The sequence below is a fragment of the Nicotiana tomentosiformis genome, chromosome 6, assembly GCF_000390325.3.
Source record: "Nicotiana tomentosiformis chromosome 6, ASM39032v3, whole genome shotgun sequence".
NCBI lineage: Eukaryota > Viridiplantae > Streptophyta > Magnoliopsida > Solanales > Solanaceae > Nicotiana > Nicotiana tomentosiformis.
The window spans coordinates 109356487-109428575 of NC_090817.1; the positions used below are offsets into that span (position 1 = coordinate 109356487).

General features: G+C 36.3%; 4 protein-coding genes across 5 annotated transcripts; 3 read left to right on the plus strand and 1 right to left on the minus strand.

The window, feature by feature from the left end:
• The first annotated feature begins 770 nt into the window (after positions 1-770).
• LOC104103043 (sesquiterpene synthase 9-like) lies at positions 771-5390 on the plus strand. The gene is given in 9 exon segments (XM_009610909.4): positions 771-1511; positions 1666-1945; positions 2725-3103; positions 3209-3273; positions 3276-3426; positions 3553-3691; positions 3830-4078; positions 4991-5197; positions 5199-5390. Coding segments are annotated over 9 exon segments (1893 nt in total). The 5' UTR covers positions 771-1172; the 3' UTR covers positions 5283-5390.
• A 17082-nt stretch (positions 5391-22472) lies between these two features.
• On the plus strand, positions 22473-24529 carry LOC104103044 (pentatricopeptide repeat-containing protein At5g15340, mitochondrial). Its single transcript, XM_033657939.2, has one exon. It carries the CDS (start codon positions 22546-22548, stop codon positions 24442-24444), a length of 1899 nt encoding a protein of 632 aa, XP_033513830.1. The 5' UTR covers positions 22473-22545; the 3' UTR covers positions 24445-24529.
• A 16003-nt stretch (positions 24530-40532) lies between these two features.
• On the plus strand, positions 40533-49853 carry LOC104117744 (NAD kinase 2, chloroplastic). 2 transcript variants are annotated; one of them, XM_009628828.4, is made up of 8 exons: positions 40538-41102; positions 41474-43423; positions 45522-45643; positions 45753-45894; positions 45983-46207; positions 46380-46454; positions 47286-47387; positions 49414-49853. In XM_009628828.4, the coding sequence occupies exons 1-8, from the start codon at positions 40884-40886 to the stop codon at positions 49615-49617; spliced, it is 3039 nt and encodes a 1012-aa protein (XP_009627123.1). In that variant the 5' UTR covers positions 40538-40883; the 3' UTR covers positions 49618-49853. The 2 variants fall into 2 exon arrangements, with proteins under 2 accessions (XP_009627124.1, XP_009627123.1); XM_009628829.4 differs by lacking the exons at positions 45522-45643; positions 45753-45894; positions 45983-46207; positions 46380-46454 and having other exon boundaries at positions 40533-41102.
• A 401-nt stretch (positions 49854-50254) lies between these two features.
• LOC104117743 (1-aminocyclopropane-1-carboxylate oxidase 5-like) lies at positions 50255-52695 on the minus strand. The gene is made up of 4 exons (XM_009628827.4): positions 52450-52695; positions 51496-51734; positions 51092-51426; positions 50255-50831 (listed from the first exon to the last, which is right to left on the minus strand). The coding sequence occupies exons 1-4, from the start codon at positions 52549-52551 to the stop codon at positions 50554-50556; spliced, it is 954 nt and encodes a 317-aa protein (XP_009627122.1). The 5' UTR covers positions 52552-52695; the 3' UTR covers positions 50255-50553.
• Between the last annotated feature and the right edge of the window lie 19394 nt (positions 52696-72089).

Here is a 72089-nt window from a genome sequence, read left to right on the forward strand (position 1 = left end):
TACTTCCTTATACATCATCAAATGTTAGAAACAAAAACAAATTTGCAGAATTTTAGGTTCGAATTTTAGATTTAAAAATAAGAAGAAGATTGAAAAATATTAAGGGTTAGCCTGCCCTAGCCCGTGGTCCACTTAGGGATGAGTTGGGCTAGTTATTTTAAGGGTGAAATTCAAAAATAGTTAGATTTACAAGTGGTAATTGAAAAAAAAAAACCAAAGTTTCAAAAGTAATCGAAATTTAATCACTTTTCATGTAAAGACAAATCTGAACGAAAACACTGTTCAAAATTCGAAAAATATTCCAGCATAATATACTGGAGTATAAATTTTTCACATGTGAACTTCTAGCATAATATAATGATGTTCCAGTATATTACGCTGGAACTTTCCGTGTGCTGGAGTTCCAGCATAATATGTTGGAAGTGCATATACATGTGCATCAATCTCCAATATATTATGCTGGAACTTTACGTGTTGCAGTAAAATAGTGACTATTTTTCAATGACTTTACAAATACTGACTATTTTTCAATTACCAATCTGAAAACTGATTAGTCCGTACTATTTTCACTTATTTTAAGGCTCTTTCGAAAATGAGGCCGATCCATTCAAGCCATCAAATTCCATGGCCCGTGAGGTCTCGACTTGGCTGGACTAGCACATTTTGACGGCACTACCACAAAGTAGTGGGGGAGCGAGAAAAAATAACAATGGAATTCCAAAAATTGTAAACTTGCGCAGTGAGTGAATACACTTAACTGTAAAGGGATATAACATTTCAGATATATATAAAAAAGTTTACTTTATGCTATACATTCCAAAATTTTATTAGTGGGTCTGGAGAGAGTAGTGTGTACGCAGACTTTACCTCTACCCTGAGGTAGAGAGACTGTTTCCGATAGACCCCCGTCTCTCTCCCTCCAAGAACTCCCACCTTGCTCTTGGGTGACTTGAACTCACAACCTCTTTGTTGGAAATGGAGGGTGCTCACCGCTAGAGCAACCCACTCTTGTCCAAATATTACAACAAAGAAAATTCAATTGACCCCTCTGAACACACTTGGCTCCTAGACTGCCACGAAGCCAGCGTCTTCTTAGAGGACATGCATAGTGCGCACTCGGATGATGTCAACTGTATCAATGAGGAAAACAAAAATGAAACTGCACTATAAATATGTACAAAAATTTAGATGTAAAACCTTTGTGGGGAGAGAAAACAGAAAGAAGGATGAGTCAAGCAATGATTGCTTATCCCACCGGCTGGCATCACTTAGCAAATTCTCAATCGGCCATTGGGGGATACAGTTTCTGTTCAGTTAAAAATACATACTCATTTTCACCTTTAGTCATGTGGAGGGGAAGAGAGAGACATAGAATCAGAGATTATAAGGAGAAAAGGATGACTCATAAAATATTAGCAATGGATGCTTCTTTCTCTGATCATCGTCACGTGGCAAATTTTGAATCAACCGTTTGGGGATATCATTTCCTCTCCTATACTTATCAACTTACAGTACGCCATCTCCACTCATGTATATGCTTTATTTCTTTTTGAATTCCGTTTTAATTCCTATTTTTCAAACAAAAACAACAGTAAGTTTGTACATATTATACTGGTATTTCATTTAAAGATAGTCAAAACTAATATGTTGAATTTTCAAATGCAGGAAATTAGAACCCAAGAAAAACTTGAACTTGATGAGTTAAAAGAAAAAGTCAGGAAGATGTTAGTAGAAACTCGTGACAATAGTACACAAAAACTTGTCCTGATTGACACAATCCAACGATTGGGAGTAGCATATCATTTTCATAATGAGATCGAAACATCTATTCAAAACATCTTTGATGCGTCCCAACTGCAGACTGAGAATAATATTGATGATAACCTTTACGTTGTCGCTCTTCGTTTCCGGCTTGTAAGACAACAAGGCCATTACATGTCTTCAGGTAACTTAACTTCTTTCTGCTCTATCCTGCAAAGCTTCATTGCTGTTTTCGTGGTTATTTCAATAGTATATTCAAAACTTCCACCCATAGCTTTCTTTATCATTCGCTTCGTTTCGAGGTTAAGAAAAAGAAAAAAAAATTATTTTAAATATTCGCACGCTTGGAACCTATTAATTACGCTGGATGGAACATTTTGATCTTGGTAAAAAAGTCTTGAAAAAATAGTCTCTGATAAGAATTTTGGAACACTGATCATAATATTTTTGGAAAACAATTTTAGAAATCGCCACAGCAGGATCCGTCAGGATTTGTGGCAAAATTTCGAGGATCACCAGAATTTTTCAGCATTATCGCTGAAAACTTGATCCAATATGGCTTTATCTTCATTTACGCTTATAACACTTACAACATAGCATCATGGAACTTGTAATTTTGTCCTTGTACTGAAAAATTATCACCAATTTTAATGTGGCAACTTTAGGTTTATTTTTCAGCATTATGGCTGAAAACTTGATCCAATATGGCTTTATCTTCATTTACGCTTATAACACTTGCAACGTAGCATCATGGAAATTGTAATTATGTCCTTGTACTGAAAAATTATCACCAATTTTAATATGGAAACTTTAGGTTTCTTAGCTTTCAAACCCACCAGTTATGTAAGAATGCTTAAGTTCTTTTGGCTGATATATAGGGAGTAATATTTTTAATAATAACATGTAATTTGGAGTTTAAACTAAATTAATTTCTATCAAAATATGAACATGATGTTTAACCAGATGTGTTCAAGCAATTCACTAATCATGATGGAGGATTCAAGGAAGCCCTTAGTAATGATGTCCAAGGATTACTAAGTTTGTATGAAACATCACATATGAGAGTGCACGCGGAGGAGATTCTAGAAGAAGCTCTTACCTTTACCACTATTCATCTCGAGTCCATGGACACAAACTTGAACAATGTTAACTCGCTTAAGGCTCAAGTTACTGAAGCCTTAAGCCAGCCTATTCGTAAAACCGTACCAAGGTTCGGGGCAAGGAAAAACATATCCATTTATGAAGACATTGATGCACACAACGAATTGCTTTTGAAATTCGCAAAATTGGATTTTAACGTGTTGCAAAAGCTGCATCAAAGAGAGCTTAACGAGCTTACGAGGTACATTATTTGATCTATCTTCTTTAATTTAATTAATGAATAATGATACCTTGGGCTTAGTAAAACTGAAATATAATAACGTGTTGCTCTTGTGATGTGATGCAGATGGTGGAAAGATTTGGATTTTGTGAACAAATATCCATATGCAAGAGACAGATTGGTTGAGTGTTATTTTGGATATTAGGATTGTATTATGAGCCTCAGTATAGTCGTGCGAGAAAAATGATAACAAAAATAATCAAGATCGACAGCATCCTTGATGACACTTTTGATGCTTATGCAACCCTTGATGAACTCGTGCCGTTCACTGATGCGATACAGAGGTAAATCTTTTTACAATTCCTCGTTGATGAATATTAAAAAACATTTCTTTATGTTGTTATCGTGTGAAACGACATGTTCATAATGTAAAAATTAGCTTGTGATTCTGATACAATCTTGATTTTTAGATGGGACATTAGTGCGATAGATTCCCTACAGCCATATTTGAGACCTGCTTATCAAGCCCTTCTAGACGTTTACAGTGAAATGGAAGAAGTACTGGCCAAAGAATGTAAATCCGACCGCGTATACTATGCAAAATATGAGGTAATATTGCTTAACTAACCCATGCACATAAATCAGTTAGATTAAGTTAAATGGAAGAAAACAAAGGAAACGGTGATCTCATTCCAAAAGAAGACGACACTTATTATCTAGCTTAAATTACTTCTATTTATTTTTCAGATGAAAAAGTTGGTGAGAGCCTTTCTTAAGGAAGCCCAATGGTTGGATGCTGGCTATACTCCAACTTGTGAGGAGTATACTAAGAATGCACTTGTAAGCTGTGGCTATATGATGTTAGCAACAACTTCCTTGGTCGGAATGGAGGAGTTTATATCCAGAGAGACTTTTGAATGGATAATAAATAAGCCTTCGATAGTTCTGGCTGCGTCAACAATTAGCAGAGCAATGGACGATATTGTTGGCCATGACGTAAGTACAACAATAACACTTCTCACTTTCTTTTTTTTTCTCAAAAGATAGAGTAAGTGGGCGTTTGCACGTAAGAATTGTGAAACTTCGAAAAAAAGTAAATTGTGAAAATAGTATTTGAAAATTAGAGTTGTGTTTGGACATGAATATAATTTGGAACTGTTTTTGAATTTTTGTAAATTTTGAAAAATAACTTTTTTGAGTTTTTCAAATTTTCGGAAAATTCCGACATTCAACTTCAAGTGAAATTTAAAATTTTCATGGCCAAACATTGATTCCGAAAAAAACTAAAACAAAATCGATTAAAAATGAATTTATTTTATGGCCAAACCGGCCCAAAGTGTCACTTCCAATTTTGAAGGTTCATTGGCATAAAATAATAAAATAGACCTTCTAAATTCATTAAACATTAAATCGCTAGTATTCTGTTATCCATGTAGCAATCTCTTCCAGGAAAAAGTTACTAAGTAATTTGTATTCGCTTTATTGTATAACTATGCAAAAAATAAAAGAAGGATATATGATAGTTTGGTGTCTGCGATATCGAATAATTTAACATCAGCAATGAAAAGTTAGTAAATACAATGATATGTAATACAGTAGAGAGTTTGAAAATAAGAACAAGATCACTCACTAGAAAAAAGAAGAAAAGAAACTATCTACATGAAAATAAGAACAAGATCGTCACTCACGAGAAAAAAGAAGAAAAGAAACTATCTACATGAAAATAATGCACACAAAACAACTTGCCAATGATTGTTTATCTGCATGTGTACAAAAGGAACAGATTATATGTATTAAATTTGATTCAAATGGGATTAAAGTTTAGCCATGAAGCTTAAAATATGATAAAACAAGAAAATGCTTAAAATGTATAATTATACTGAAGAGATTGAAATCTATTTCATGTAGGTTGAACAACAAAGAGGACATGTAGCTTCAATTATTGAATGCTACATGAAAGAATATGGAGCATCAAAGGAAGAGGCATACGTTAAGCTACAGAAGGAAATCAAGAATGCATGGAAAGTTATAAACAAGGAATTATTCCTTCCTACTGAAGTACCAATGTTTGTCCTTGAACGAGTTATAAATTGTGCACGTGTGATGGACACTGTATAAAGAGGGAGATGGATACACAAACTCCAAAGGCAATGTTAAAAACATGATTAACTTGTTACTGGTTGAACCTATCAAAATATGAGGATATATAGTGATGCAGGTGAGCATTTAGTCAAGTATTTGGGCCAAATGAGGCATATGTATGAATTGAAGTCCTATTTATTTGCGATCGATAATATATGAACTATTATTTTCATCTTTGGAATGTCTTAGAGCAAGTTGTCTTTAATTTAGTAGTTGGATTTATCTTTCATCCAACCAATCGGGTTTAAATAACATCTAGTTGCATTCAACAAACAAATTCAGAGTATTCTCATAAATGGGGTATGTGGAGGGTGATAAAGGATAATGATAAAGGATTACAAATTAACATGATCCAACAATTTTCTAGATTTTAGTTACATTCAAATTGATCATGATATGTATCCATGTATATCCGTATATTTCTTGTACTTATCTTTTCAAGTTTAATCTCTTGTAAACTCTATATATTTACAGCTCCTATCAATGAAAGATAACAACTTCATCATAAACTCTCCGTTCATTTATATGGTATCAGGCCAGCAAATGCTCTAAAGAGCCTCTCGATTCTGGTAAAAGAGTTAACCAACATTGCAACTTCACTTTCTCCTCAAACCTGTTAAGTTTAGAATTTTAATAATGATCAATATCCATAAAGAAGTTTTAACTAATGTTATACAAGTATATACAGATTCTGTAAAACGGGAGATTCAAAGTGGAAAGGAAACACAACATAATGGGAGACAAGTTGAGTGGGAAACACAATATCAAATGGAGACAATTTGAAGTGCTGCTTCTTTCTTCAAAGCATCTCGACATAGAGTATTCAGATTCTTTATGAGGGAAGATCCAAAGTGGAAGAAAAATAAAATGTAATGGGAGACAACTTGAAGTATTGTTCCTCTACCCAATAAAGCATGGAGCATGGAAAGCACTCCGTGGATTATTAAATCCAGCCCATCCTTCTTGAAGAAATTAAAGGCACGGGTCATAAATCAAATATCAATAAAACATTGCGTGCACCTATCAAAAACAAATCAACAACAACTCTCAAATCTGGTCTATAAGAAGACTGGCAAACTCAAAGATTAGACACACAGTCTTCTATACGTCCATCCAACTACAAGTTTTTTGTTCTACTCTTAACAAGCATTAAGATTTACTTTGTACACAAAAGAGTGAAGAGAGACTGAAAAATATTGGAGAGGCAGCGTGTCCTTAGAGGTTGTGTCATTATTCGTTACTTTGGTGAGCGAGTAAAAATCAAAGAGTCGTTGTTGGTGAGCGTGTTAAAACCAACCCTTATTCGTTATTGGTGAGCGAGTGAAAATCAGCCTTATAAACGTTGGTGGTGAACGTCAAAAATCACACAAGCTGTACATAACTCATATTACAAAGAGATCAAGAGATAACATCCTTGCAACCCAAGGAGACTGGAGTAGGATACCACATTGGTTTCGAACCAGTATAAAATTCCTGGTGTCATTTACCTTACTGCTTTAATATGTTATTATAAGCAATTAATGTTTGTTGAGATTAGTATTTAATTGAATCAAAGTACTAACAGTATTGGGCAGTCTGTCTCCGCATCAGTCGACTAAGAGGATACATAGTTGACTAGAAATTTTTAACAGGCTATAATTCACTCCCCCCTCTTGTACTTTCAATTGGTATCAGACCTGGTCTCACATCTTTTTCTTTTGCTTAACAGCAAGTGAGAAAAGATCTATGGCATGTCATCAAATTACTGGAACCATATTTCAAGAGGGATACTCAACAAGAAGGCCGTCGTACTTCAATAGTCAATACTATAACCATTGGAAAGAAAGAATGAAGGTTTATGTTCAATCAATAGATTATCTAGCCTGGCTAGTTATTCAGAATAGACCTAGACTTATTCCGAACAACAGTGATGGAAGGAAGCTTGAAAAAGGGGCATCCATATTTGACTACACAAGAGAGCAGCTGGATATTATGCAAACAAATGCTAGAGCAATCAACATGCTCTATTGTGCGATTAGTGAAGAAGAATATAAGAATATATACACTTGTGAGACTGCTAAAGATATATGGGACATATTGAAAAATATCCATGGAGACACCAACAAAGTTAAAGAAATTGAATCCAAGTTAGTTCTTGAAGACTCTGAAAATGGTGAAGATCGAGAAGACTTGGCAGTGATACCCAGGACAAGAAAAAAGAAGAGGAGAAAGAAGCAGAATAAAAAATCTCAATCCATCAAGAATCATCACAAGAATGAGGTACAACAAAAAGAGAATGTATGCTGCAATGAATGTGGTAAATCTGGACATATGAAATTAAAGTGTCCTAAATTCAAGAAGAAGAATCATAGAATATCAACTTGGAACGACGAGAATAAATCTGAAGAAGAAGACGACCATGAAAGAATAGAGAACCTATGTTTCATGGCAATAGGAGAAATTGACAAGGTATGTCCTACTCATATTACATATTGCGATAAATGTGACGAATTGCAGGGAAATATTGAATCGGTTCTCAACGACCTTGAGAAAGTGCTTAAGGAATATAATAAGTTGAGGAAAGAGAAAAAGAATTGGGATATTCAACTTGAAGAATATAACAAGGTGATACATGAGAAGAAAGGTTGGGAGATCCAACTTGAAGAATATAACAAGGTGATACATGAGAAGAAATATTGGGAGATCCAACTTGAAGAATATAACAAGGTGATGCATGAGAAGAAATATTGGGAGATCCAACTTGAAGAATATAACAAGTTGAGAAATGAAAAAAAAAAACTGGGATATTCAGCTTAAAGAATATCAGTTGGAGAATAACTTACTTCAAGAAGAAAATTTTGAGCTTCGCAAACAAATAAGCAGCTTGCACAAATCCCCCAGCCACTACCTTGTTAGATCAAAGTCGTCTCCTTGGCTTAACAACTATCAATCGACTAAAAATGGGTCTACTAGTAAACGTCCTACCTTAAACAAGTTGACTGAGGGAAGTTTCAAGTCAACTAATAAGGCATCTGGAGGTAAACATTTCTCTTCTCATACTACATGCCATTACTGTGGTAATTTTGAACATAAAGTATTTGCATGCAATTATGCAAACAAATTATGGTAGATCAAAATATATTTGGAGAGTTAAACAGGTATATGCATCTCCAATTATACCAGCTACTAACCCTCAAGGACCCAAAAGATTTGGGTACCAAAAATAAATTAATTTATTTTGCAGGAATTCTGAGTCCAGCCATAAAAAGGAATAAATGATATTTGCATAACGGCTGGTCCAAGAACATGCTTAAAGGTGCTTCAAAGTTTACACATACTCTATAAAGGATGAATAAACCATTACACGTTCTGGTAAAACTTGAGTGACTAGTATCATTAAAATTTATCCAAGTTTCTTTTAATGAATTATAAAGTGATGTGTATCTAGTTATTTTTAAAAAAAATACAATATGATAAGTATATATTGCTTGAGTCAACTATCGCATTATTCTATAATTCCATTTGGTGTTATTTTTATCCTTGACTTAGAGATGTTAAATACCACGAATGTATGTCTTGCATGAACCATGCCATTTGTATTAACATTAGGATAAACAAGCATACATACATTTTTTATGTCGTCATGTGCTCAAATTTGTTTTAAAAGGAGATTTGCTTTTGATATTCATTCTCTTGATAAGAGTATCAATACTTCTTTCAAATTCAAGGAGGATGTTTAACCTTAAGGCAAATAACTTATGCACATGTGGAGATACTTGAAAATTCCTATGACTCAACAGTTTAAAAGATACATGTGTATGTTTCTATTGATATTTTTGCCTAGGCTATATTCCTTAATAAGAAAATGATGCATTTGATCATAGATGTGAGTTATAGTATTTGTTCGACATTTTTTTGCGGCATACATGATTTCTCACACATTTATTTTGGCGCCTAAATGGAATGCAGAATTGAAAAGAAAGTATCATTTTTGTATAAATTGCTATCACTGGCTTATATATACCTTAATATTTTTTGGATCTTATCTTGAATGAAATTCTATCTAAGCTATGGGAGATATTTAGTTATCTTGTTCCCTTTGGTTGTAACTGTCTTGGTAAGACTCTTGGTATATTCCTTATTCATTACTACTTTCGATTTTATGAAATTCAGAATATTAATTGTAGAGAAATCTCAACATGCGTGATTTCTTTACACTAATACTTTTCTAAGAAATTTATGAATAAGGATGGAAAACTTTCAGTGGATGGCTTGCAATAAACAGGATAACGACACATCCATGCTAGTCGAATTAGATAAACATGAAGAAGCATTAAGCGATGAATGATGGATTCTAACTATGCAAGATCTACTGAACAAAGCTGAAAGAATAAATGTAAAAATCTATTATCAAGCAAAGGAGTTGCAATCATGGATATCTAACAAGAAGCTTGATTAGATTGGTCATAGGAACATCTATGAATCCATCGACTTCTTTGGATGAAGACAAAAATGGTAAGAATGTTGATAAAACAATGTATCGAGGTATGATTTGCTCACTACTCTATCTTATAGCTAGTCGACCAGATATTATGTTTAGTATTTACAAATGTGCTAGATATTATTCATCTCCTAAAGCGTCTCAGTTGACTGTTATTAAACGTATTATCAGATATTTAATAGAGACGGAGACTATGGCTTATGGTATGAAAGTTTGAAAAATTTCAATCTCAAAGGCTTTTCAGATGCAAATGTTGCAGGATATAAACTTGATAGAAAAAGCACAAGTGAAACGTGCCAATTACTTGGAAAATCCCTTATATCCTAGCACAACAAGAAACAAAGTTGTGTGGCCTTATCCACCGCAGAGGCTGAATATTTGGCAGTAGGCAACTGTTGTACACAAGTACCTTGGATCATGCATTAACTGTTAGATTATGATTGATATCTTAATTCTGTTCTTATTATGTATGACAATACTAGTGCAATTTGTTCATCAAAAACTCTGTGCATTATTCTAGGGCTAAGCATATTGAGATCAAGCATCATTTTATGCATGATCATGTTGCTAAAGAATATATTGTGCTAGAACTTGTGAATACTGAAAATCAGTTAGTGGATATTTTTACAAAACTTTTGCTTGAAGAAAGATTTTTATTCCTTCAGAACAAGATTGGCATTTGTACAAATCCCCCATAACAATGTTTAATGTTTTCTATAATTACTTTTATTTATTTCCATATACATTATAGCAAAAGGTTTCACAACAAGAAGGTTTGTTTTTTCATGGAGAGTTTTGTTAGAATGTTGTTTTTCATGTTCACATTACAAGTTTTTAAATTATCTCTGTATGGATGTTGAAATATTTTTTAAATGGTTTGAAAATAGCATAACCTTGCTCTCTCGTCTTTCTCTGGAGTTAAAAGTTTTTGGATTATATTTTTGTGACCGAGACTCGTTGTCATTTAAAAGAATTTCATGATTATCATTTGACAATTATTTTTCTCTCCAACTATGCATTTAAGAGCATATTTATCTAATATTAACTAAAAGCATGGCAAGCTTTAAGCCTCTGAAAGATGATCGGTTTGGAAATGAGCATGATGGAGAATTAATCTTTATCCTCACATTCCAAATAATGTGAAGCAGAGAGAAAATTAGTAAGTCCATCGATCGAATATAGTATCAAGTTATGACCGGCTCTTTATTGCATTTTTATAACAGATATTTTGGTATACCTGATCCTATAGAATATCGATATAGTGCCACAAAAGATTTTTGGTTGACTTCTAAATTATGACTTGTTGTATGCAAGAACTAATTGAGTTAATCTAGTAGAATATTCTCAGATGTAAACCTTGCATGCAACAAAGTGGACTGAAATATAAATATTGGATTGGAGATTTTTAATATTCTCATGTCATGAAAAAGATAAGTGTAAAGTTCAACTGGCTCATCTAGCCAAGAGTGAATATTTCTCTATGTGAAGCTATTGCAGCGTGTAGATATTTTCTCACATTGAGAAAAGATAAGTTGACCTTAAAGTCAGAGATGAATCACTCGTTACTAATGACTTATTTTGTGCTTAAAATGATTCTAAGACTAGATAAGCAAGATTATATGACTTCTTGTTGAGTGATGAATCTTTTAGAATATGGTTCCCTTATTCATGTGTGAAGGGTAGTTGATTAAAGGAAATAGTCAAATAGTCGTTTCATGAAGATCTATTCTACACTAGTAAAAAGAAATTGACTGTCATGTAGTATGAACACATAACCATTTCTTGACTCCTATATGCATTAATACGTTGTAGTCTTTCTAAGGGTATTAAGCTTTTGTTCAAAATTTTGAAAGTTTAACATTTGAGGTTATCAAAAGGTTCTTAATCTTTTTAATCATATAGTGATTTTTAAGTGACTATGTGCGATTACACCTTCTTATATGCTAAATGATGTTTTGGAAAAACCAAGTGTCCCTTGAGTTCCTTTTAATTTTTTTTTACGCTTCATTCAAATGATTATACTAAGCTTTCGACTAAATTATGTAATTGTGAATACCTGCTTACATATTTTCTGCAAGATGTTTCCACCCTTTTGATGATGAAAAAAGGGGGAGAAAGATACATTGGTACAAAACTTTACTTGCAAAGTCTATAGACAATATGCATGAATGCAGAGGGAGCATGACTGTGGAACCCTTAAAATAAGGGGGAGCCTTTACCTGCCATGGAAGAATAAGCTCGATATAAGCGGAATATTTCAGGGAAGTAACTAGTCTATCTAGCTTATTACTTTAGATGCACTTTAATTAAGTCTTTGCTGCAATCTTTTATGTTTTGTACTCAATGGATAGCCAACTTGTATCCCTATTTGCTACTATTGGTGATACTGTCTATGAAGAGCTTGTGCGCATGTTTTATGCAAATATTTTTTTTGTGAATGATAAAGACTATCTAGAAACCATGGTCTTAGGAACTCACATCATCCTTGATTCTTATCAGTTTGAAAAAAATCTTTGCTACAAAGTTTGTTGGATACAATTTCTTTGTGCGATATTCCTGACCAGATAATTTTGAAGTATCTTTTGATGAGAACAAAAGTGTTCTGTCTGAAAACCCCCTTGATATAGGTCCTAAGAACTTGAAGTTTGAATATCGTGTTCTAGCCCATATTATTGCAACTACTTTGCTACCCCGTACTGGTTTTCTGAGTACTCTATCTCTCAAAGATATAATGTACTATTTGGTAAATGGTAAAACTATAAACCGGTTTGCCTGGGTACGTCAATAAATGCTTGAAAGTATCAGGGACATTTCCTCTTCTGCGAGCAGACTGCCTTATGGTTTACTAAGTTTCTCAAATCCTGAAAGTCATGAAAGTGGACCTATCTCTCTATGCTCCAAAGATTATCTCAAGCACTTATGACAAGACTGTCCTCTCCATGATAGGGTATACCTTAATTGAGGGAACTTGGCTTAAAAAGAACAAAGCATCAGAGGTCATCCCTACTCAGAGCAGTGTGGGACTAAAATTTGAGGCCAACAAATCATCTTCTTCAGACCAGCTGATGCTGATGCAGCACAACATTGCAGGTATCAAGGAATTACTAACCTCACCAAGGTCATTGATGCCTCTTATGAAAACTTCTGCACTAAAGTGATTAACACCATTAAATATTTCCTTGGAAGACATTGAATGTTTAGGATGCTTAAGACAATCCCTTTTTGTTTTGTGTGATAGTTTAAGACTATTTCTTTTGGTTGTGTCTAGGGTAAGCATCAGCCGACTATGCTCACTATAACTACTTATTTATATTAACTTTATGCATGCTTAGTTAGTACTATTACTGTAAGTAGTTTCTCTTGCTTTTTTTTATTGATGTCAAAGGGGGAGAAGAAAGAAAAAGAGTTGCAGGTATATTACAGGTTCAAAAGTGCAGATTCAACTCAACCACCAGCTTAAAGATAGGGGGAGCACACTTGAAAAGAAAAAGAAAGTATCCATAAATTAGTCAAACTCTTTTTAGCTTATTATCATCATCAAAAAAGGGGAGATTGTTAAGTTTAGAATTTTAATAATGATCAATATCCATAAAAACGTTTTAACTAATGTTATACAAGTGTATGCAGATTCTGTAAAATGGAGGATTCAAAGTGAAAAGGAAACACAACATAATGGGAGACAATTTGAGTGGAAAACACAACATCAAATGGAGACAATTTGAAGTGCTACTCTTTTCTTCAAAGCATCTCGACATGGAGTATTCAGAATCTCTATGAGGGAAGATCCAAAGTGGAAGGGAAACAAAATATAATGGGATACAACTTGAAGTGTTGTTCCTCTACCCAATAAAGCATGGAGCATGGAAAGCACTCCCTGGATTATTAAATCCAGCCCATCCTTCTTGAAGAAATTAAAGGCACGGGTCATAAATCAAATATCAATAAAATATTATGTGCACCTATCAAAAATAAATCAACAACAACTCTCAAATCTGGTCTATAAGAAGACTGGCAAACTCAAAGATTAGACACGCAACCTTTTATACAATTCTCCATCCAACTACAAGTTCTTTGTTCTACTCTTAACAAGCATTAAGATTTACTTTTAGTAGATTTACTGTGTACACAAAAGAGTGAAGAGAGACTGAAAAATATTGGAGAGGCAGTGTGTCCTTAGAGGTTGTGTCATTATTCGTTACTTTGGTGAGCGAGTGAAAACCAAAGAGTCGTTGTTGGTGAGCGTGTTAAAATAACCCTTGTTCGTTGTTGGTGAGCGTGTTAAAACCAACCCTTGTTCGTTGTTGGTGAGCGAGTGAAAACCAACCTTGTAAACTTTGGTGGTGAACGTCGAAAATCACACAAGTTATACACAACTCATATTACAAAGAGATTAAGAGATAACATCCTTGCAACCCAAGGAGACTGGAGTAGGATACCACATTGGTTCCGAACCAGTATAAAATTCTTGGTATCATTTACCTTACCGCTTTCATATGTTATTATAAGCAAATACTGTTTGTTGAGATTAGTATTTGATTGAATCAAAGTACTAACAGTATTGGGCAGTCTGTCTCCGTATCAGCCGACTAAGAACATACATAGTCGACTAGAAATTTTTAACAGGCTACAATTCACCCCCACTTGTACTTTCAAAACCAATTACCAATATTTACCACACAAACCATGGGTTCCACAGCCAACACAACAGCAATTGTTACTGCTTCATCTGGTACCCCACAACATCCCCAACTGATCTCAGTCAATGCAGCTTCGCAACTACCCTTGAAACTCACTGGGAGCCATAATTGTTATACTTGAAAATCACAAATATCTACCCTTCTCTTTGGGTATGATCTTATGGGCTATCTCGACGGCACTGAACCCTGTCCTCCACAGTTTCTCAACTCAACAAATGGCTCAAATACTCAACAAACACTCAACCTTGCTTACAAAATCTAGACAAGACAGGATAGGCTTTATCCGGAATACAATCATGGCCTCGGTAGATAGCACGATTGCACCAGTTATTGCTAATGCACCAACAGCCGCAACTTCTTGGCAAAGTCTGCATACTGCATATGCAAACAAATCACAAGCCCGTATTTTTGGACTTCATGAATAACTATCCACTCTTAAGCAAAGCTCCAGGTCCGTTGTTGAATTTATGGGAGAGATCAAGATTCTTGCAGATGAACTAGCTACCTCAGGCTCCCCTCTTAGCAGTGAAGAATTAACAATTAAAGTTCTTAGTGGTTTGGGACCTGAGTACAAAGAGATCTCTGCAGCCATTCGTACCCGTGACGCACCAATAAGCTTTGAGGAACTCTACGACAAGCTACTTGGACATGAAGTCTTCCTCAAACATGAAGATGCCAAGAAGGAACAACTAATCATCACTGCTCAACTCAATCAGAGGAATTCCACAAACTTGGGAAGCAGATCGCGTAATAACTACAACACCAATCACAAATCGTTTCCCATGAATGGACAACCCAACATCAATAATCAGTATAGACAACAAAATGGAAATCCATCAAGGCGGTCTAATAATTGCATTCAATGTCAACTCTGTGATAAATTTGGACATATAGCCAAAGTTGGCCGATCAAGATCTCACCCTGTTGTTGAAATGCAAGCGAATTTTGTTGCTCGCACTAACACCCCAAATAGTCGGTGGGTGATTGACTTAGGCGCTTCGCACCACATGACAAATGATCCACAAAATCTTGCGTCAATATCAGACTTCTCTGCATCGGATGAGATTATCATTGGTGACGGTAACTATTCCTATTTCTCACATATGTGATACCTCTCTCTAAAAGCCCTCTTCCCATTCCAGTCCTTTTGTGCTAAATAACGTGTTGTGTGATCCAAATATTCAAAAAATTCTCATTTTACTAGCTAAGTTTTGTAGACAAAATAATACCTCTATTGAATTTTTCCCATATTCTTTTCTTGTGAAGGATCTGAGAACGGGGGCATCACTTCTTCAAGACCGGAATAATGGGGATCTCTATGAATGGCCATCAACTTAATCAACCACCAGGATATCACTAGCGACCACCCAGTTCATAACCTCCACCAGTCGTTCTTCACTACACTTATGACATGCTCGCTTTGGACACCCGCAACCTCGAATAACCAAGTTGACGGTTTCATTATTGAATCTTCCAGTCTCTACATCTATGTCATTTACCTTCTATGATTCTTGTTTATGTAATAAAAGCCATAGACTATCTTTTGGCATCAACACCTTGCAAAGTGTCTGTCCTCTTGATATTCTTTATTCTGATGTGTGGGGACCTTCACCGGTCATCTCTTTAGATAAATCTCGCTATTACATAGTCTTTGTTGATTATTTCACAAAGTATTCTTGGCTCTTTACTTTTAGACAAAAATCTGATGTCACCAATATTTTTGATAACTTCAAAAATCAGATTGAACGATATTTTAATACTTCCATTCAGTTTGTTTATAGCGACGGGGGTGGTGAATACGTTGGTATGCGCTCCTTGCTTAATAGACATGGTATTAAACACCTTACGAGCCCGCCTTATACTCCCCAACACGTAGGCACAACCGAAAGAAATCATCGTCACATAATAGAGACGACTCTCACGCTAATGCACCATGCTTCAATTCCACTCTCTTTCTGGTCTCTCGTATGTCAAGCAGTAGTATACTTAATTAATCGTTTACCTTCCCCCAATCAAAATAATAAATCACCTTACGAAGCACTATTTCATACCTCACCTAATTATTCTAAGTTGCGTGTCTTCGGTTGTCTATGTTACACATGGCTTAAGCCATATACTAATCACAAGCTGGACAGTAAATCAAGACCAAGTGTCTTCATGGGGTATGCCAAAGCTTCCAGCAGCTACATCTGCTATGACCCTCAACATCAAAAATTTTATTCATCCAGACATATTATCTTTGTTGAATCAGTATTTCCTTTCAAAGATTACCAAACAAATCTGCCTTGAGTCATGCCAAAAGATTTAGCACCATGGCTTTCTCCCATTTCTGCAACACCATCAACTACTGAAGACACAACCTCCAAATCCTCATCCAACCTACATGAAGATCCGCCAATTCTAACGGCACATAGTCTTCCCCAAGATTCTGCCTTGAACGAAGAAGAGCTTGTTGCCCCAACTTCACAGGTAAGTTCTTCACATCTCTCTTCTTCCTTAATCCCTCATGCACATATGGAAAACAACCATGATCCCCCATCCAGTAACACTAACAAGTCCGCCTCACCAACACCATACCCCGATTCCACCAACTCTTCTACTATACAATCAAATATACTTCTAAACTACCCCTCACCTTAGCCTACAACCTGCCAAAATAGACCAGTGACACCCTCTATGAACAACATTTTCAAGCCCAAAGAAGTCTTTGATTACCTAGCCACTACAGGGTCGTCGGCACTCCCTTTAGCACCTAACACTTATCGTCAAACATCTAAATATCCTGAATGGCATGCTGCAATACAAGTAGAATTTGATGCTCTTCTACGTAACCAGACATGGACTTTAGTACCCCCATCTCTTCACCAAAATGTTGTAGGTTGCAAATGGATCTTCAAAATCAAGCACAATCCCGGCAGCACGGTAGAACTCTACAAAGCACGTCTTGTAGCTAAAGGGTATAGCCAAAGACCTGGCCTTGACTTCGACTCCACCTTTAGCCCTGTTGCAAAACATACCACAGTCCGATTTATCATCACTGTTGCCGTCACCCTTGGTTGGACCATCCAACAGTTGGATGTCAATAATGCCTTCTTACAAGGCTCTTTGCATGACACTATTTTTATGAAGCAACCCCAAGGCTTCGAGGACACTCGATTTCCCAATCATGTGTGTCTTTTGAAAAAGGCAATTTATGGTCTATGACAGGTTCCGCGTGCTTGGTACATGGAGCTTTGTTCCTTTTTTATCTTGTATGGTTTTACTAATGCTCGGTCAGACACTTCTCTATTTGTTTATCATCATGGTGAATCTCACTTGTTTCTTCTAGTCTATGTAGACAATATTATTTTTACAGGCAACTCGGTATTCGATGTTCGCTCGCTCATCACAACATTGGCCAATCGATTTTCTTTGAAAGATTTGGGGAATCTTCATTACTTTCTTGGTGTCGAAGTCACTCCCTACAATGGCGGATTACTTATCACACAACATAAGTATATATCTGATGTGTTAGAATGTCACCATATGCTAAATGCCAAAGGTGTATCCACTCCAATGTATTCCTCTGAAGTCTTGACCGCCAATGATGGTTTAGCTCCAACAGATGCTACCGAATATCGATGTGCCATAGGTGCCTTGCAATACCTCTCTTTCACTCGTCCGGACATTTTCTTTGCAATTAATAAGTTAGCTCAATTCATGCATTGTCCGACTACTAAACATTGGCAAGTAGTCAAAAGACTTCTCAGATACCTCAAGAATACAATCACATATGGTCTGCATATCAAACAGTTCACCTCTCTTTCACTCATAGCATTTTCAGATGCTAACTGGGCAGGGAACCATGATGACCGTATGTCCACATCAGCTTACATAATATTTCTTGGATCCACTCCAATTAGTTGGTCCTCAAAGAAACAACGTACAGTTGCTCGCTCATCCACTGAAGTAGAATATAAGGTAGTGGCAACAACAATGGCAGAGATAAATTGGCTATCTCATCTGCTTCGTGAGCTTTCCTTACCCCAGCTCAAAGCTCCTGTCATATATTGTGATAATATTGGTGCTACATACCTCTGCAAAAATCTTGTCTTCCATAGTAGAATGAAGCATGTAGCAATCGACTTTCACTTTGTTCGCGATCAAGTTGCCAAGAGAGAAATTTGTGTGAAACATATACCAGCAGGTGAACAACTTGCAGATTCGCTAACCAAACCGCTTCCAAAGCAACAATTCCTTCAACAAGTTACCAAGATTGGCCTCCTCTCAATCCTACCAATCTTGCGGGGGCATGATAAAGGATTACAGATTAACCTGATCCAACCATTTCCTAGGATTTAGTTACATTCAAACTGATCATGATATGTATCCATGTATATCCGTATATTTCTTGTACTTATCTTTTCAAGTTTAATCTCTTGTAAACTCTATATATTTACAGCTCCTATCAATGAAAGATAACAACTTCATCATATAGAGATAGAGAGGTCGTTTCCGCCCTCGGCTCAAGAAACAGTGGAGATAAAGCAACAAGTAGCAAATAATAGTAACAACAATGTATTATGTTAGGGGTGTACATAGGTCGGGTTGGTTCGCATTTTTTAATTATCAAACCAAACCAATGGTGTCGGGTTTTAAATTTATAAACCAAACCAAATCAATAAAGTCGGATTTTTTAATTTCGGGTTTTTCTCCGGTAAAGTCTTCCTAGCATCAAATATGTAACTTGTGCTCCAAATATTTATTAAGTCCTAGTAAAATATAACTATATAATGTGTTTTTCAAGAAACTAACACAATAATATAAGATAAGTCATAGCATTATACTAAAATATTTAATAACAAAGATAAAATAATAAAATTACATAAAACAAATATTGCTAATTAATAAGCCATAATGAAAATTAGCATAATCTAAAAATACTATATAAGTCATGCTAAAATAAGTATAGCTAATAAGTACTAATATTAATTACATAACTAAGCACTAAAGAAAAAGATAAACTAAGTTATGCATTTTTATTATAAATCAATGTAAAACTAAAATAATTATCCAACACTATCGTCATTCCTAGTATTGAATTGAATTTCTTTTGTTAGCATTAGTATTGATTTGAACTTTCTTTGAGTTACTATATTTATGGGTTATAAATTTTTTTTACCATTCAAGAATGTTAAGTCTAAACTTGAAATAATATGTTAAAAGATAAAACTGTGAAAAAGTTTAAGAAATACTTATAAATTATATTACAATAATTATTTATATGTATAAAATATTTTTAAAAATTATATAAATGTACTATCGGGTTTGTTTGGTTTGGGTTTGACTTTTTTTAGTTAAAACCAAACCAAACCAATTATGGTCGGATTTTATTTTTCAATACCAAACCACATCGGGATTTTTTTTCTGATTTGACTCGGATTATCGGTTTGGTGCGGTTCATCGGTTTTCTTTGTACACCCCTAATTATGGTAACAACAGCGAATGACACATCATGTAATAGTAAAGATCCATGAATAAGATAATACAAAAATAGTCCTAGTACTATTGGTAAGCGTAGGAGGGACACTACTATCTGTCAACGTACAACCATAATCCTCGACGTCCACACCTTTCTCGTGAGTCATATCCTCGGTAAGCTGGAGCAATGAGTACATGTCCTGCATAACTACCTCTCCCTGATACTTCTTAGACCTACCCCTTCCCTTCCTCAGACCCACCATGGACAACCACTCACACCTCCTGACCGGATCATCTATGTCTCTACTCTTCACATGCTCGAACCATCTTAGCCTCGATTCCCGCAACTTGTCCTCCACCGATGTCACTCCTACCTTTTCCCTAATAACTTCATTTCTAATCTTGTCATTCCTAGTATGTTCATACATCCATTTCAACATACTCATTTCAGCTACTTTTATTTTTTGGACATGGGACTTTTAGATTCATAATTAATGAAGCACCTAACTTATGAGAAATCATTCATAGCATCATTGTTTCATCAAGCAGGAAAAATGGAAATACTTGAATACTTTTCGTTTCTAATTACGTTAGACTAAAATAGCAATGCTCCCTCCTTGGTCCCAAAAAAAGGCTATAAATATGGGTATTTTAAAAGACATCATTAACACTATGTTTGGATCATTGTTATTCCATCGTTTTATAATGTATTGTATTGTACTATATTATATCATTTTATGGATACAACATTTGAATAGATTGTATCGTTTGCTATTGTTAAATAATATTTTTGTTGTTGGTTTGATTGTATCGTACAGTACTGTAACTGATAAGTTCACTAAAATACCCGCAATTATTTTAAATAAAATTTATCAAGAATTACACATAAAAATAATTTAAGAAAACCTCTTTCTACTAATTTATCATTAATTACGTAGCTTGGAAACAAGAGCAAAAACCTGGAAAAAAAAGTTAACTAATATTAGAAACACCAAAAAAAAATTAAAACTATAAAAAGAGACAAAGAATCGAACAGAGACTTGGATAATAAAAAGAACGGGGCAAACCAACTCTAGAAAAGATGAAAAAAGACAAAGTAGGTCAACAGGTTGGAGATTTGGAGTTAAAATTAAAAAAATTAAATGATAAAATAGAATTATGGAGTAATAAGTAAGGACATAATTAGAAAAGAAAATAGGAAACAATCGCACCACACCAAATCAGTTGTTTCATAAATAGAATTTTTGGTTGTTTCGGAATAATAAATTTAACAATACGATATAATCAATTTTAAATAAACAATCAAAACAAATATTGTTTTAAGATAATAATACAATAAGATACGACGGGTAACATCCAAACAAACTGTAACTTACCAAAAGTTAGTCCCGAAATTCTGTTAAGTTGATAGCTAATCACCCTCTAAACTAGGGCTGCTTATCGGGCGGATTAGGCGATTAATTACTCTTAACGGTTTGGCTTAACGGTTATCGGCTTTTAAATGTATTAATCCGCTAGCCACCCGATAAGATATCGGGCGGATTGATATCGGTTTAGCTCTTATCGGGCGATTTATCGGCCTAATTCAATCTATATTGCGTGCATTAATTGTTTGTTGACCGCCTAGCATACAAATTCAGAATAGAAAATTACACATTGAGTCCAGACATACATGTCTGTTAACGCCTACATAAGAATGATGTAGTGTGTCATGTGGTGTAGAGTGAAAAAAGCAGAACACATTGTAGTCTACATTACATCCCAAAGCAGACTATGATATGATGTAATTAAGAAAAAAGTAGTTCTAATGGATATGTCACTGTAACTCTTGCTAGATATAACATGGATCATACAAGGATATCAAATTTCATTGAGATAACTATATGATTGCCTGGGTTTAGATGCAAAGGAACAATTTCAGTAGTTTAGCTCATTAAATATAATGGTATCTAAGCTTTTATTAATTTATTCATAGCACAAACGAAGCAAAATTACAATAAACGTGCGGTCTTTCCCTTTGTTTCTTGTTCATTAACAATATATTAATAATTAACACAAAGGCTATGCTGGATCCATATTTACAATTTTAAAAAGCAAAAATATGAGCTTGATCTTCATACTAGGGCACTAAGATAGAGTGTTGGAAGCCTGGAAGTCGACGAGATAGAGTACTGCGGGTGGCTGCTGGAGTGCTGGTTGAATTTCTACTGAAGCTGGTTGAATTATGGTCGAATAAAGAGAATCATAATTCTGCTGGTGGCTGCTGGTTGAAGTTTAGGCATTAGGGTTCTGATTATTTAGGAATTAGGCGTTAGAACTTAGAGATAAAGTACTGGAAGAAGTGGAAGGTTTATATATATATATATATTCTTAACGGGTTAACGGATTATCCGTTAAGAAAATTGAATAATCCGCCCCCTAACCGATAAGCCGTTAATAAAAAAATTTCAACTGTTCCCCGTCCGTTAAACCGTTAATTCGATACCAATAAGCCATTAAGTTTCGATTTCGGTTTCGGTTCGGTTTTCGATTTCGGTTCGATTTTGAACGCCCCTACTCTAAACGCCGTCCCACTTTATATTTTCCCTCTTTCTTATATCGTACCCTGGCTATAACATCATTATTCCTATTATTTTATATGCTGAATTTAGATCCATTTGTGAAACAAGTATACTAGCTTTCTCATGATATGGCGAACCGAGTGTACTCTCCCATTTCTGGCTCGCCACTATCGGACCCTTTTCAGAACTTGCGCTCGATATCTAGCTTTGGACGTGGGACAAAAGCTCCACGCTTACGTCGTCACCACAGGCCTCGAATCCTTCCCAAACACATTTATCCGTAATGCTATTCTCCATATGTATGCGGCGTGTGGGTGTGTTCTACCTGCACGCAAGGTGTTTGATAAAATTCCGCTCTCATACAAAGACACTGTCGACTGGACAACATTGATGGGCTGCTATGCACACGGAAGGTTGCCAGTTGATGCTCTCAGCCTGTTTGTTGATATGAGGAAGAGCAACGTTTCAATTGATGAATTTACTATGGTTACTGTGTTCCTTGCATGCGCGAAATTGGGGTGTGATCAATTTGGAGTTCAGGGACATAGTTGTTTGGTCAAAATGGGGTTTAGTTCAAGTATTAAAGCATGTAATGCTGCTATGGATATGTATGTGAAGTGTGGGTTAATTGATAAGACAAGAAGGATTTTTGGTGAGATGGGAGAACATAGTCTGGTTTCTTGGACTGTGCTTTTGGGGGGATTGGTGAAGTGGGAAGGTTTTGAAAATGCAAGGTTGTTGTTTGATCAAATGCCTGAGAGAAATGAAGTAGCTTGGACAATAATGATTGCAGCGTATATTGAGAACGGCTTAACCAAGGAAGCTTTTGGGCTTCTATGTAACATGGTATTTGAATCTGGATTTGAGTTGAATTTTGTGACACTTTGTTCATGGTTATCAGCTTGTGCACAGTCAGGGAATGTGATGTTGGGTAAATGGGTACACATGTATGCTTTGAAGATGATAAAACATGAAATCGATATAATGGTGGCGACTGCCTTGATTAACATGTATGCTAAATGTGGGAGGATTGATGATGCTTTTCGAGTTTTCAAGGTGATGCCTCGAAGGAACGTAGTTACATGGAATACCATGCTAAGCGGACTGGCAATGCAGGGAAAGGGAGATATGGTATTGCATTTGTTTGCTCAGATGGTTAGAGAGGTCAAACCAGATGATGTAACATTTACAGCTGTGTTAAGTGCTTGTAGTCACTCAGGTTTAGTTGTTCAAGGTCGAAACTTATTCTATAGCCTTGAATCATCATATGGAATAAAGCCTTCTGTAGAGAACTATTCTTGCATTGTGGATCTTTTGGGTCGGGCAGGACATCTTGAAGAAGCAGAGACCATAATCAGAGGAATGCCAATTGCCCCCAATGAAGTTGTGTTGGGATCACTATTGGGGTCCTGCAGTGTCCATAAAAACCTTGAGCTGGGGGAATGCCTAATGAAAGAGCTGGTCCAAATGTATCCTGATAATACCGAGTATCATGTCTTGCTTTCCAATATGTACTCTTTAGCTGGAAAAGATGACGAGGCAGATTCTATTCGAGTAGTTCTTAGAAACAGAGGCATAAGAAAAGTGCCTGGCACGAGTTCTATTTATGTCGGTGGCCAAATCCATTGCTTCAGTGCAGGAGATACATTGCATCTGCAAAGTCAAGAGATATATATGATGTTGGATGAGATGATTCGAAAAATAAGATTGGCTGGCTATGTACCAGACACGGCCTGCCAAAAGTTTTCAGGATCTGATAATGGTGGGTATTACAGTAACAGTCATGAGGAGAAGGAACAGGCATTGTTCACTCACAGCGAGAAGTTGGCTGTTTGTTTTGGGCTCATAAGCATACCGGCTGGCACGCCTCTTTATATTTTCAAGAATTTAAGGATATGCCGAGATTGTCATTCAGCCATGAAGATTGTTTCCAAAGTATATAATAGAGAAATTGTAATAAGAGATCGTAGTCGCTTTCACTGTTTCAAGCTAGGTTCATGCTCTTGTTCTGACTATTGGTGACAGAGTCAAAAGGATGTCAAATGAAAAGAGAAAAATCTATAAATAGTTTGTTTATCATTTATATAATTGTTAATTTTAAAATCAATATGAACATGCTAGTTGTGGTTGATTTGGCGCTTTGGGGACTGTTCAATGAGGTGGTAACGGAAGTACGTTCTTGTGTTTACCGGAAAAATCGGATAATGTTAAATTTGTGTGTGGTTCTAAGGATATGTGATACAATTCGATATAAATCGTGTAGAGAAATAGAGATACGTATATTCTTGACTATAAGAATACAAATAGTGGGCAATAAGAATAAATGAGATAAAGTAAAGTAAACACAAAGGGATATCTTTCAATCTGAGAAGCGATTTGTTTCTTGTCTCTGCCTTTTAGCTTACAAGGATTCCCCATTTTATAAAAGAGGGTTATTACAAAAAAACAATAAAATAAAACATATAGTGGGAGGCCCATGATGACTTGTCTCTTCCTTGATTCCCGCCAAGATTCTCTCTCTTGGTGCAGTCGCAACAACTCTTGTCTGTGAGCTCGATACTGGCTCGAGCTCGTTACTGGGTTGGGCCTTTCGGTCTCGGCTCGAGTCCGACCTTCGAGATGGGCGTCGCGCATTTCCGACCTCGAAGCAGTGCCTTGCGGATCGATTCGGCCACGGGCTCGATAGGGTTATCGAGCCGACTCCTCGATCGACCTTTAGGCTCGAGGCTCGTTAGTACCGACTTTGGAGCTCACTCCCAAAAATCTAATTCCGACTTTTTAACACTCAAACTCGATCGAACGTAGGAAGGCCGAAATCTATTTCGACCGTATACAGATAGCCCCCTCATTTCTCACGAAGGATGCGGTGAGAATCGACGTGATTTTGGTAGTTCGATCGGGTCATAAGCCGACGTTTTCACAGGGATCGATTATGACATATGTGATAGCTGTCCTATCAATTCAGCCTTTCAAGATATTTAATACTTGTCAGATGGCGGTCGGCCACCTGTGATATTGAACCGTCACGATGCGAGCCTATAAATAGCTCTTCCATCTATCATTTACTTCTTTCACGCGTTTACTCCCCCAATTTTTCTCATTTTTTCTTCCTTTCTTGTTGCTACCAGAGTTTTGGTGCTGTCAATTTTTCACTTTCCTTTGTCTTTCTTCCTCCCATATCAATGGCCAAGACTTCGAAAACTGTGCCTCAGAAGGAGAAAGCTTCTTCTTCACGGCTGTCCGGCGACAAGGCGCCGGTGGAGCCGTCCACCTATGAATATATCCCCGGCCCGTGTTCTCTAAATATCGATTTTAAGGTTGAGAATCCTTCATCCGTCCCGGGTCGATGCGAGCACGTGTCGATGTATATGTGCTCTATAACGGAGGGTCATCTCGAGGCCGTTAGAAAAGACTGTAACTGGGGTTCCGAGGTTGTGTTACAAATTCCATCCCCCGAAGAGAGTGTCGTCACCCATGTGGAGGGGTTTTAAAGTGTTTACACTTATCCCTTCATATTGGGTCCGGTCGACCCAGTGATCATCGATTTTTGCAAGAGATATCAGGCCACCTTTGGTCAGATTCATCCCTCTGTGTGGCGTATAGTAATCCTACTTCGCTTCTTCTCCACCAAAGCCGGAGGGCTAGATTTTACCTGAATCACCTTATTCGGTTGTATCGGCCTCAAATCTTTCGAGGATTAATCAGACTTCATCGTCGGGCATCGAAGGCTTTGATGTCGAGCATCGACGAAGACAAGGATCGGGGTTGGATGGGGCGTTACATCCGGGTGAGGACCCGTGACCTTATTCCGGAAGAGAAGATGTCGTTCCCCGAGGAATGGAATTTCGATCGTAAGTTATTTTCATAAATAAATTTTTTTTGATGTTTCTTCCTAATATACAGCTGCCCCTTGGATGCCACAAGCGGTGCCCGACCTCGAGGATTGGGTTCAAAAGTTAGCCTCGACTTCTTCTTATGCCGAACGCGCTTGGCGTGATTTGGCTAAAGGCAGATGGGAAGCCAAGAACCATGGTAAGGTTTTACTTCTCGTTTCCTTCGAAGCGTTCTTTGTGCTCCATTCGTTACCGATTTCCTTTCATGCAGGCATAACCAAGGATGCCATTTTGAGGCCTTCGAGCGATGAGGGAGGAACCAAGTCCCCAGTCCCGAAACCGGGGAAAGACAAGAAGCGCAAAGTTGCCTCTCGATCAGAGGGCCCCAAGCCCGAAACTCGAAGGGTGAGGAGGAAAGCAATTGCCCTTTCGATTGACTCGGTCCAACGATTGAGAGAAGAAGAAGAAGACGAAGAGGAAGAAGAGGAAGAAAGAGGTGCCTCGGCCTTGGTGTCCCGATCTGCCAGAGCTATCGAGGTCACCGAAGCTCCTGAACCGATGCCAGCTGTACCGGTCGGTGTTGATTCCTGGATCCCGAGTCTTGATCGGAATGCCCCGAGTGATTCACTTGGGACTATGACAGTGGGTCATTCGCCTTCTCTTCCCACCTTTTCTGAGGAGGCGTTAAAGGAAGCTCGAGAATTGAAGACCCCCGATTTGGGCGGAGGCTCTAGTGTAGGGGATCCTTTTCGGGATTGCTTTACCGGAGTCGGTGATGCTTCTGATATCGGGGGCACTTCTCTTCTACTGGAAGAGGCCCAACGTTTCATTACTCGGGTAATGATTTTACTATACTTGGTTTCTTTGTTCTTTTTCTGAATTTGACTCGTGTTCTTTCCCTACTGTGCATGCCATTAGTAGATTTCGGGTCGACCTTGGCCAGTGTGAGGTCGATCTTCAGAAGGTCTCGAGGGAGAGAGACGCCTTGCGGCTTCTTTGCAGCCAAAAGGACGAGGCTATAAAGGACCTTCAAGCGGATTTGGCTAAGGCTCACGAAGAAGAGGCCGAACTTGACAAGCAGGTGAGCCTCGTTCTGTTAAAGTATGGGTTTGACTCGACTGTGGAAGTTAACCCTTCGTTGTCTCAGCTGCAGCAAAAGGTTGAAATGATCGGGTCACTTCGGGAAGAAGTCGACCAAATCAAAGCCGAATGTAATCGGTGGAAGGAGACTATCGACCGCTTGGCTGCGGAAAAAGAGACCATTTTTACCAACTTATTATCGGCCGATGTCCAGCTTCTAAACGTTAAGCAAAAGAGTTCGGCTCAAGCTAAGAGGATCGAGGAGCTTTAAGCCTAGCTTGCCGAGGCCAAGGACGAGGTTGAGTCGTCTAAAATCTTGGCGGATAAGTCCATTGCCGTATATCGGGCTGATGCCGAGGCTTCTTAGATTGAGGCACGAGAGGCGGCGGATACTGCCGACACACGAGCACACTGGATTGCCGAACTTGCCAAATGTAGGTCTGAGGGAGACCCTCAAGGAGATACATGTTCGGGGTCTCGACCTTACTGAAGAAATAAAAAAGGCTAAAGAGCTCGAAGCTGAAGCCTTGGTTTCTGATGGCGATGATGATGACGATGACGGTAGCAAGAGCGGATCCGAGGGTGATCAGGAAGATTAGTCCATAGTTATGTTTGTAATCATGTAGAAATTTTTGTATATCGACAACTTTGACCGATTTGTGCAGACTTTATGCGTGCCTTTACAAATGTTTTCACAAGGATCTTTAACAATTCAATCACTTGGACTTTGTAGTCTCTTTTATTGATTTGTTCGAAGTGACGTAGCCCTTGGGCTTACTAGTTGAGTTAGTGATTCGATCTTGAAGAAATATAATCTGTAGGCATAATAGTTTAGTTGTCCTTTGCTTGAACTTGAAGTGAAAGTAGCCCGTAGGCTTTAATCGTCGAGTGAATGATTCTAACTAGAAGTAATGTAGCCCGTAGGCATGATGGTCGAGAGAGTGATTGCTCGAACTCGAAATAAAAGTAGCTCGTAGGTTTTAGTCATCGAGTGAATGATTCGAACTCGAGGTAATGTAGCCCGTAGGCGTGACGGTCGAGTGAGTGATTGCTCTAACTCGAAACAAAAGTAGCCCGTAGGCTTTAGTCGTCGAGTGAATGATTCAAACTCGAGGTAATGTAGCCCGTGGGCGTGGTGGTCGAGTGAGTGATTGCTCGAACTCAAAATAAAAGTAGCCCGTAGGCTTTAGTCGTCGAGTGAATGATTCGAACTCGAAGTAATGTAGCCCGTGGGCATGACGGTCGAGAGAGTGATTGCTCGAACTCGAAATAAAAGTTGCCCGTAGGATTTAGTCATCGAGTGAATGATCCGAACTCGAGGTAATGTAGCCCATGGGCGTGACGGTCGAGTGAGTGATTGCTCTAACTCGAAATAAAAGTAGCCCGTAGGCTTTAGTCGTCGAGTGAATGATTCGAACTCGAGGTAATGTAGCTTGTGGGCATGATGGTCGAGTGAGTGATTGCTTGAACTCGAAATAAAAGTAGCCCGTAGGCTTTAGTCATCGAGTGAATGATTCGAACTCGAAGTAATGTAGCCCGTGGGCGTGACGGTCGAGTGAGTGATTGCTCGAACTCGAAATAAAAGTTGCCCGTAGGCTTTAGTCGTCGAGTGAATGATTCGAGCTCGAGGTAATGTAGCATATGGGCGTGATGGTCGAGTGAGTGATTGCTCGAACTCGAAATAAAAGTAACCCGTAGGCTTTAGTCGTCGAGTGAATGATTCGAACTCGAGGTAATGTAGCCCATGGGCTTGATGGTCTAGTGAGTGATTGCTCGAACTCCAAATAAAAGTAGCCTGTAGGCTTTAGTCGTCGAGTGAATGATTCGAACTCGAGGTAAAAATTAGCTTGTAGGCTTTAGTCATCGAGTGAATGATTCGAACTCGAGGTAATGTAGCCCGTGGGCTTGATGGTCGAGTGAGTGATTGCTCGAACTCGAAATAAAAGTAACCCGTAGGCTTTAGTCATCGAGTAAATGATTCAAACTCGAGGTAATGTAGCCCGTGGGCTTGATGGTCTAGTGAGTGATTGCTCGAACTCCAAATAAAAGTAGCCTGTAGGCTTTAGTCGTCGAGTGAATGATTCGAACTCGAGGTAAAAAGTAGCTTGTAGGCTTTAGTCATCGAGTGAATGATTCAAACTCGAGGTAATGTAGCCCGTGGGCTTGATGGTCGAGTGAGTGATTGCTCGAACTCGAAAAGTAGCCCGTAGGCTTTAGTCATCGAATGAATGATTCGAACTCGAGGTAAAAAGTAGCCCGTAGGCTTAGCAGTCGAAGTGAATGATTCGATCTCGATGCAATGTAGCCCGTAGGCATAATTGGTCGAATTTAACTTGATTTTGTTTGCATAATAAATCTCAAAATAGAGGAATTTTCCTTGGATATAAGATGACGATAAAGAAGAGAATTTTCTTCACACGTTATTACATGCCTGGGTTCGGGCCAATCTACATGAGCATGGTTCGTTTCGACCATTTGGCTCTTATAATTTTTCCTATTGGAATCCTGTTATTGTGAAATAACTCTCTTGCATCTGAACTCGATGTGTTTGAGGTCCTAATGCACCTTCAGTTATTCGAGGTCGATTGTAAAGAGGCCTCGGATATTGTTGTAAATGCAGCACGATCAATAGTTTCCTCATTAAAAACCTTGCCGAAAAACTCATTTGGGATAAAATCGGTCTAAGGGAAAAAGAGTATAACGCGTGCTTTCAAGCTAAAGATCCATCTTAGCCCTTGTTCGGACTTCTGCAGGGGTCAGTTTTGAAATATAAACGAATATGGAAAGGTCGTACCTTAGCAGTAATACCGTTTTAGATGTGATACATTCCAGCTGCTTGATAGCTGTTTGCCATTTATAATGTCGAGCCTGTACGATCCCTTTCCGATGTTCTCGAGCACCTGATATGGTTCTTCCCAATTCGGTCCTAGTTTTCCTTCGTTCGGATTTCGGGTATTGATGGTAACTTTTCTTAACACTAAGTCCCCGGGCTTGAAATGGCGGATCTTGGTTCTTTGATTATAATATCTTTCGATTCGCTGCTTTTGGGCGGCCAATTGGACGAGGGCAGTTTTTCGTCTTTCGTCCGATAGTTCGAGGCTGGTATTCATAGCCTCGTTATTTGATTCTTCCATCGCGAATCAAAATCTGGCACTGGGTTCACCAACTTCGACTGGTATTAATGCTTCGGACTCATATACTAAGGAGAATGGGGTCGCCCCCGTAGTAGATTTTGACGTCGTCCGATATGCCTAAAGGACTTCGGGCAGGATTTCTCTCCATTTTCCTTTAACGTCGTTCAACCTCTTCTTTAAGTTTTGAATGACAGTTTTGTTCGTTGATTCGGCATGTCCATTCCCACTGGGATGGTATGGCATCGATAGCATCCTTCTTATTTTGTGGTCTTCGAGGAATCTTGTTACTTTGCTGCTAACAAATTGTTTTCCATTGTCACACACTATTTCGGCTGGTATCCCGAATCAACATATGATATGATCCCAAATAAAGTCAATAACTTCTTTCTCTCTTATTTTCTCGAACGCCTGCGCTTCAACCTATTTAGAAAAATAGTCAGTCATAAACAAAATGAATTTGGCTTTACCTGGGGTCGATGGTAGAGGGCCGACGATATCCATTCCCCATTTCATGAAGGGCCATGGGGATAGGACTGAGTGGAGTTGCTCTCCGAGTTGATGGATCATTGGTGCAAACCTTTGACATTTGTCATATTTACGAACAAATTCCTTCGCATCTTTGCCCATATCGATCCAATAATATCCTGCTCTGATTATTTTTCGAACTAATGTATCTGCTCTAAAGTGATATCCGCAAGTACCCCCGTGCACTTCCCGTAGGATGTAATCGGTATCTCCCGGACCTAAGCATACTGCCAACGGTCCATCCAATGTTCTTCGGTACAGCGTTCCGTCCGAAGCCAACGTGAATCGAGCAACTTTAGTCCGTAGGGTTCTAGAATCTTTAGGGTCCGATGGGAGTTTTCCGCTCTTTAAGTATTCAATATACTTGTTTCTCCAATCCCAGGTTAAGCTTGTAGAATTTATCTCGGCGTGACCTTCTTCGATTACCTATCTCGAAAGTTGAACAACATTCCCTGAGCCCAAGTCATCTACCTCGACCGACGACCCCAAATTCGCAAGCGCATCGGCCTCATTATTCTGTTCTCGTGGAACATGCTGTAAAGTCCATTGTTTGAAATGGTACAAAGAGATAAGAAGTTTATCTAAATACCTTTGCATTCTGCCTTCTCGAACTTCGAATGTTTTGTTTACTTGACTCACCACCAGCAAAGAGTTGCAATTGGCTTCAATGACTTCTGCTCCCAAGTTTCTAGCTAGCTCGAGACCTGCAATCATGGCTTCATACTCGGCCTCGTTGTTAGTCAACCCGATAGTTTTAATAGATTGCCTAATAGTGTTACCCGTGGGTGGTTTCAAAACTATGCCCAGCCCGAACCCTTTCACGTTCGAAGCCCCATCCGTAAAAAGGATCCATACCCCCGATGATGTACCTGATTTAAACAGGAGTTCTTTTTCGACTCCGGGTACGAGGGTTGGCGTGAAATCGGCCACGAAGTCTGCTAAAATTTGAGACTTGATGGCCGTACGGGGTTGATATTCGATATCGTACCCACTGAGTTCGACGGCACATTTGGCCAGTCGGCCTGATAAATCGGGTTTGTGCAAACTTTTATGAAGCGGGTAAGTGGTTAACACGCATATGGGATGACATTGAAAGTACGGCCTTAACTTTCTAGAGGCGCTTATCAGTGCAAGTGCCAATTTTTCTAAGAGCGGATATCTAGTTTCCGCTTCTCCTAAGGTTCGACTCATATAATAAACGAGGAATTGCGTACCTTGCTCTTCTCGAATTAGGACACCGCTTACGGCGACTTTCGATACTGCCAAATACAAACAAAGTTTTTCTTCTGTTTTTGGAGTGTGAAGTAGTGGTGGGATTGATAGATATTGCTTCAGTTCCTCTAATGCTTGTTGGCACTCCGGGATCCAAGCAAAATCGTTCTTTTTTTGAGTAGAGAGAAAAATTTGTGACTTCGATTAGATGATCTTGAAATGAACCGGCCTAAGGCTGCAATCCGACCCGTTAGCCTTTGTACGGCCTTCACGCTGTCCACAACAACGATTTTTCGATGGCCTTGATTTTATCGGGGTTAATCTCTATTCCCTGATGTGACACCATGAAGACGAGGAACTTGCCCGAACCGACCCCAAAAGCACATTTTTCGGGATTGAGCTTCATGTTGTATTTCCTCAAAATTTCGAACGTTTTCTGCAAATGGGTCAAATGGTCCTCTGCGCCCAGGGATTTAACTAGCATGTCATCAATATAAACTTCCATTGATTTTTCTATTTGTTCTTCGAACATTTTATTTACTAGGCATTGGTAAGTAGCCCCTGCATTCTTTAGCCCGAAGGGCATCACATTATATTCCATATTTGGTACAAATGAAGTCTTTTCCTGGTCCTCCAGGTTTATCTGGAATTGATTATACCCGGAATAGGCATCGAGAAAGGTGAGGATCTCGTGGTCGGCCGTGGCATCGATCATGCGATCGATGTTGGGCAGCGGAAATGAATCTTTGGGGCATGCTTTGTTCAAATCCTTATAGTCCACACACATTCTAAGTGTGTTCCTTTTTTTAGGCACTACAACTATGTTGGCTAACCATTCGGGATATTTTACCTCCCGAATGGACCCTACTTTGAGAAGCTTGGTTACCTCGTCCTTTATGAATGCGTGCTTTCCCTCGGACTAGGGTCTTTTCTTTTGCTTCACCGGTCTGAACCTAGGGTCCAAACTTAGCCGATGCGTCGTTATGTCCGGCGGGATCCCTGTTATATCTAAATGGGACCAGGCAAAACAATCGATGTTATCGATAAGAAATTGAACGAGTTTCTTCCTGAGTTCGGGGCTCAACCCCATTCCCAAGTATACCTTTCGCTCGGGCCAGTGCTCGATTAATGTGACTTGCTCTAATTCCTCGATTAGTGATTTGGTGGCGTCAGAGTCATCGGGAATCACGAAATATCGAGGGACCCTTTTATCATCATCCTCTTCGATTTTTTGGTTATCTGGCTGGGTCGAAGCCGATGTCTGTGATTGCTATTTGGTGTCCCGTTCTCCTTCCGAGCCCGATCCTTTTATCGGTGAAGGTGAGGACATTGGTTTAGATTCCTCAGCGGCAAACATTTCCTTTGTGGCTGGTTGTTCTCCGTACACCGTTTCGACACCTCTCGATGTCGAGAATTTGAGGGCCTGGTATAGGGTCGAAGGTACAACTCTCATGTTGTGGATCCATGGCCTTCCGAAAAGGGAGTTTTATCTCATATCGTCTTCGATCACGTGAAACTTTGTTTCCTGGATGGTTCCGGCCACATTTATTGGTAGGATTATCTCGCCTTTGGTGGTTTCACATGCCATATTGAACCCGTTTAGAACCAGAGTTGCGGGTACGATCTGATCCTGTAGGCCGAGTTGCTCTACTACCTTCAATCGGATGATGTTGGCCGAGCTACCTGGATCGATTAACACACGCTTAATTTTAGTTTTATTCATGAGTACGGATATTACCAGTGCGTCGTTATGAGGTTGGATGACCCCTTCTGCATCTTCATCATCAAAGGACAAAGTCCCCATAGGTGCGTAATTTTGAGTCCGAGATCGCTTTTCCCTCACAATCGATATTTTAGTGCGTTTAAGTACTGGTCCCTGAGGGGTATCGATGCCGCCGATGATCATGTGAATGACGTGCTGCGGTTATTCTTGCTCGTTTTGCTTGCTGAAATCCTTGTTTTTAAAATGGTTCTTCGCCCTATCACTCAGAAATTCCTGAAGGTGCCCTTTGTTAAATAAGAGGGCTATTTCCTCTCTTAGTTGCTTGCAATCGTCCGTTCTGTGGCCATGGGTACCATGATATTCGCATGTTTGATTGGGATTTCTTTGGGCAGGATCAGTCTGCATGGGTCGAGGCCATTTAGTATCTTTGATGCATCCGATGGCCGACACGATAGCGGATGCCCCAACGCTGAAGTTATATTCTGATAATCGAGGTGCTTCTATAGGATCGACATATTTATCGAAGACGCTCTTACTCATAAGTCCCCGAGAATTTTTCCCTCGATCAATCCTTCGATTGTTCCAAACTGTATTGTGTGCTGCACCGTTGTTCACCTGATCTGCGACGTACAATCGATATCGGTCTATGTTCGACTTTTGTTCTCTGTCGATCTCCTTTTGGTTTTTAGTAGCTGTCCTGTTCTGATGCATGGGTCCGTACAGAGCTCCCAACTTATCATCCTCGACCCTAATTTTCGATTGGTATCGGTTGTGTACATCTGCCCAAGTTATCGCTGGATACTCGATCAAATTTTGTTTTAGCCGATGTGATGCTGTCGAACTTAGCTTGTTCAACCCTTGGGTGAAAGCTTGTACGGCCCAATCATCTGTGACCGGTGGTAATTCCATGCGTTCAATTTGAAATCGGGATACGAATTCCCTCAGCATTTCATTCTCCTTTTGCGTTACTTTGAAGAGGTCTGATTTCCTTGTTGCAACCTTTATGGCACCAGCATGTGCCTTTACGAACGAATCTGCTAACATGGCAAAAGAATCGATGGAATTTGGTGGTAAATTGTGATACCAGATCATCGCTCACTTCGAGAGGGTCTCCCCGAACTTTTTCAACAACACTGATTCGATCTCATCATCCTACAAATCGTTGCCTTTGATGGCACATGTGTAAGAGGTGACATGTTCGTTAGGATCGATCGTACCGTTATATTTGGGAATTTCGGGCATACAGAATTTTTTGGGGATTGGTTTCGGCGCCGCACTCGACGGAAAAGGCTTTTGTATGAATTTTTTCGAATCAAGCCCCTTTATCATTGGTGGACCCCCTGGGATTTGATCGACCCTGGCATTGTATGTTTTCACTCTCTTGTCGTTGGCTTCGACTCGTTTTGTGAGTTCCTCGAGCAATTTAGTAATTTCGGGAGTAGTCTCCGATTCTTGCTCGTTTGATTTTACTATGGCGGGATCTGTTCTGGGGGTGACTTCTCGAAGTGGATTGGAATCTGGCCTGCTTTTTGCGCGAGTTTGGATCTGTAACTGAGCTATCGCTATTTGTTGGGCTTGTAGCATCTCGAAGATCATATGTAAGCTGGCCTCGATTTCCCTCGTGTTTTGGGTGTCTCGGGCTACGGATCGAGTACCGCCCTGAATGCTTCTTTCCGATTCGGAATGTTGATTCGTCTCCAAAGCTATTTATGAATTGACATCCAATGGTATTTCGGCTCGAATTTCGGGTACTTCGATTCGAGCCTCGGTGCCATCGTTAATTGGCCTTCCGGCCCTGGGTGCCAAGTTGTTGGTTTCATCTTGAAGGCCGGCTTCGTGGTCGATAAGTAAAGCCATTGCTGATTTGAGATTGTAAGCTGGCGTGTACTTTAGATTTGTATCAAACGATCACTGTTACCCTTAGCCCCACGGTGGGCGCCAAACTGTTTACCGAAAAAATCGGATAATGTTAGATTTGTGTGTGGTTCTAAGGATATGTGATACAATTCGATATAAATCGTGTAGAGAAATAGAGATACGTATATTCTTGACTATGAGAATACAAATAGTGGTCAATAAGAATAAATGAGATAAAGTAAAGTAAACACAAAGGGATATCTTTCAATCTGAGAAGCGATTTGTTTCTTGTCTCTGCCTTTTAGCTTACAAGGATTCCCCATTTTATAAAAGAGGGTTATTACAAAAAAACAATAAAATAAAACATATAGTGGGAGGCCCATGATGACTTGTCTCTTCCTTGATTCCCGCCAAAATTCTCTCTCTTGGTGCAGTCGCAACAACTCTTGTCTGTGAGCTCGATACTGGCTCGAGCTCGTTACTGGGTTGGGCCTTTCGGTCTCGGCTCGAGTCCGACCTTCGAGATGGGCGTCGCGCATTTTCGACCTCGAAGCAGTGCCTTGCGGATCGATTCAGCCACAGGCTCAATAGGGTTATCGAGCCGACTCCTCGATCGACCTTCGGGCTCGAGGCTCGTTAGTACCGACTTCGGAGCTCACTCCCAAAAATCTAATTCCGACTTTTTAACACTCGAACTCGATCGAACGTAGGAAGGCCGAAATCTATTTCGACCGTATACAAACTGATAATTTTGAGAGAGAATTTATAAGATAGATAAACATATGACCCTTCGGGGTTGCCCAGTTGGTTTGGAGGGCGGTCATCCATACGGATGACCTGGGATCGAATCCCCCTCAATGCCTTCTAGGTTGAGTTTGTCGTACATGGCTTTCCTAGTGCGGCTTACCTCCCCTGTGTGGTTTGCAGGCTATTACACATGGTGGAGGTTTACCCAGTGCACACCAAGTGTAGCGGCTGCGGGTTTCCCTCTTTAACAAAAAAAAAAGATAGATAAACATATGCTTTATAGTATATATTAGTATATAATACACATTTATCTCATCTTCCTTCTTAACTCTCATCACGTCAATTGGTTTTGTGATCCCTTATTTATTTAAAATTTTACCTCCTATAGCAAAGGTATACACTCTATTTATATAAACCAAAATTATTTTAAAAAATTATTTTCTATAGCTTCTTTTATATTTTATAGCAAAATAGAAATTTATGGTATATACTACCATTGATGCATGAAATACGCTATTTATGTTTTTCTTCTCTTTTTCTTTCAATTAACACAAGATTCTCTCTTAGATTTTTTTCTTCTTTCTCTCTCTTCCTTCTCTCTCTCTCTCTTCGAGCAACTCAAGCCCTAGTATTGATGGCCGACGAGAAAGAAGAATCCCTCTTTGCGAACAACTCAAGATACACGCCCTAGTATTGATGGCCGACGAGACATTAGAATAGAGTAAAAGGCAGCCAGGAAACAGAAAAGAGTGAATTTTTCGAACAGAAAGGAGCAATGTGATGAACTCTTATCATAAATTTTTTGTACGGATTCGACGAACTTTCTTCTCTTCTTGGCTGAAAACGCCATCTCCGACGAACTTTCTTTTCTTCTTTGCTATTTAGTCACATACAATGATACAAATACATTATATTCTGTACAAATTTACTCAAACATTGTATTTTTATATAAATATATTTTTTTGCCTGTATTTATGTATTTCGAAGATTTGTATTTTTTTAATACACATGTATTCATGCATATTGTACATACAGTATGCATGAATGCAGGATATAAACATTGAAATACACTGAATACAAACATTAAAATAGAACAGAATATAAACAGTGAATACATTTAATTTTAAAATACAATGTATTAGGAATAACTAAAATACTGTTAATACAAATACATTTGAATACACTGAATATAAAATAGCAAATACAGTAAATACAAACATTGAATCTAATGAATGCAATAATAATAAAAAAATATTGAAACACTAAATACAAAAGTTAAATACAATAATTATATACAACTGAAAAATTATTCTAATTAATTGTGTTGACAATGAGGCATGTTAGAATTGATTTTGTTGAGTTATAATAGGAGTGTATTACGTTAATTGATATTATTTTCGTTATTAGACAGCTAGACATACCTATTTTTAAGGTGATTGCCGTTATTGTATTCATGAATACATGACGCGAATACATGCACGTACAACTGGACTGCCCTAATTTTAGGCATTTTTTGTTACTGTATTCATGAATATAACAGTGCGAATACAACGAATACACTACCGTAACAACTGAATAGTGGCTATAGGAATCAATTATGTATATGATAACTATACGAAGTTAATAGCTACTAAACAATAGTGGTTTCTGAAAATTATGTCAACTGAATGTCTAATTTTATGTCAAATCTCTAAAGAGTTTTTTTTTTTTTTTTTTTACATGTAAGAGGTTTGATAATAAACCATAACAAATCTTTGCAAGGTTATTTTCTTCTTAGAATAGATCTCTCGGTTGTACTAAAATACAACCAAAAAAGTAGTTCTTGAATCACATATGAATTCTCTGAAAGAAGCTACTCCTATGATAAAATTAAAGGGGTAATACATAAATTCCTGCCTAAATTTGTTTCAAAGTTTTCAGTTGTGCACTTATACTTTACAAGTACTCTCTTATGTCCAAAGTGCATTTTTTTTGGGTAAATAAAGAATTTTTATTACCAACGACAAGTCAACAATAAGTACAAATTGCTAGAAGAAAGAAAAAGACAATGCATTCACTCCTAGTAACTAGGCTATTGGACAGAAAGTTCCAATGCCTGGCGAACTTCTCAATCCCTATCTCTTCTACTCACTATGGATAAAAATTTAAGTCTTTGAATCTACTCGCTAGCTTGCTTTTCTTGCCTCCTCTCACAAACAGATCCTGCATCACCGCCCTGAGGATAGTTATCACATTCCGCTGCTTGTTTTGGAATAGCCTTAGGTTCCTCTCTTGCCAAATATAATATACTGCACCAGCTATTGTCATTCTAAATATTTTTGAAATTGAGTTCTTACCCTTCATTTCTGTAGTTGCCCAGTGAATCTCATCTTCTCGTATCTTCACATGTCTATAAATACTTTGCCAGTTCAGCAGTCTTTGCCAGATTTCTTTTGAAAAAATGCATTCAAAAAACAGGTGGCTAGTCGTTTCATCTACCCAACCACATAATGCACATTCCTTCTTAACTGGCATTCCCATCGTAATAATCTCTCCTTAGTGGTTAATCTGCCTTGAATTGCTAGATTTAGTATGAAAACCCATATAGGAGTGGCATAGTTGTTACATACCAACTTCATCCATGGAACTTTAGGTTGTACATCTCTCAGCTTCTGATACATCAATTTGATAGGGAAGGAATTCATTTCTTGTATGTCGTTCAGCTCCAATCCAGCCTCAATAATGTACTCCCTCCATTCACTTTTACTTGGCGACGTAAATTTTCACTCCCCTTAAGATACCATAATACCCATATTAATTAATAATTATATATTTTATTAGATTTGAGAAAATAATTTGAAATAAGTAATAAATATGTGGGTATAACAAAAATTTTTTTTTGTATTTTTTTGATATGCGTAAAAATAAAAATGTCTGTCTTGCCTCAATCTCCCAAATATTCCTTCCTTTCCCATAGTAAATATGGACCCATTTTACCCATAATTTATCCTTTTTTGTGCACAGATTCCACAGTAAATGTCCAAAGTGCATTTAATATCACCTTGGAGGTCACGCTATATAGAGAAGTAAAAAATAAGTTAAATAATTTTAGATTTTGTCTCGAAACAGCTCTGGCAAGTAAGAAGAAAAATGTGTGCTTTCCTTTATTTCCCATCTTGACTTCCTCTCCAACATTCATCGGCCTTCTCAACTCCTGGCCTGGAAATTGAATGTTAGCTATTTCTATTTTTTTTTTATTCCTCTCCATTCACCAAAATTCTTTTAAACCGTTGGATTAAAGTGTTTCAACTTTCAACCCCTATCAGGCAAAAAAAATTCACGGAACCTTTCACTTGTTTTTATTTTTCGACTACTTATTTTTTGCTTGACACGTACATAAACCTTTCTAGTGCTCATTTGGTAATTTTACCTCGGTGTGGTATTTAACAAGAAAAATATAGGGAAAATGACCATGTGTACCCGGCCTCAAAATAATAGCCAAAAAGTATATATTCCCTCCGTTTCAATTTATGTGAACCCCATTTGATCGAACACGGAGTTTAAGAAAAGAGAGAAGATTTTTAAATTTGTGGTGTGAAATAAAGCACATATATTTTGTGTGGCTATAAATCATTGCATAAAGGTAAATTGTTTCCAAATAGGGAAATGAGTCATTCTTTTTGGCACGGAATAAAAAAAAATAGTTTCACATAAATTGAAACAGAGAAAGTATTTTTTTTGTATATATATTATATGTTATATATAAAATATATATACTTTTTCAAATACCGAATATAAATAATTTTTTGCTCGGGCTAAAAGTAATAATACCCAGTTTGGACAAAGTATAGGAGGATATTAGGTCGTTCACAAAAGTTTAATTGTCTAATTGAAAATTTCAAGACAACTTCATAAGGGAATTTCTGTATTATCCCCGAAAGAAAAGGACTTAGAGGAAAGGAAATAAAAGAAAAAGACAGAATTGCAAAATCGCTTGGTGTTTGAGCCAGAGGCTGAGGCTCCAATTTATCCACTACATCACATACCCAAAGGCATCAACTCGAAGTTGGAAAAAACACAAAAATGGGAAAAATGATGTCCCAAATCTCAAACCCACCACTGATTTCCACAATTATTTGTCTTACTATTCCTCCTTTCCTATTATCCACACAAATTTCCACTTCCACACAAATTTCCCTCTTCCCATCTTTTGCCAAACACATACATATACATTCAAACGCATATTATTCTTCTAAATTGTTAGGATTTTATAAAAGATTGCGAAAATTCTCAGATGGTTCTTGATCCATTATACATACTGATTCATTAGTACAGGGAGTGGAGTAGATACACACAATCTGTTCAACTGGTATGGCAATATGTTTTCGTTATTGTCCATGCCATTTGGAAATGGGTCGTACAGTTGCTGCCCCGGGAATCCATCTTCACTGTTGCCACCTCAATTATGCAAAGGCGATTTCTGGGTCTGGGTTTGGACTTGGATTATCGTTCGGTTATCGTCGTGTCAAGTTTGTTGTCAGTGCTGAACTATCCAATGCTTTCTCCGTCAACATTGGCTTGGATTCTCAGGTAATTTTTTTTCCTTAGTTAGGAATTGTACAAACAATGTAACAATACAAGGTTGTGGTAATGATAAGGAACTGCTGTTGAATTTCACAGCGGATCTTGCTTAAAATGTATTAGTGATGTCAAAATATACAGAATCTACGTGCCTCAAATAAATTTTTAATGCTGGTGCTTTTCGAGTGAGCAAATGCGTGTTTGTGTCATTGTTCTCTTAAATGATTCAAAACAGTTTCTAGTCTAATTTCTAGCTCATTAGTATCTAATTATCAGTCTTGCCCGCACACGAATCTAGCTATCAGTCTTTTCCGATAATTGTTTGTTGAAAACTAGATATTGCTGGGTGATTCTTTTTTACTGAATATCAAATTGTCCAGGCCGGTGATACTTCACAGTTGCCCCGAATGGGCCCACTACCTGGGGACATTGCAGAGATAGAGGCTTACTGTAGAATCTTTCGGGCTGCTGAACAACTTCATAATTCATTAATGGACACCCTATGCAATCCATTGACCGGAGAATGTAATGTCTCGTATGATGTACCCTCAGACGATAAACAAATACTTGAGGATAAACTAGTTTCTGTTCTAGGATGCATGGTATGTCTGCTAAATAAAGGAAGGGAGGAAGTCCTTTCTGGGAGATCCTCGATTACAGACTCTTTCCGTGATGTTGATGTGCATGTGACGGATGATGAGCTTCCTCCACTTGCAATTTTCAGAGGTGAAATGAAAAGGTACTGTGAGAGCTTACATGTTGCTCTTGAAAACTATTTGACACCTGATGATCCTCGCAGCATTATTGTGTGGCAAAAACTGCAAAGACTGAAGAATGTATGTTATGATGCCGGATTTCCTCGTGGTGAAAAGAACCCCAGCCATATACTCTTTGCTAACTTTAGTCCTGTTTATTTGTCAACATCAAAAGAAGAGACACAGTCTGCAGCTTCTGAGGTTGCTTTCTGGAGAGGTGGTCAGGTAACTGACGAAGGTCTTAGATGGCTGTTGGAGAGAGGGTTCAAAACCATTGTAGATCTCAGAGCCGAGACTGTAAAAGACATCTTCTATGAGAAAGTGCTAGATGAAGCCATTTCATCAGGGGAAATTGAATTAATTAAACTACCTGTTGAAGTTGGTATATCGCCTTCAGTGGAGCAGGTCGAAATGTTTGCAGCATTGGTCTCTGATTTAAACAAAAGGCCCTTATATCTCCACAGTAGAGAAGGAATTAAGAGGACGTCAGCTATGGTCTCTAGATGGCGGCAATATATTACTCGCTATACACCACAGGTTGTAGCCAGTACATATAAAACAGCAGACTCAACTGAGAACTCATCACGTGATGCTAGAGGAACTGAAGAAACATTTATGTCGCCAAGGTCAGAAGAAGATACAAGCTTTAATGAGGAAGTCAGCTCTGCATCTGATAATCAAGATGGGTCACTGCCTAAAAGATCAGACGACATAAATTCTGCTGTGAAAGATATCAAGCACATTTCTGAAACTACGGGCCTAGGCAAGACTGAGGGCGACGAAGTTGTTTCATCCAATAGGAAAAGCACAGTGCTAGAATCTGACAGTGAAGTAGCATCCTACACTAATGTGAACCCACTCAAGTCTCAGCTGCCTCCCTCTAATGTCTTCTCCAGAAAAGAGATGTCCACGTATTTCAGAAGTAGGATGGTTTCACCTGCAACATATTTTACTCATGAAAGGAAAAGATTGGAGGTGCTTTCTGCTTCAATATATAGCTACAAGGGAGTGCCTAAGGGAAATGAAACTACAAGCATATACAGTGAGAATGGAGTGATGGAATCACAAAATTTAAATGGTTCGTCTTTCAATAAGCACTTAACTACTAACCCTTCAACTTCCTCGTCGAATACAGAGATGTATGCTGGTCATAGTGACTCTGCGACTCCAGTCTTGAATGGAATCGGCAATGGGAAAGTACAAACCTCAATAAAAAACGTTGGAATTGTTGATGCAAGAGATGAGTTAGAATGTAATGCTGAGTCTAGAGTCACTACAGGGGAGAGGAGGAATATTGAGGTCTCCACACCTTTGCTGGAAGATGACTTGGAGCAGATTGAAGGAAATATGTGTGCTTCTGCCACTGGTGTTGTAAGAGTGCAGTCAAGAAGGAAGGCAGAGATGTTCTTGGTTCGCACAGATGGGTATTCGTGCACCAGAGAAAAAGTAACAGAATCTTCCTTGGCCTTCACTCATCCTAGCACCCAGCAGCAGATGCTTTTGTGGAAATCCACACCAAAGACTGTACTGCTGTTGAAGAAGCTGGGCTACGAACTCATGGAAGAAGCTAAAGAGGTTCTTCGAACAGTTTTCATTAATTTAGTTGAATTCTTACCTTGTGATTTTCATTTTCTACTGATGCTGGGAACCTCTCTTCATTCTTCACTTCTTTCAAGTTCTGAGGAATGCAGAAAGTGAAATTATGCTTATCATTAACGGAGAAGGGTCAAAAATACCCTTCTACTATTGAATATTGTTTATACTTACCCTCCGTTATACTATTTGGTCTGATTTGTCCCTACCATCTTACTATTAAACATATTTACCCTTCAGTTTAACGGAGAGGACACGTGGCAGTCTTCTAAGCATATTTAACCCCCAACCCGTTACCCGACCCATTCCAAGACCTAAATAACTAAACCCTCCTCCTTTCTCTATATTTCATCTCCTTCTTCCAAAACTAAGTGCTTTCAAATTTCTTAAAAAATGTATCTTTTTGTTTCAGAGAATTAGGCTAAGAAATTATTCAACATTTCCTCGTTTATTGTCTTGATATCCAAATCAGAAATCACCAAAAAATATTAGAAAATTCCAAAAGAAAAATTCCATTCCTTCTCTGTTGGGTTTTCAATATGCTCGTAAAAGGACTTGTTATATTTGAAGTTGAAAATGTTGCTTGAGATTTGATTCGGAGTAGTTGTTGAGCTGAAAACTTTGTTATACAGTGATTTTGAAAGTGATCGGAGGTGCAAATTTTGAACTCTTTGTTGTTCGAGTACATCGTTCCCCTCCTTGATTCTGAAAATTTTTCAAGTTAAAAGTCACGGGTGCGACTATTGGGTGCTAGAAAATTCGAATTGGTTTGATTATCTGGACCTGCTCTTCGTGTCAAAATTGTTCTAGCAACTGATTTGAATAACTGGGTAAAAACAATTGAACTCCTACTGCTGGGTTGTTAAGTTATCGCAAGTTGAAAAAACAAATGGTCGAAATATTGAATTATTCTACTGATATTATTGTTAGTTATTAAGCTTGAATTGTTAATACACTGCTGAAACTTGGATTTAGGAAGAAGAATCTATAGCTGAACGTATGAGAGCTTGGCTCAAAAATTCCATTTCAAAGCTTCAAGCTTCTTCGTCCATGGTGGGCCTTTGAATCTGAAATTCGACACTGTTCCGGCTGTTTGGAGTTCGAAAAATCTGATATTATATGATATTTCTGTTTACCTAACGTTTATCTACTGAATTAAGGTGAAAATTGAAGGGGAAAAAGCAAGAACTGCCCCCAACTTTACAACTTTTAGCTCATATTCTTCGGTGCTACTTGTAACCATAAAATGATTACTTGGTGTTGGTTATTTGGGACAAATCTTAACCATTTCAGCATTCTTATTGTCATGGAGGAAGGAGCTTCCATGGTGACGGAGATGAAATATAGAGAGAGAGGAGGGTTTAGTTATTTAGGTCTTGGAATGGGTCGGGTTTAAGGCTATGGGTATTAGGTAATCAATATGGGTAACGGGTTGGGGGTTAGATATGCTTAGAAGACTGCCACGTGTCCTCTCCGTTAAACTGAGGGGTAAATATGTTTAATAGTGAGACGGTAGGGACAAATCAGACCAAATAGTATAACGGAGGGTAAGTATAAACAATATTCAATAGTAGAAGGGTATTTTTGACCCTTCTCCGTATCATTAATTATGACTCGTGTATCTCCCATTGAAATCACCATCTATCAACAAACTGGTGGAAAGGAAAATATGATCTTTAGTTTTCTCTGTTTGATTTGGATTGTCTTTACCTCTGACTTTCCTTCCCCTCCCACTAGCATACGTTAAATGTGCCATTCTACTTAGCCAACTAGCAGGATGCAGAGATCTTTTGATCAATATGAATTTTAAGTTACTCTCTAGCCTGTTAAGATTTCCGTCTGGCCATCTCATTTTGAAAACCTTAGGCATCAGTTTGATGAACTTAGGTTTATTACATGTTGTTAACTTGCTTATAAGCTGGAAACTAAACTATGTGAGTAAAAGTTTTATTTCAATTATTTTGGTTTACATTTCCATTAGCAATTGTTTTCTGCCATTCATTCACATATTTTCATAAGTTTTAACACTCTCTTAACAGACAGAAGTTCTAACACCATCTCCCTTTTTTAACCCCCGAAGGTTGCTTCTTTCTTGTATTCCCAAGAGAAGATGACTGTTCTTGTTGAACCTGAGGTGCATGATATTTTTGCACGAATCCCAGGCTTTGGGTTTGTTCAGACCTTCTATAGTCAAGATACCAGGTGGGATGACTAATAAACTGTACGTGCAAAAGCATTGTCCTTTTCATTTTTTCCCCTCTCTGGTACTTCACAAAGAGATGTATGACCTTGCCTGATGTACCAAATGCAGTGATCTTCACGAGAGGGTTGACTTTGTTGCCTGTTTGGGAGGAGATGGTGTGATACTCCATGCGTCAAATATATTTCGAGGTGCTGTCCCACCTGTCATCTCATTTAACCTAGGATCCCTTGGATTTCTCACTTCCCATCCAGTATGCCTCTCAACTTAAATGTTATGCTTTATTTCTTTGTTATATAAAAATACTCTATCTTTTACTTCTCTGTCATCAATTTGTACAGTTTGAAGATTATAAGAAGGATCTTAGACAAGTCATCCATGGAAACAACACTCTAGATGGTGTGTATATAACTCTACGAATGCGTCTCCGATGCGAAATATTCCGAAGCGGGAAAGCAATGCCTGGAAAGGTGTTTGACGTCCTAAATGAAATTGTAGTTGATCGTGGTTCTAATCCATACCTGTCCAAAATAGAGTGTTATGAACATGACCGCCTCATTACCAAGGTGCCGTTTTTATTCTTAACAGTCAATCCTTGCCAAAAGATTTAGAAGAGGAACATTCTATCTTAATATTTTAGATCATGTTTCTTCTAGAAAATCGAACAAGTGCTCTGCTGAATTGATGATCAAGAGATCAAAGAATAATCATGTCATACTGCCTTATATTATTTGGCAGGTGCAAGGTGATGGGGTCATTGTGGCCACTCCAACTGGAAGTACAGCTTACTCGACAGCTGCTGGGGGTTCCATGGTACTTCTGATACACATCACTTACGAATAAATGTTGTGATATGCTGCATTAGAGTTGATAGACCAAGTGAAAAGTGAGACCCTTAAAACTCAAATCAGAAGGTTGAGGCTTAAAGCTCTAGCAGTTTGATGTGGCAGCAATAGAAACTGAACAAAGTTACTAAAGGCCGAAAGGGAGAGAACACACCAACTAACCTCTTCCTGCCCCCAGATTAAAGCAAGGAAAACACGAAGATGGAAAACATGAAAAATAAAAAAAGACGCTGTGCACTTCGTTGTCAAATATACACTTCGCAAGTATGACTTATAAGAATTATTGACAGAGTTGGGTTAATTACCCCCGTCATACTTTAATTTATAGTAAATAAATGAATAGGCATCACCCTTTTATGGTAAATGTTCCAAATAGGCAATAGTTGTATTAAACAACTTCCTTGTTCATTTCGGGGATTTCTATTAGGCATCAAAAGCAGTAATGACGGAAAATTCTACTATAGAAGCGAGCGTTGTCATACCACTTGACTTACCATTACATATATAAACCTGTTTTTCAGCTTCCTTTTTAACATTGTATTTATTATAATAACAAAAACTTTAAGTTGCAATTTTGTGACAAGAAGGCCTTTGCTCTTAAATTTGATTCTGATAGATGTTATTAACGATCTACTCTTGAAGGGAAATTTTGAAAATTATACTGACTTGCTGCTGATCTTATTGGTGATGATATCTTACTCTTTGAACCATCGTTCATCCTGCCAACAATTATTAGTTGTTTTGCCTTAAGTTAGTGAATGCGTAAACATTATATGACAGGGTAATTTATGTCATGCAGGTGCATCCCAATGTTCCATGCATGCTCTTTACACCAATCTGTCCACATTCTCTCTCGTTTAGGCCTGTCATACTTCCAGATTCTGCAATACTAGAACTAAAGGTGACTGTCTCTCTATATATTTTATGATTATTGGAAAAGAATCTCATTACTAGTTTACGTATCAAAAAATATTCTCTTTACTAGTTTGTGCTAATACATTCTCATTTCCTAACCAAATGCTTTAATACAATTTACAGTATTTTCCAACTAAAATGGAAGAAGAATAGGACCTTTATTCCTTCTTTAGTGCTGCTAATCTTTTTCCTTGGCTTCACGGATTTGTATATGATGGTAAAAAAAGTCTGGAAATATGTGATCACTATTACATGCAAGAGGGAAGAAATATGTAGTTCCTGTATGTCATCTTAGCTGTCTTGACCTTTTTTGTATATAATATAAGTGATATCCAAAAATAATTTTCTAGGGAAGCCTAATTAGAACATTTTTTCCAGAATGGTATATCTCTTGGGATGAAAGAAAAATATAGAGGAAACTAAAGGCGGAAGCAAGCTAAGAAGGTTAAAAAAAGTGAGGATCGATCAAGTAATTTGGGGGATATACATCCTATTGAATTTATCGTCTTGTTCCCAAGTCTGGCAATAGGTGAGGACACAGGTTGCTGAAGTGACAGTGTATGTTATTACATAAAAACCTCATGATATGTAGACACTTTTTGTCAAAGTCTTTAGGCTAGATCTGGAGACCAACATTGCACAGTATAAAACAAAGAGATTAATTATAATGTTCTTGATAGCCATATAGATCAAGTATGTGGATTGTTCAGGTCTTCTCTAGGTGTTGCACCTGTAAATGGGAAACTCTTAAACCTAAGCTGAATCAGCTAAAATTGTTGGATCTTAATAAGGTGCAGTTAACTAGCAAATATTCTTTTTAGATAATATGGTTGGTGCTGTGGAAAAGGTCCACAGCTGTTTTTAAGTTTTTGAGCAGTAATATGGCTGCTTCTTACAAATGGTTTGGTTAGTTCGATTCTATTATTGGCAAGGGATGAGTACTGCTTTTAGATTCCCCTAATAGTTATTTGAATTTTTCTAGCTTCCCAGTATTAGCTTGAACATCTGTATTGGAGCTAGCAAACCTCCTTTTTTGCTATATCTCTTTGGTAACTATTTTGCATCTTCTTGATGCCTGCAATGAAACCAATTACTTCATTTAAAAAAAGGGATAAGTACTGCTTTAGAGGCGGTAAAAGAGAAGAATCGTTAGAAATATTAACAAAGCTGACAAGGCTTACTAGAGAATGGTGTTCAAGGTTTCACTTCCAGAATCTCCTAAGCATCACATTAGGGTTTAGTAGCGTCATACATTGTGCGTGAATCAGAATGAGTTCAGTTCTAAACTTGTGTCTCTTGAGCCCTAGTGAATGAGAACTATTGGGAAATCTTCTATAGAAAATCTAACTCGTCATAAAGCTTAGGGTGAGATGGCGTAACTTAGTTCCATATACCATGTGTATTAAACTATTTGGTAGCTGAGTGCACTTCGTTGGGTCAAACCTGCATTTAATGATGGAAACCTTCACAGATGTTAACATTTTCATTACTGAAGATGCTACCAATGCCCTATAGTGTAGCAAGTTCCATGTGAAGGCATTAGAGCTGCTTTTATAAAAGATGTGGGCATAGGCAGACTTAACATTGATCGAACCAGCTGGTGGAGAGAAGGTACTTGTCACTTGTCAGACCTTCAAGCATGGGGAGTATGTGGTAGTTTTCAGTCATACAATGCGTACCCTTAGTCTGCGTACCCTTAGTCTGAGTTTTAGCGGTAGCCAGCTATCCTCGTCCTTTTGGAATTGACCTATTAAGTACGGGTTGTTGTTTGCACAAATGTCGAGCCGATGGAGTCAGGTACTAGTAGTGACAAGAACAAAAGGGGATGAGCAGTAGTTGTGCTAGTGAAATAGTCCAACTGGCCTAGTTAGCCCGAGCCATTTGTGGTACTAGATATCCACGTTACGACACTGTTCAAGGATAGGTGTGTTTGCAGAGAGAGAGATCTCTCGTGGGAAGCTCAAAGCCTATTGTCTATTCCGTAATCTTATAAGCTTTTTGCATATGAACAGATTCCAGAGGATGCACGTAGCAATGCTTGGGTCTCCTTTGATGGGAAGAGAAGGCAGCAACTCTCTAGAGGAGATTCTGTTCGCATATATATGAGTCAGCATCCACTACCTACAGTTAACAAGTCTGATCAGACAGGTGATTGGTTTCGTAGCTTGATTCGTTGTCTAAATTGGAACGAAAGACTAGACCAGAAAGCACTCTGAAGCTATTGAGATTTAGTCCTTTCATTCATGTAAATTACTGTACAGTCATTTAAGTAAGAGCAAAAGAATTACAATAGTGAGTAAGAGTCTATACGGTTATATCTACTGTCGCTCTCTGATATTCAGTCAGGTTTTACCCTCTTATTTAGCTATCTTGTTAATTTTATTTTTCAAAGTAAGAAATTTGTACAGCACTATTTTCACATGGTTAATTACAAAGTTCCAATCTTTACACATCTGGCTGAGACATTTTTGCAAGAGTCTTTTGAAGCTCTCAGCTTAGCTCTAATTTTTTTCTGGGATTTTCGAGTTTACTGATTCACAATCATCTTCTTCTAATTCTCATAGCTTTGTTTGGCCAAGCTGCGATGGAACTAGAAGTGCTTTTTTTTTTTTTTTGGTGAGAATAGTTTGTCTTGGAGAGATATAATGTTTGGTCAAGCGTTTGAGGGGGGAAATGTGCTTTTAAGTGTAGCAGAGCAATTAAAAAAACAAAGATTTTGGCCTAATTTATTTTAAAATAAACTACTGTACGTTCATATTTAGTACAAAAGGATTCAACAACAGAAAAAGAAGTATGCATAAATCATCTGGGCTTATAAAAATTGGGTTTAAATGAATTCGAGGGATAGTACAGTTAAACAAAATATATGACTTTTTCATAAATGCTACGTTGTATGTAAACTTTCACCAAAGCTTTTAAATAAATAAAGGATGGCTAAGCAAATCTATGAAAGTTAAAGTTTACAAAGACAGAATTGATAGATACATTTTAAGAAATACATGAGGAAAAAAGAAAAGAAAAAGGAAATACCAACAACCCATAAAAAGCAGCCACACGATTACTATATATGTACTGCTTTATATGAAGATTGAAATATTTCTACAATGAACCAAACAATGGAGAGAAAGCTATTTATATATATTAGCCCTTCTTCACATTGCTCTGACAGCTTGAAACCTTGGTTCTTTAGGAAGGAACTTCTGCTCAGTATAGACATCCATGTAATCTCCAAACACAAAAGTTGGATAATTAGTTAATTCCATTTCTTTCTTATCCTTCATCTCCACTAGCTCTGGTGCAGGAGCAATGGTAGCTCTCAAAGAAGGATTATAGAAGGAAGCAATAGATCTCCTATTCCCATCTGGTTTAGACATAACTCTGTGCCAAACACTCTTGTACTTCCCATTGCTAAGCACTTCAATTTGATCACCTGTGTATATATATATATATATATAGGGAAGGAAATCAAAAAGCTGATAGTAAGACACAAATATCACATGTTTAAGAACTTGTATCTTTGGTATGTAACCAAAAAGAAATTCTTTTTTTCTTAAACTTCAACCCAATCAAACATCACAAGTGGGATCTGGGGAGGGTGGGATGTACGCCCCCTACCCTGTGAGATAGATGGTCTGTTTCGGATAGACCCTCGGCTATCAAACACTGCCATATTAAAAAAAAAATGATCACCTGTGTTGATAACAATGGCGTTAGGGAGAGGCAAGACGTCGATCCATTCGCCGTCTTTAAGGATTTGAAGGCCATCAACTTGATCATCTTGGAAAAGTAGAATCACACCTCCAGCATCAGTATGAGCTCTTAGGCCATTTACCATTTCTGGATGTGGGCAAGGTGGGTAATGGCTCACTTTTGTTCCAAAAAAAGCATTATTGTCTCCTTCTCCTTCTCCTTCATTGAAGGCTTTCTTGATTGATCCTTTTTGTAAGCCTAAGTTTTCATCCATTACTTCCATCACACTCTCTGCTAGCTTCTTCACTTCTGATCTATATTCTTTCATCGTTTCCCTGTTATTTAACATCAGACGGTCAAAATTTTGTAACATTACTGTTATAGTGAATAAAATTGATACTTACTTGAATTCAGGAGTGTTGGAGGGCCATTCATTGTCATCAGTGAGAAGGAAGACATCTTCCCAATCCACATTTTCAACCTTATAATTGCCATTATTAATGTTCTTGCTCTCGGCCGCCTCATTAAGCAACTTGACTGGTGTTGAATTCTTGAAAGCCTCTTCTCTTTCCAGCTTAAAGCATTCTGCACACACTTTCTTCACCCTCTCAAGCAGCTCCACTGGTATCCCATGATTCACCAACTGCAGAAAATTTTTGTCATTTTCCTTGAGATTTATTCATATAATAACTATCAACAACAATAAGAACCTAACAATGCCCTCAATTTGTATGAATCTTCGCTGACCATGTCGTCATTGTAAGGAGGATTCATTATAAATTTGCTAGTTTTATGCTAGCAATCAATCAAACTGCAACTGCAGTTTATCCAGACTTGAGACCGGCAATATATATGAGCAAGTTCACACAGACATTTATAGTATAACTATACAAAAAGATTTTTTTTTTTGAAAAAAGCTGAAGTTTACTGTCAAAATATAGGTTATGAGGCCCATTTTCATGGGTGATGCGATCAGAAAAAATGTTTTCAACCTGCTCACTACTGAATAAGCAAGACATTATTTGTTTAGCAGGAGAAAATTCAAAAAAAAAAAAAATGTCAAGAGAACAAACACTTCGTTGAGGATTTACCAATAAATACATTTACCAAAGTAAAAAAAAGAAGAAAATGAGAATGCAAAATAAGAAATTAATAAAGGGTTTTAATATTGTTGAGTTGGGGGCAAGGGAGAAATCAAGTAACTTTCCTTTTGCTTACTATAAGCCTTTAGGCGATGACCCTTTTAATATTTTAACCCTTTGGTGACGACCAATATAAAAAAAAAAATTTACAGAAACACAAGCCATATTTTGAACTTCCAAAATAAAAAATATAAGTATATATATTGCAGAAAATACCTGAAAGAATCCCCATTCTTCACATCCTTTGGAAATCTGAGCCAAAGTTTGGGCTCTTTCCTCTCCATCAAGCTTTGAGAAATCAATCACCGGAATAGTCATTTGTTGTAGTAATAAAATGACAAAACACAAAAACTAAACAGACTTAGACAATAGCAGACAGATCCTATCTTTTTGAGGCTGGCACTGTTTTAATTTGGTGGTCTAGAAAATATTGACATGAACACCCTTTTTATAGCCAAAAAATTTCTCACCTTATTGAATGTCAAATGTTCTAAAAAACATAAAGAAGTAAAACCAATGTAGCAGTTAGAGTAAGGTAAATGGACGGTGACAGAATAATATTTATTAATTTAAACAACAAGGTCAATGTCTTTGTGAGGCATTGCTTCCCCACAACAGAAGCATTCTCCATTGCTAGTATTAATCACCAAATAATTGATTAAATAAATACTTTCATGTTATTAGCGACGTCCCTTTTTCTAATGCATTTTGCCTTAGATGAGCCTACGTTTGTTGCTGTCACTTTTGAATTCAACAGTTCAAATTAAAGAATATATTGAAGACTTGAAGTTAGTCAAATACATTAAGAAAATATTTTTAAAAGGAAATTATCATCAATGTTTCTAATATATATATATATAGATATACATATTAAATAAAATTGCGCCGTTTGGTGACGTGGTCCTTTCATTCCAGTCACAAAAATTACATTATTAGGAAGAGGATAAAACATCTGCAGTTCCAACTTTCGGGATTTTGGATTACCCAATCCCACTCCCTTACAAAAAATAGGCCCTTAAACATACCTAAAATAAATGAGGAATTTTCAGAAACCACTATTGTTTAGTAGCTATTAATTTCATATAGCTATCATATACATAATTACTTTCTATAGCTATTATTCAATTGTTACGATAGTGTATTTGCTGTATTCGCGCTGCTGTATTCATGAATACAGCAGTAAAAAGCGCCTAAAAATCAGGGCAGCCTAACTGTACGCGCATGTATTCACATGTATTCGCGCCATGTATTCATGAATACAGTAACGACAATCACCTTAAAAATAGGTCTGTCCAACTGTCTAATAACGGAAATAATATCATTTAGCGTGATACACTCCTAATATAATTCAACAAAATCAATTCTAACATGCCTCATTATCAACCTAATTAATTAGAATGATTTTTCAGTTGTATATAACTGTTGTATTTAACTTTTGTATTTAGTGTGTTTCAATATTTGTTTTTACTGTTGCATTCATTAGATTCAATGTTTGTATTTACTGTATTCGCTATTTTAAATTTAGTGTATACAAATGTATTTGTGTTAACAGTATTTTAGTTATTCCTAATACGTGTTATTACTCCTATATTCAGTATAGTTCATTGGTTGTATTCACTGTATTTTCTATTTGTATTCAGTGTACTTTACTGTATTTCACTATATTTTAAAATTAAATGTATTCACTGTTTATATTCTGTTCTATTTTAATGTTTGTATTCATTGTATTTCAATATTTATATCCTGTATTCATGCATACTGTATGTACCATATGCATGAATACAGGTGTATTCAGTTGTATTAAAAAATACAGACCTTCAAAATACATAAACACAGGCAAAAAAATATATTTATACAAAAATACAATGTGTTTGAGTGAATTTGTACAGAATATAATGTATTTGTATCATTGTATGTGACTAAATAGTAAAGAAGAGAAGAAAGTTCTTCGGAGATGGTGTTTTCCGGTCAAGACTCCTTGTATCGCTTCACTACCTCTTCCACTACAATTTATAACGCTTTCAATTCGACCGCTTCTTCCACTTTTCTCTCTTACTTACCGCGCTAAGAATCTCTCTTTCTCTTCAATCTCTCTGTCGCCCAAGGTATCTCCGCTTTCTTTGTTTGATTATAGGTTTACTTTCATGTTTCTGATTTTGTGATTTTTAGGCTTTCTTTCATGATTTGTTTCTCTTTCGTGTATCTATGATTCGGCCTTTTGCTCAAAGAGAGAGAAAAGAAAGAGAGAAAAAGAAGAAAATATCTGAGAGAGAATCGTGTGTCAATTGAAAGAAAGAGAGAGGAAAAACATAAACAGCGTATTTCATGGCTCAATGGTAGTATATACCATAAATATCTATTTTGCTATAAAATATAAAAGATAGTTATAGAAAATAATATTTTAAAATAATTTTAGTTTATAATAAATAGGGTGTATATCTTTGCTATAGGTGGTAAAATTTCCAAAATAGAACCTTTACAGCGTACAAAAAGGGGCAACTTAACTTTACAAAATAAAACCTTTACATGTATATTTAACACTCACGAATTTATATATAAGAACATAACATTAGCTGACATTTTCATGCAGAATTAGTTAAACATATATCTAATTTAATTACAACACATAAATCGTTAACTGTATGCATTTTTTATTATCTTGCATCAATAAATTATCTCGAAGATGGCTGCCGACTACAACCGTTAACAGTTAATCTTGCCGTCCCGGGCCTTTGACTCTCTTATTTGTTTTTTAAAAAGAAAACACAGGACATAGTTTTACGTGTAAGCGATCTTATGAATAAAGTAAAATTTGTAGGCATAGTTTGAGGGCAAAGGAAGATGATGACTTTTATTATTATAGGGGGAAAAAAAGTTATCCTACTTTAATTAATTAATACAAATAAATGATAGTCAACGTCAAGGAATTGCTAAAGTTAACTTGGTTTTTTTTTTCTTTTCAAAGAAAGAGAACTAAGGTGATAACAAATATTAGGGGTGTACGGACCGAATCGGAAAATCGTACCAAACCGAAAAGTCAAATCAAATCGATTAAAAAATCCGGCTAGGTTTGGTTTGATTTGGTTTGGTATTGAGTAAAACAACCCGAACCAAACCGACATATAAATATATAATTTTTTATATAGAATTTTATTTAAAAATATCTAAAAATATTTGAGATCCTCTCATGGGATATAATATTTAATAGAACTATAAAATGCATTCATTTTGATTTACTTTAAATAATAGTTTGTGTCACTTTCTTATTATGTGTTTATTGAAATGCGTCAATCATCTCTTTGTTCTTTTATATTCATATGTCAAGATTTATTATACTATGTTTTTCGAATTTGAAGTGATATTTCGATAATCTAAAATTACATAGAACATATCATTATTTAGGTATCATATTGATTTTTATGTAATTATTAAATTTGGTTAACCTTGAAAGCGTACATCAACCAAAAATTATTGATAGACGACTAAGAAAATAAACTATTAATTGTTACTAAAAATAATTCTCCCATAAGATCACTTTAATAGATCATATGTTTGTTATTTTTTTTAATTTTTAGTAAACATATATTCACTTATCAAAATTTTATCTATAACTTTAATAATGCAAGATTGAAATAATATTCATATAACAAAAAAACCTAAAAAATTCGAACCAATCCAAACCGATATAATTGGTTTAGTTTGGTTTTGATAAAATCCAAATCAACCTGGTGCATGTACACCCTTTAACAAATATGGTAACATGCTAGAAGAGAATGATCTCTAAATGATCCAGCTTTGTTCAAGTATTGAAAACTTGATGTTGGTGCACGTACCGTTGATTTTATTTCAGATTGTCCGAATATTATTATTAATTGATGGGTACACTGCACACGTAATACTAATTACCGTTTGATCAAGGACATAATGCTTTGACTTTTAATTTGTACTTTTAGTTAATCATTTACGGTACTTTTAGTACTTGTTAACCATTTTCCCTTCAGTTACACGCATGTGATTGGGAAGTATTCTCCTAAGGAGAATTCATGGTTTCACCGGTAAGGATCATTTCTATCTTTACTGGTTTTCTTTAGAAGAATTTTTGTTTGCAAAGCATTGTAGTTAAGCCCCACAGAAATCAAGAGTGGCTCAATAGAGTTGGTGGCTTAAAATCTATATATTATTATAATGCAGGCTATAAAAGTCTGACGTGGCACTTTGATCGAGCAACATTCTCATTTATCTTTTGTCTCAAATAATTGACTATGTTTTTCATTTTAACGTGCGGGAAAAAAGTACCTAACCGTCACGTCTATAATTTTACAAAGATGAAAAGTCACGTCTTTATTTTTGTTAATTGCCCTCCGTCTCTTCTTCTTCCTTTTCCCAGCCAACATTGGTTTTGTTATTTTTTTTGTTACCTCACGATACAAATTCATGGTTATCCCTGAGGCAGAGCACAAAAAATAAAAATATCTCTAGGCCACTTCTCCGCTCCTGAAGCAGTGTAGCCAGGTGTTCGATTCTTCACTCCCTTTCAATTCTTTGATTTTTTTAAAAGTGAACATCTTTGTAAGAGTGACACGATTAGTAGACTGCAATTTATGGAAATTTGAATCCAACATCTTTTTCAAATTGACATGACGAATGCTTACTCCGGCGGCTTGATACAGTCGACATCTCTTCCCCTCATCGCTGCAAAACACCTTAGGCCTGAATGTGGTACCTATATCTACTAAATGCTCTCTTTGAAGTGATTAAATTTAGTGAATTCATCTTACGTCGTTCTCTTCTGAATTAGCAAAAGCTACGGTTTGTTCTTTTACTATGTACAAAACTTATGTATTTATTTGTTTGTCTTTACATAGTTATTGGATGTACCAGTCATCTCTACCCTTCATCAATTGAGCAGTTTTGGGTGGGCGAGAATCACCCCCGAGTGATTTTTAACAGAATTTGGGGGCAGTTGAAACTCCAAATTATTGATTTTGCAATGAATAGGTATGAAGGATTCATTATTTCTGACATATATGACCCATCTATAAAGTAGCTCTTTTGTCCTATTTTTTCCTTTCTATTTAAAATGTCAGTAGTAACTGATAGCTATTCCTCAACAATATAGTAATATTTTCAAACCAAAGTGTAACATACGGTTTATTGCAATGTGTTCATGGTATGGTTTGCTTCAGTTCTGATTATATTTGTGGAATATTCATTAAATAATTTAGTTGTGTTGTTATATGCTCCTAGGATTCTACTTTCTTGGTATATATTGAGTGTGATAGACGCTGCCTACCTATAAATTTTATGCTTGGAATTCTTCTGCGTAACGGATATTAAAAGCAATTGTTGTTGAATTCATAACATTTGGTTCTTTAGAAAACAAAACTTTTATTGTTACCACTATGATCTGTATGTAGTACATGGTTACTGCTACTAAGCATTTTTCATTATAGGGGAGTGGAATTCAAACATGTTAAGCTTCTTATCTTATTAGGTTTCTCGCTCAAGTGTTTCATTCCTCAAAGTATCCTTATCTATGTTTCTTGAAGCTTGATCTTTTAGTGCACTTCATATTAAATCTTGTAATTATTGAATTCTTCTTTTGCTTTTCATGTTCAATCTTTTTTAACTCTGTTATCAAGCTCAACAAGCATAATTCAAAACTTTTCTCTTTTTGTTCCTTTCTTTGTTTTGCTTGGTATTATTTTTGGCAACTACCTTGTGGGCTATGACATATCTAATACTATATATGATAATACACAAGAAATATAGCAGATATGTTAATACGGAAGCCAATGTTGAAGTGTGTTAAGAGGGACCAAGACAGATACCTCTATTGCTTGCCGCAATTAATAAAATTTTGATAGATTATTCTGATTAATTTCTCTCAGGTACAGGCAATTTGAATGACATTGCCTCCTCTCTAGAATATTAAATACTTACTCCACTTCTTTCTGTTAGAAGTGGACTAATTTGTCATATTTTCGTCCTCTTTTTATTGGCATAATTAGAAATCCAGTTCTCTTGAAACTAACCGACGTTGCATAACGCATTGGCCAAGAATACCTCTCTTTTCTTTTGGCTTCTTTCGATTATCAATTTGTTAACTACATATATTTTCCTATTCCCCATGCCATTTATCTTTGTTTTGTTAACTGCTTCTTCTTTTCATTAATGTTGCGTATTTTCCCTACTCTTTTAACTGTTAAATAGTTATTACTTTCATTTTTGTTAATTATCGCATGTAGTTTTCTCCAATTAATTAATCTGCTCATCCTTTTCAGTATCTAATATTCTCTAATAAAAATGAGTAATCGATGTGTACTAAACTACTAATCCCTATGTCTACGAGCAGATTCATTACTATGTTTTTATACCCTATATATAGACTATAGAGCTTAAGTAACCTGAGCAAGCATGTTATAAAATCATGAAGCCGCATTACTAATAAGTAATAACAAAGGGTCAAAGCCAGTGCCATCCAAATGTTTCATCAATATCTTAAACGAAAAACGGCTATTCTTTTAGATTATTGTATGATTTCTTATCTATGGCTACTCCTTAACTAGGTAACAGGACAAGCATAATACAGTTAACTTCAGGATATGCTCTCACAGAGTTGTTCGATTTTCACTATCTAATTTTAATTACCATAATTTATAAATTGAAAAAGATATTATTTATTTATCTGCAGGTTTTACAGAAAATAATGAATCAAAGCCAAAAAAAAGCAAGCCTCATGAAAAAAGAAAAGTGCTAAATACGCTACAGAGGCAAAGGAACATGATAAGAAGTGATGCAACATGCATCCGGAGGGGATGGAAAGCAAAAATAAAAATAAAGATAATTAGAAGCCTACAGAGCCACCATAGGATTATATTCATGAGAGCAAGAAGGGGCCACACTACAGATCCTATAGTCCTGCTCAGGGGCGTATGTACCATAACGGTACGTGTTCAGCCGAATCAATAGCTTTTGTCCAATCTTTATATTTGTCTTCAAAATTCAATGCAGTAACTTCAAAGGGGTATAATCCAAAACCTATAAATTTTAAATTTTGGATTTGTCTCCTGTCTTGCTGAAAAGGTATGATTAATTTTTTTAAATTTTATTTTGATGTATTTCGATCGAGTTACACTGCTTTTTTACTAATTCTTTTGATTGGACATGTCAAAACAGAGAAAATTAGTGAATGAATGAAGCTTCTCCAAGATCTTCTACCACTTTGCAATAAAGCAAGAGAATACTTCTTTATGTGCTCTATTAATTTTAAGAGAAAGTATACTGAATTCTGATATGGTAAGCTTATTGTGTTTTATAAGTTATTAGAAAAATTGTGATGCTTGATGAGATATTAACAATGTGCAATCCTTCCACGGCCAAGATGAGCTAAATTACTTAGATGGTTTATTTTAGAGTTTGCAAAAACTAACTTTGCAAACTTAATTAGTGTTCGAGTTTTTGGAAAGGTGTTTGTTTGATCTGTTTCTGCAAACTTTTTTTTTAAAAATATCTCCAACCTTAGTTTTTGAAATCTTTCAAAATAATTAGCATGAGATGAAGTTTATATTCCCAATGATGGGGAGTTAAACATTAGCGAGATGGCTGAATTCTATTGTGTACATTCAGGTAGCTCCTCTCAGCGAAGTTAGTTATTTTGAAGCAATAAATGGACTTCAACATGGAATGGAATATCTTCTCTCCGAGGATCTAAGTCGGTCAAACTTATGGTATCACTCATATTATTTTGGCTTCTTGGATATAATTGTTTGAGAATTATTTGACACTTCATATGATTCAATACATTCGATCGTTGTGTGTAGCTTTATAGTTTGGATTTTTAGAATTATGAAGCCGGCTTAGAGAAAGTTCATCTAAATTAGTTGAGGGAAGTAAAAGCCAAAAAACTCTTTGTACAAACCCTATTGCTATATCAACTTGAAATAGCCGTTTTTTTGTGGCATAATGACTTATTACCTCCTTTGCAATAGCATTATAATATACGCTTCATCATCCTGCTTCTTTTCTGTTGTAGCATGTCATACTCGTATTTTTCTTCTTCATAACTATTCTGTTTAATATGGTTTGCTTTCATATCTGTTCTTTTTTCTACATTTTTCTTAATTTACCTAATGCTAGAATGATTGGTGATTTAGAGTATAGCTATCGCATTTTTAATTGTTATCTTAGTCATACTTATACATTTTTTCATTGGTGATTGGGACTATCAATAAGACCTATTTAAGTGCTAACAATTTGACTCATGCTTTATGCCCTTGTGCTATATCTTCATCTCCAGCCTTTGTCACCTTTTTTTACTTATCTTAACCGTTATAAATGGACCACAATTCTATTAATATGAGCCTTTGTTAAATGAATGTAATACACGATCGATTAATAGAACTGACTACAAAATACTAAGCAGCAAAGAGCTTCTTGCAATTAACCAGAGTAAAAGTTTTATATTACATGAACAAGTTCTATTCTAAGCTGATAACACTGCTTGCTGGTGGGATGCCTTCTTGATTGATCGATTATTATTTTATGCACGAGACTTAGATGGATGATTCTTTCTTTTGATTTGTATTCTGTCAACTTTAAATTTCTTTACTTTTCACTTCATCAACATGTTTTTTGAATAAATGAAAATTTTTAACAAACAAATATTCTATTATCTAATGCAATAAATATATCAAAATACTTAAATGCCAGTATTAATAACATGTACATAAAAGATTCATGTTAGGCTTCACACGCCTACATATTTATCTTTTGTAAATATGCTAACAAGAAATGCAATTCTACTTCTAATAGAATTATTTATATCTGTGATATGATCAAATATATAAAATATACAATAAAATTTAATCTATTATATTTTAAATAAATTTACAACTACATGAATAGATATAAATTTACTAATTTCATTTACAATCGCGCGAAGCGCGAGTTATATCACTAGTTAAACCATAATAAAAGGCCTCAAACTTATCTATCTATATTACTATAAAAGTGGGAAGCTCTTAACTAAAAAGTTAAATTACTTAAATACCCTTTTAAATAACCTAAATACCCAACTTATACCAAGAATTTAAATAAAACATCAAATTTTAAATAAGACACTAAATTTATTTGAAAAGATATGATCCTTCGTATTAGTGAAGCTAGCGACTCTTTACAACCTTGAAGTCTAACGGCAAACGTTTTATTTTTGTGCAGGCATATCAATTAAAATACAAAATAAGAAAATAACAGACAACCTAAAATGAGAGATTACTGAAATTTAAAATAAGAAAGTCCATGATTTTGGTTCATATCTCTTTTTGATATGAAACCTTCTTGCAAGGTAGGTTTTCATGGACATTTTTCTCCTTTTTATATTCCTTGAAGAAAATGGAGAAACTTCATAAAATTTTGAAATTATCCCCGAGAGTTGGCTTAACAATTGTCATTATTTGTTTAATGATAGCAATACCATTTTTCAATTCTTAAGTTTATGTTAGCAAAGTAATACAACATAACGTGTGTGTCATATAGTTTGCATGTTAGTAACAGCGAAACCACTTATTTGAGAAGAACGAAGCAGGATAATAGAGATAATAGTTACAAATGAAAGGTAAGTTAAAATCAAACAAATTTTAATAAAAAATAATCATTGACCTACTAGAATAAGTTTATGATATTTATGCAATTTGTAATCTTAAAATATCGATGTAATCAATATAAATGCTACTTTATCATGCATAATTTGCCGCAAAGATGGTGAGCTTTTAAAAAAATGAATGATGTTAAACCGGCCAATGTCATACATGCAAAAATTATAGCGGGTCAATCTGATACCAAGTATATTTCTATCCTAAAAATTCAAAGGTCTCCCTCTCAACCCCCCCCCCCCTCCCCCCAAATGAATGATATCTTTTAAAGTCGTTCAAAAATAATTTACTGTACGTTTATATTTTACAATGATGATAAATAAATATATGGTCAAACAATTTCTAACGTATCTACCACAATATATTTTCTCACATGGCCAATTTTACGTTGCACTTTCAAGAGCATATCAATGTCAACAAAGAGTCCGGGTCATGACAGAGCAATCAAAATAGATGAAATAAATATATGCCAAGAATATCATCTATAAAGAAGTATTAGTTAAGATACGCTTCACTGCAGTTTGTACCTCATAAAATAAAAATAAGTAAGAAATCAGATTTATCTAATTAAACTTTGTTTGTCTCATCTTCTTATGTTTACATGATATCAAATCATCTTGACATCAACAAACAAGTCACTATACGATGATCCACATTTATCATTTGCAGAAATTTATGTGACGGCACTATCTTTGGTAATTGTTTTATATAGGAATGTATGAATTATATTTGTACATGTTTACGCACTTATTTTAATCTCATACTTTTTAGATGTAGTTTGTATTTTAGTAACAGTAAAACCATATATTGTATAAAGGGCGAAGTAGAATAAGAGAGATAATAGTTACAAATAAAAGATTAAGTTATTAGAACATAAGTTCATGCAAGTGTTTATTTTATGTCCTATATAGATGAAATATAATGTAATTTATGCAACTTGTAAAATATAGGCATGCTTGTTGATTGTTCATCTTAGTAGGTTTAGACGATTCAGTTATTTTGTCCTCGACAAACAAATAACCATTCTAATTTGATCATTCACATATACACTTTATTCTTTCATGTATAATTATATACTCAAAAGCTTTATTTTAATAATAATGCTGATATTAATATACAAAATCAAGCATCACAAGACTCGATATACATGTGCAAAGCACGTGCCGAGAAACTAGTTTAATAAAATTCATATGCATGTTTCCGCATTTTCCATATTTTCCTATGAGGATGAATTCTTTCATTGTTCAATTCATTTCAGAGGTTAAAGGTTTATGTCCACCGTCGTATATAGATATATCGGTGAAGGTTAATATCTAACAAATGTGGTCCTTGATAGAATATCATATGTTTTTAGATTGTGCAATTCAAATATTTATTTACCACGTTATTTGGAATAAGTGACAAAATGAGTATGAGGAAGAGAAAAATAAATAAATTTTATAAAGTACAAGAATTGAAATTAAATGAACCTCAACTATTGTATCATTCACGCAGCAGTATTTGAATACTCTCTATTACTTGAGGCTTGAACTCAGAAAACTCTTGATTTATGTGTGAAAAATTATAGGGAAAATAAAAAAAAAATAGGATGCTTTGTATCACTATTGATTTTTTAACCCAATAAAAAAAGTTTTTGAGAAAAAACTGCATGTCAGAATTTTAAAACATGTTGGATAGGATTTTCCTCAAGGCTAGAATTTTACAGTACGTTGAACAGAATTTCAGCAATTATGGTGATCATCAAGATTTAGACACAAGTTATGACGGATCACCATTAGAATTCTGCCATGGGCTATTTTTAAATATTTTATAAACGGGATCAAAATATAAACAACGGTTTAAAGAATTAAAGGAGAGTATGTTGGGCATGTTTTATTTGTTAAATTAAAAGGTAAAAATAGAATGAGTTAGCCATTTTTCGAACCGATAATAAAAAAATAGTCAGTTTGCGAAGTTATTGAGAAATAGTCATTGCTTTGCTGAAACACGGAAAGTTCCAGCATAATATGCGAAATTATGGAGCTCCTGCGTATAAACTTCCAGCATATGATGTTGGAAATCCATCACACGGAAAGTTCTAACATAATATGCAGGAATATGGAGCTCCTGCATATAAACTTCCAGCATGTTATGATGAAGCTCCAACACATTATAAAATTCTAGCATATTATGCTGAAAGCTTATATGTAAAAAATTCGAACTCCAGCATATTATGCTGGAATATTTCCGGATTTTTAAGAGTGTTTTTGTTCAGATTTTATCTTTACATGAAAAATGACTAAATTTCGATTATTTTTTAATGTGGCTATTTTTCAATTACCAGTTGTAAATGGTGCATTTCTTCTTTTCTATTTTTCTCGTTTTTTCAATAACTTCACAAACGCTGACTATTTTTCGATTACCAATCCGAAAAATGGTTAGCCCATGCAATTTTTACTAAAATAAGAGCTTCACTTACTTTGGGGCTTGGGGTGAGTCAGTCGCGCACACACCGTTACATAAAATGTTATTTTTCCAATATTACTCCAATGAGTTATTAAATTTTTCAATAGTTATAGAGTTGTTAGATAACATTTTCAAGAGTTACTGAGTTGTTAAATTTTTGGAGAAGTCCTTTATTATAGTAATTAAGTTATTTCGGGACCTAATATTTTACAATTTTCTTACAAGTTGTACCTTGTTCCGATATATCCTGGTAATGGAAAAGACAGAACCTACAATAGATCTTTGATTGCAAATTAAAACCGAAGTCACACTAAATCTTTTACGGCAAAAGGTCAAATATATTCCTGTATAATAAAAAAAAATTTAAATATGTTTTTCGTTATATTTTGGGTCCAAATATATCCCTATAATATTATTGGTTCAAATATATCCCTCTTCTGTTAAGTTTGTTCAAGGTGAACATCTAATCCTACGTGACACTGATATTTGATGAGGTAGATGCCACATGGTATACCATCTCAACTCCCCTAATCCGTATATAAAAGACTAAAATTTGAAATATAATATTTTTCATGGTAGCGGTATGGTGGCAATAGTGGTATGGAGGAGAAGGAAATTTTAGTGGTAGAAAAATATATAGAAGGGAGGGGTAAAATGGGTTAGGACGCTGAGGTGGCAAACCATGTAGCATCCACCTCATCAAATGTCAGTACCACGTAAGATTGAATGTCCACTTTGGACAAACTTAACGGAAAAAGGGTATATTTGAACAATAATAGTTACCACAGAGATATATTTAGACTCAAAGTATAACGAATGGTATATTTAATTAACCATTTATGATAGTATAGGGATATATTTGGCTCTTTTCCGAAATTTTTAATCATAATCGTTAGACTTTAATTTTATTTCATTCACGCGGTCACGTCAAACATTCCCCATTTCCCCTACGAGTACAAGTTACCTTACGGAAAAGGAAATATAGACAACTAAATCGTGAAGTATCTAGATCTTTTTGAAGGGCTTGAAAAAGATATTGCACAAATTAAATTGTTCTAAGAAATCGCGACACCAATATCAATATGGAGTTAGCGTATACTAATAATTAGTGTGAGACATATATTATCACATGTGGACCAAACTTTGGTCATGGCACCTCTCCCCTATCATTTGTGCCAACCTTACTAACAAATATAATCTTATTATTCATCACACAAGATTGTTTATTTCGATTTCTCGTATCATGCCATGAGTTCGTAACAAACATTTTGGTTAAAAGAAACAATGCCATTGCTAAATGGTCCCTTATATATTGAGGTGCACTATTTTGATCCTTGGTGTGTATATATATATATATATATATATATATATATATATATAAATAAAGTCATTTGGTAAGATGTCACTCTATGTATATTTCTTGTCTATATCTACGAAGGAAGGATCATGAAACATGGACAGCCAGGAACAGAATGTAATCTCTCCAAGAAAATATTTGGCAATCCATATGTCAAGAAACTGATTTAAAGAGAGAGAGAGAGAGAATCTCGCGCTTTTAGCATTATGCTTCAAAGTTATTGCCATAATTGTCATTATTCAAAAGGGAAAAACTATAGTCTATATTAACTTATTGGTCAAATAGGTGTGCGACTCCTTAAACTTGACTTCAGTTTCCATTTTGATACTTTACTTAGCGTTTTTCCTATTGAATACTTTAATATTATATAAAGTGATTTATTGAACACTTTACTCATAACCAGTAAAAACAATAAGGTGCGTGTAATTCACACATGAATGACTTAGCAAAATGACAAATAAGAGGGAGACACGTGACATTTGGGTCCAAATAGTTAAAAAGATATTTTGAAAACAAAAAATATTTATTTTAAATACCCCCCTCCCACCGTCACCTTCTTCCCAACCACCCCCTTTCTTTTTTCATTCCATGGAATCCCACCAGCCCCTTCCATAGAAACCCACCTCCGCCTTTCCCAATCTCCTTGGCTCTTCAACCACCAGAAGACTGCTGTTTTCATCTGCCAAAAGGAAAAAACACAAGTACCGTTTTTGGATTTTCAGATCTGGGGAAGGGAAAAATTTATGTCAATTTTTTTCTTTCTTTTTTGGGTTGAAAATCCCTTCTTTTAGCTAACTGGAGAAGAAAAAATACAAGTTGAGAAAAAAAGGGAAGAAACAAAAAAGAATCCGGCGATTCTAGCAACCACTGGCTATTGCTCATTTCCTTTCCTCCTTCATCTCTATTATTCTGTTTTGTTGTTGTTTTAACTGATAAAAGAGCAGAACTGAAAGAAGTAACTGACCATTTAATATTTCGGGGGCTACCATTAAAATCGGCGACATTTATCACCATTTCTGATCTTCCATCATTGTGGTATCTGAGATTCGTTCGTGTTCTATCTATTACTGATTTCGTGGTTGGTGTGTAAATGTTAAAAGCTTGATAACATATTGCTTGTCGCCTCTTTGGACATGGACGGAGTTCTGACTTTTCCAGCGATCTCCATTAATTCCGGCAATAAAATTTATTGCCGTTCTTCTTCTGCTTTCGTTACTCATCAGGGATCAGGTGGTTATGGGTGGCCTTTAGAAAAAAAAGTCAATTTTGATTTAAACAAAAAAAAACATGATCTCAAACCCATTAAATTCACGTGCGTAAGAGGAGTGAAATACAACTCTCTTGCCATGCCAGTTTTGTATTTAATAGGCATACATTGATTTGGGTTGAAGTGTTCAATAGGTAATGAGCTTAGTTAATGTGTCAAAATAAAAACTAGAGCCAAGTTTAAGGAGCCGTACACCTATTTGGCCTAACTTATTTAAGTAGCAATATATGAAGGGTTTAGGAGTCAAGACTTCCATTGTGTGGGGTCCGATTCTTCATTCCCTACTTAAAATTTTAATTTTAATAATTAGAAATAGCAATATTTATAACTGGTAATTAAAAAATAGCCACATTAAAAAATAATTAAAATTTAGTCATTTTTCATGTAAAGATAAAATCTGAACAAAAACACTCTTAAAAATCCGGAAGTATTTCAGTATAATATGATGGAGTTCAAATTTTTTACGTATAAGAATTATTTTTATAATGTGTTGGAGTTCCATCATAATACGCTGGAAGTTTATATGCAGGAGTTCCATAGTCCCACATATTATGCTGGAACTTTTCGTGTGCTGGAGTTTCAACATAATATGCTGGAAGTTTATATGCATGAGTTCCATAATTTCACATATTATGCTGAAACTTTCCGTATTTCAGCAAAGCAATGACTATTTTTCAATAACTTCGCAAACGCTGGCCCGTGTAATTTTTACATATATGTTTGGTAATTCTTCTCAAGTGTTCTACTAAAAAGAAATTGAAATCAATGTAAGAGATAAATGAACTACAATGGTTTCTCAAAAGATTCTTGGTTAATTAACTTCAGCAATTGGCAACAATTTAATACCCCTTCCCTACTTTTTCTGAACCCTGTCCTTTTACAAACTATAAAGGGCAAATGCAGAAAATAGATAGAAAAATTATTTCTGGCTAATAAATTCTGAGACGAAAGAAACAGTCGGTCAAATCTACTTGTAGTTTCCATTTTCAATTCACCTTGTTGGCTACATACATTGAAACAAGAAAATAATAATGAAAAGAATAGTGAAATTAATTGCCAAGAATCCAGGATAGATCATTGTCTTCTAAAATAGCAAATTAAGTAAGCAACATTCATTGCATGAGGTTTGAATAATTGAATTTGAACTAGCAGCTAGTTGTTTGATTTCATCCCTTCCATTTGAAGAAGTTTGTGGTCTCCCTCACATGTTGCTGACTAATAATGAAAACGTCTAGGGTGCCTGTACTTGGTTCTTTTCACTAATTCATTCATTAATTAATACTTTTTAAGCTGTTTTTTAATTGACATTACTTAACTATCTAATGCATTTCCGTTTCTCAAATATGATCAGTAGCAGCTGTTCTCCTTTCGCCACTTAGCATCATCTAAAAACAATTGCTTTACTTCCATTTCTGAAATAAAAGAATGCAATGACTACACAAGCAGTCAATATTTAGTTTCAAGAAGCAAATACAACTTTATTATTGATAAATGTTTTTTTAAAGTGTATTTTTATTAATTAGCAGAAAAACGTTGTTTTTTCTTTTCGTCGAAAAGTGTTGCTTTGAATCTACAAAATTGTCAGCTTTTGAAAGAAATGACTCCCGAAATAAGGGGTGTCATAAACTTAATGATGTAAAGTCAAAATCATTTTAAATGTTTTTTTTCTGTGTTAACATAACTACCTCTTTAGTGTCATTAATAGAAGTTACTTTGGGATTTGGTTAGTGTTCTATCACAACTAAAAATTCGATCAAAACCGACCGGCCAACCGAGCGATTTTGGTCGGTTTTTAAAATATTTTATTTTTTAATTTTTATTTACGAAACCAACCAACTTCGGTCGTTTTTTTTAGCGCAAAAATGCGAAAAACTATTTTAGTGTCCCACGAAATTTATTTTTTAAGAAGCCGATTGAAATCGATCGGTTTTTCATATAAAATAAATTTAAATTAAAATTCAAAAAACCGACCTAAATCGGTCGGTTATTTCAGTCAGTCATTTTAGAAAACCGATCGACTTCGGTCGGTAATTTTATATTTTTAATAAAACCGACCGAAATCGGTTGATTATTTTCGTGCGAAAATGCAATTAAAGAGTACAAATAAAATAAAAGAAAGTATTAAAGCAAAATGTACTAATGATCTAGTGGTAGAATAGTATCACGCCACAATACAGACCCTGGTTCAATCCCAGACGGTGTATTTTTTAATTGTATAATTAAAAATACCGACCGACTTCTGTCGGTTTCTTCGGCATATTTTTTCTTTTGGGGTCGTTTGTGAAATTTAATTGACCGATCGAAATCGGTCGGAAATTGCGATCGACTTTGATCGTTATTTATTATCGACCAGCCTAATTTCGACGGATTAAAGTCGGTCGAAAATCGGTAGATTTTTTCAATTTTCGACCGATTTTGCTCGGTATTTCTGAACGATTTTAGACAGTTTTCTAATAGTTATCTTGCTCTTATTGGGGGGCTCTTATTGGGGGGGGGGGGGGGCGGCGGTTAGCATTTTGTTATAATTGCTTCTTGGTCGTTTGGTTCACATATTATTCATTTGAGCACATTTGACTGTGATTTTGATGGTTATAATTAGTAATAATTTATCACTTATTTAAGTTAGTGAACTCATCCCTTACTTTCGTTGTTTCAAATTCTAGGTCTCAAATAGAGCCCAAAACTTAGTTGAGCTAGCTTCTGGGAGAGCCCCACATGTCTTTATGTGGGAGCAATGTTATTAAGTTGTTCTTGAAGAGATTTATGATGAGCTCACTCATTGTGAAGCTCTCTATTCGTATTTATAACTGTCTTCATATAGATTAATTACATAAGAACTCTACAAAGAGATAAATATCTACAATCCTAAGTTATTTAGACTTGAGAATCCTAATACGCCCCCCAATTTGGACGTGCGGAGATGATGGACAGATTGTCACGCAAATAACAAAATTGAGAAGATGATAATCCCTTTGTAAAGATATCAGCAAGCTGCAAACGTGTGGGCACATATTGAACCACAAGATCCTCCTAAGCTACTTTGTCGCGAATAAAGTGAAAGTCAACATCAATATTATTAGGATCGGAAACCTGGGTAGTGCGGAATTTAGCCAAACAACGGTATAATGATAATAACAAAGACAATAGAATGTGATAATAACGGCAATTAAAGAATATAATGAAGACACAAATTTAACGTGGTTCGGTCAAGGTGACCTACGTCCACAAGCGGAGATGAGCAATTTACTATACCAACAAGAGTACAAAAGAGAGTACAAAATTAGAGTAAATACTCTAATTAATCCCAAATAACCCAAGAGAATAACCTCACAAGATCACTCCAAAGAAAAGGTTCACACAAGTGTTTCCCAACACTCACTCTCTTACAAAATACTCTATAATGAAATAAAGGAGGAGAAAGAAAGACAAGAGTGAAAAGCTCTTGAATTGGTGTGTTTACAATTGAGGAGAAACTCCTCTATTTATAGCAAGAAATCCTTGGCCTAATAATGGATATTATGTCATGGCAAATATCATGAACCACAAATTTGTTATAATGGATATTATGTCATGGCAAATATCATGAACTACAAATTTGTTATAATGGATATTATGTCATGGCAAATGTCATGAAAATTTGGCCATATTACAAATCTCCACCTTGGCCTAATTTCGGCTTATAGTAAATTTGCTCCACCTTCTCCGCAAAAACCCCAATGGGCAAAATCATTCTTCATAAATGCCAATCAAGTTCAGGCAAAGCTTGAACTTGGATACTGGAAGAGGTTTTGTGAACATGTCAGCAGGATTTTCTCTAGTTCCTTTGCAACTAATCGTGCCTTATACCTCGCATCTTCAACCCCTGGAATGCCATCCTTTTTCTTGAAGACCCATTTGCAACCAACAATTCTTTTTCCTGATGGCAGCTTCACAAGAGACCAAGTACCATTCTTGTGGAGAGACTCAATTTCTTCATTCATTGCAATCAGCCACTTGGCTGAGTCAGCACCAGAAACTGCTTCTGAATATTTTGATGGTTCTCCAATTTCTTCAGTTTCCTGTGTAACTGAAAAAGCAAATGCAACATAATCTCCAAACCTTAATGGTTGTTTACCTTCTCTTCTTGGTCTATGTTTGGCTATAGAATACTCCTCTTCTTCTGGTTCAACTTTAGGAGTCTCAACTTCAGGAATTTCAGCTTATGTCTCAACTTCAGGAGTTTCAACTGTATTTTGCTCCAAAGTTGATGAGCTTGGCTCAGAAGGAATGCCAATCTCAATCTCCACCTGGTTCTGTGTACTCTTTCCTTTATCTGTATTACAAGAACTAGAAGGCTCTTTTCTAGAATATAACATAGAGGATTCATCAAAGGTTACATCTCTGCTAATTATAAATTTTGGTGCCGTGGGATCAGGATACCATAGTCGGTATCCTTTCACCCCAGATGCATACCCAAGGAAAATGCACTTTTTAGCCCTTGGCTCTAATTTTCCATCATTTACATGCATGTATGCAGGGCAACCAAATATCTTTAAATCAGAATAATTAGCAGGAGTACCTGACCACATTTCCTCTGGAGTCTTAAAGTTCAAAGGTGCAGAAGGAGCTCGGTTGACAATATAACAAGCTGTAGAGATAGCTTCTGCCCAAAAGGCGTTTGTCAACCCAACATTTGAAATCATACAACGAGCCCTTTCCAAAAGAGTTCTATTCATCCTTTCTGCCACACCATTTTGCTGAGGTGTCATTCTCACAGTACGATGTCGAGCAATTCCTTCATTCTTGCAAAATTCGTTGAATTCATTATTACAAAATTCCAAGCCATTATCTGTTCTAAGCCGTTTAACCTGTTTTACTGTTTGCTTCTCAATCAAAACTTTCCATTGTTTGAAATTTAAGAAAACATCACTTTTATTTTTCAGGAAATAAACCCAAACTTTCCTTGAATAATCATCAATGAAAGTTAACATATACCTGGCACCACCTTTTGATGGGGTACGTGAAGGACCCCAAAGATCTGAATGGATGTAATCCAAAGTACCTTTTGTTCTATGAATCGCTGGAGATTTGAAGCTGACTCTTTTCTGCTTCCCGAACACACAATGTTCACAGAACTCCATATTTCCGGTACTTT

Bases quoted from the DNA above. Each gene is read 5' to 3' on its own strand.
- LOC104103044 (XM_033657939.2), top strand. From the start codon at position 22,546: ATGATATGGCGAACCGAGTGTACTCTCCCATTTCTGGCTCGCCACTAT.
- LOC104117743 (XM_009628827.4), bottom strand. From the start codon at position 52,551: ATGACTATTCCGGTGATTGATTTCTCAAAGCTTGATGGAGAGGAAAGA. The intron at 51,735-52,449 runs GTATTTTCTGCA...AATTTTCTGCAG, and splicing joins AAGAATGGGGATTCTTTCAG to TTGGTGAATCATGGGATACC. The intron at 50,832-51,091 runs GTGATCATTTTT...ATATATACACAG, and splicing joins CGCCATTGTTATCAACACAG to GTGATCAAATTGAAGTGCTT.
- LOC104117744 (XM_009628828.4), top strand. From the start codon at position 40,884: ATGGCAATATGTTTTCGTTATTGTCCATGCCATTTGGAAATGGGTCGT. The intron at 46,455-47,285 runs GTACTTCTGATA...TATGTCATGCAG, and splicing joins CAGCTGCTGGGGGTTCCATG to GTGCATCCCAATGTTCCATG. The intron at 47,388-49,413 runs GTGACTGTCTCT...GCATATGAACAG, and splicing joins CTGCAATACTAGAACTAAAG to ATTCCAGAGGATGCACGTAG.